The 70,051-nt window shown below is 41.5% G+C and overlaps 5 protein-coding genes and 1 non-coding gene across 6 annotated transcripts in view; 3 read left to right on the forward strand and 3 right to left on the reverse strand.

Annotated features, from left to right (window-relative positions):
* Nucleotides 1-2,021: 2,021 nt before the first annotated feature.
* Nucleotides 2,022-23,220, reverse strand: POP1 (POP1 homolog, ribonuclease P/MRP subunit). Its single transcript, XM_066178080.1, has 15 exons — nt 23,100-23,220; nt 20,252-20,431; nt 19,242-19,417; nt 17,362-17,610; nt 16,729-16,816; nt 16,259-16,434; nt 15,382-15,632; nt 15,162-15,255; nt 14,284-14,395; nt 13,233-13,352; nt 8,124-8,239; nt 6,615-6,806; nt 5,618-5,772; nt 4,528-4,869; nt 2,022-3,716 (listed from the first exon to the last, which is right to left on the reverse strand). Exons 1-15 carry the CDS (start codon nt 23,218-23,220, stop codon nt 3,062-3,064), a joined length of 3,027 nt encoding a protein of 1,008 aa, XP_066034177.1. The 3' UTR covers nt 2,022-3,061.
* A 248-nt stretch (nt 23,221-23,468) lies between these two features.
* On the forward strand, nt 23,469-32,753 carry RIDA (reactive intermediate imine deaminase A homolog). The gene is made up of 6 exons (XM_066178105.1): nt 23,469-23,591; nt 27,831-27,936; nt 28,494-28,548; nt 29,825-29,893; nt 31,476-31,531; nt 31,963-32,753. The coding sequence occupies exons 1-6, from the start codon at nt 23,530-23,532 to the stop codon at nt 32,023-32,025; spliced, it is 411 nt and encodes a 136-aa protein (XP_066034202.1). The 5' UTR covers nt 23,469-23,529; the 3' UTR covers nt 32,026-32,753.
* Nucleotides 32,754-40,967: 8,214 nt separating this feature from the next.
* ERICH5 (glutamate rich 5) lies at nt 40,968-47,611 on the reverse strand. Its single transcript, XM_066178092.1, has 4 exons — nt 47,403-47,611; nt 43,249-43,665; nt 41,193-41,309; nt 40,968-41,085 (listed from the first exon to the last, which is right to left on the reverse strand). Exons 1-4 carry the CDS (start codon nt 47,449-47,451, stop codon nt 40,976-40,978), a joined length of 693 nt encoding a protein of 230 aa, XP_066034189.1. The 5' UTR covers nt 47,452-47,611; the 3' UTR covers nt 40,968-40,975.
* Nucleotides 47,612-56,754: 9,143 nt separating this feature from the next.
* On the forward strand, nt 56,755-60,655 carry RPL30 (ribosomal protein L30). Its single transcript, XM_066178130.1, has 5 exons — nt 56,755-56,812; nt 56,901-56,948; nt 57,864-58,009; nt 59,114-59,244; nt 60,488-60,655. The coding sequence occupies exons 2-5, from the start codon at nt 56,928-56,930 to the stop codon at nt 60,535-60,537; spliced, it is 348 nt and encodes a 115-aa protein (XP_066034227.1). The 5' UTR covers nt 56,755-56,812; nt 56,901-56,927; the 3' UTR covers nt 60,538-60,655.
* Nucleotides 60,118-60,250, forward strand: LOC136302749 (small nucleolar RNA SNORA72). Its single transcript, XR_010724131.1, has one exon. It is a non-coding gene; the product is annotated as a small nucleolar RNA SNORA72 (small nucleolar RNA).
* Nucleotides 60,656-61,959: 1,304 nt separating the features above from the next.
* MATN2 (matrilin 2) overlaps nt 61,960-70,051 on the reverse strand; it is a 68,690-nt gene continuing 60,598 nt past the window's right edge. The window contains exons 23-27 of the mRNA XM_066178118.1: nt 69,819-69,971; nt 65,784-65,855; nt 65,148-65,252; nt 64,810-64,905; nt 61,960-62,434 (exon numbers count right to left, since the gene is read on the reverse strand). Of these exons, the coding sequence (XP_066034215.1) occupies nt 62,382-62,434; nt 64,810-64,905; nt 65,148-65,252; nt 65,784-65,855; nt 69,819-69,971 (479 nt within the window). The 3' untranslated portion in view covers nt 61,960-62,381. The remainder of the gene's footprint in view (nt 62,435-64,809; nt 64,906-65,147; nt 65,253-65,783; nt 65,856-69,818; nt 69,972-70,051) is intronic.

The following is a 70,051-nucleotide window of genomic DNA, read 5'->3' on the forward strand; positions in this document are numbered from 1 at the left end:
CAGAGTAATCGCCACCCTCCACTGCAACATCATTTTCTGGATTTGCAATGGTAAAGAATGTGTATCTTGGAGCCTCTCAGCTGGGTAGGTCCATTAGTCACTGTTCCTGTCAGCGGAGCAGGTGCCTGCCATGGAAGTCATGGTTCAGCCTGGGAGAAGACCCTTCACCAGGTGAGTCAAATGCAGCATTTACACAGCTGCTCTGAGGGAGCCACAGAAAGAGCTACAGGAGCAGCGTGTTACCATTCAGCCTCCTCACTGTGCTACAGAGAATGCCAAAAATTGCCTTCTGTGCCTCATTTTAGCTTCCAAAAGCTCTTGCCAAGCACTGAACGAGAGCTAAGGGTTTGTGCTGGCATCCATTTTGAGAAAGTTATCTGGAGGATAGCATGGGAGCTGGAGAGCTTGTGAGCGCTGCTTTCACTAGGCCAGAGCTTCCTAGGTTCCCAAAAATGCTCATGTATTACAGCCCACAGAAGCTGTTCCAGATGCTCTGGGGTAGTTAACCAACGTGTAGCAACTGCAATAAGAGCAGATGTATGCTGTAAACTACACCTGATTTAACATGATGAGCACAGACATACTGTACAACTGATGCACAAATAACACAGGTTTAATTATCCACAGTTTGATTATCCGGTGTTGACATGGTTTTTATGACTAAATCACCCTTGAGACACCCGGAATCTGGAAATTGCAACCACAGATAAAAATTTCCTTGCAGCTACATAAAGTCACAGTACTTTTCTGACAAATTTTGGCTGAGAGTTTTGAGCATTTTTAACTTATCTGGTTTGCAGTGTATTTTATAAGGAGTGAAGTCTTAAGGCATAAATCATTGACTTACAGGAAAACAACTGTGTAACAATATTACAAGATATACAGAACAGGATGCACTTGGATTCCAGTTTCTGTTCACTGGCTCACCAGAGACAAGGACCATAAATCAAAAATACAGAGTGGAAATCAAAGAAAAGTAACAGGAAGTGTCAAAATGAAAACCTGGCAGAAATTACCAGTAGGAAGGAAAAAAACCCGAAAGACTCCAGATGTTTTTTTAAAAAATAAAAACCTGGGAAAGACTCAGTGAACAAAAGATCTACAAGCAGAAAAGAAAAAAAGATAGCTTGGGTGGGGGCTTGCTTTCTTTCACATATTTTTTCTTTCTTTCTCACATACAAGCCAGGTCTATTGAGGCAAGAAAATATGTATCTATTAAGAAGACAAGAGAGGTGATGAGGGAAAAAACCATATAAACATCACCTCTCCTCCTTTCTTCCCGTGAAGCACAGCTCTAGAAACTGTGATCCTAGAAATATTTCTATCGGGCTTATAATTCAAAAGGTTCATCACATCCAGGATTAACACCGTGAGAGAACTTGATCAGAGCAGCCAGGCTGTACAGTTTAAGGGGCTTCTTATTCACACGTACCTACAGGCTGCAGCACCCAGTCACACGCCAGAAGCGTGTGAATCCCAGCCCTGCCAGCACCAAGCTCTTTCCTCTGGGGCCATCTGCTGGCTTTCCTGCAGATGCTTCCCAGAACCTTTCTGGGACCATGATTGCTTTATCAGGTGCACCAAAGGTGAGCATTGAGGAGCCATTCAGCATGATTTCTAAGGGAGCTGCAACCCAAGCTGTGCTGGAAACTGCATTTTTCTTTCCCACATGCCACCACAACTCCCATTGCTGGTGCACATTCTACAATCCATCTTCTGAAGACTTGGAAAAAAAAAAATCCAGCCCCACTTCCAATACTTTCCTTGCAATCAGATGTTCTTCCTCCTTCCCCATGTGTGTGCCATATTTAAATGGTCCTATATTTTAATAATTTTGGGGGTAAGGCACACTAAATCTTTCCTCCAACAACTTCAGCCAACATTAATAAATTTGCCTAAGACTTTCAAACAAAACTGTGAAAGAGGAAATTAAGTTGAACACTGACTTTTAGAAAAAAAAGTCATTAACTGATCCATGTTTAATTTCTCTAAGAATCAAACTTAGTCAATAGACTACTAACTCAAGAATATGAAACATTTTATTTGTACATGATCATTTCAGGATAATTTTACCAAATGGCATATATTTGTATCATGCTGCCACTAAACTACAGCATATTACTGTAAATTCCTTTTCAAGTTCCTTAACTCAGGAATGGCTAGATGCTTAAGGCTATCATTAAAAAAAAACAAAAAAACAAAAAACAACAAAATACCTAACACAACCAACCTACCCACACTGCCCCAGGCAAATCAAATACCTTTCTCCCTTTACCCCCCAGCATATTTTACAAGTTTTATGATTGTTTGAACAATATTCATGAACTGTACTGTAAATGAAGAAAACTTCAATTCTAGCAGATTCCATACAAAATTAAATTCATGTTTTGAGGAACAAAAATGTCCTCTATTATTAACAGAAAATGCATGCTGACCCACCATTAGCCATTTGCATCTGAAAGGCTTATTACCTTTCAGACTAGGGAGACAGACTGATGTGCTTTCCAGTTTAAAAGCTCCAGTTTCTGTAATTCAAAATGACATAACTGGTCTCTATTTTATTTGCATTTCATTTAGGCATTCAGCTTTCTCTACATAGCTCTGTTGCAGTGCAGCCACATATATTCAAATATGAGGAATCAGGAAAGCCACTTGCTAGATACACTGGATCAGACTGCATGCAGTTACATGTGAAAGTGCACTGAAAATTTACAGTCCATCTGAGCAAAGACTTCTAAAATTAAGATGATGATTTCCTATACATTGTTATAGCATCCACTGCTTTGAGGAGAAAAAATGAAGAACACACTTCTTTAAAGATAAAGAAGATCGTGATAATGATCTGTTAGAAATCTTTAGCAATGCAGACATCAAAAGTAATTCTAGTCTCTTTATGTATTTGTTATTTTCTTGAATAATGCTAAAAAGCTTTTTTTATTATTTCATAATCTTAGACATGTCTGGGCTCAGAATAACCTCAAATTTGTGCAAATTATAAAGGTCACAGAATACAAAACAGTATTCTTGGTATTTCTGGCATTCTACTGCACTGCAATGATGCTTAAACCTCAATATTAAGTCTTGCAAATCTGTACTGTAAAGATGCTGGAGTCCTTAACAAAACAAGCCCTTTTTTATCTGCTGGCTGGTTGTGTAACATATAAATCAATCCAGTCAAACTAACAAAACCCAGTGCTTCTCCACAGCCAGCAGCCAATGAAAAATCCCCTCGAGTGACATACCCCAAGACAGTCCTGGAGCAGTGGGAAGTAACATCTGGGAGAGCATCTGACCAAAGACCAAGAACGAAGTCTTCACGGTCCTCAGTTGCTTCATCTGGAATGCCTGCAGGGTCACTCTCTAGAGACTTCATGTTATGCTTTTTCTTCTTCTTCTCCTCTTTTTGCTTCTGTACCTTGTCCTTGAATATGTCACGATGTTTGGGTTCTTGTGGACCACAGAAGAGTTTGTCTTTGCTTAGATGCAGCAGGTCATCTTCTGTTGGGATGCAAATCATGGCATGTAATTCGGGGTTCCCCTTTCTCAAGAGCGACAAGTTGACCCAGATGAGAGCCCTTGGGTAGCTCATCAAGATTGGCAAAAAAACATCTTCAGTCATTTCCTTCTGTCCCAGCCGAGAAATGAGGCGGATTCGCCGATCTTTCCCAGCAGTGGGGTAACACCAGGCTGATAACTGCATGAGTAGTTTCTCGCTCCTATTAAAAATTTTCAAAAATAAGCATCACAGACAAGTTACTAACAAGCAGTTCAACAGAAATTCAGCATCCCCACATATTTGCAAGAGCACAACTGAAAGAAGCCTTGAGTCTTTCTGTAACTTTCCAAACTGGTCCTTGTATCCCTCTTAGAATAGAAAGAACATTGGTGAGTGGAGCTCATGAGTCTTCTTCAGAAGGAAGGAGACATTACTTGTTAAAACCCCCAAAGCTTGTTAAAACCACAAACACTCCAAAGTCTCCAGTGATACTAATGCGGTCCAGAACTTTCAATGTTTTCTTCCCCTGGTAACCACACAAAAACGAAAGATCTGTGTTCAGGCACTTTCCAATACCGTTGCTGCCCTCATGCGTTGCATTGGAATGAAGGGGTTCTCTATTTTCTAGAGACCTTGTAAAGGAGTGCAAGAACCACCTGTGGTGATGTATTAGGGAAGAGAATGCAGTGTGATTTTCACAGCAATAGTACTAAAGTCACAAATATGAGCCTCTGAAAGCTCCATCGACCTGGAAGCAGACAGAATACAGCAACTCTAAGAACACAGTAAATGCCAGAGTGTTAAATTTAAGATAAGTTAAGGAGTTTTCTTTATGTAGTCTTCAAGTTTGCTGGAGAAGAACAGAAGGATTTTCATTCAACAGCAAGTTCTGATTTGTGACCAAACTATTTAATCTCACTGCTTTAGAATCACATAATTCTCTCATCTTAATAATCAAGACTGAGCTCTTCCTTTCCCCAATTCAATGAATACCAACAAAGAAATAAAACGTCTGTGTAATTTTGACATACCTGAGAACAATAAAATCACTTGTCTTAGTTTCATCTCTCTCACCAAAATCTTGGGTGCTTGTAACATCCTCTGTTTTTAGGGCACCTTCAGAACTTGTTATTTCCATGGTCTCCTCTGCCTCAACAGTCATAGGAGAAGCTTCTACGACCGCTTCCGCTTTGGGGTCACAAAGGGCCTGCCCTTCAGTTGTGCAGCAGTCAGGGTGTGGGGAAGGAGGACATAAAAATCCTCCTGAAGCTTTCATTCTTCTTTCCCAGTTCTTGGTCAGCTGCCCCCAAGGACAGATGAAAGGAGACAGAGTGCCCAGCTTGACATAATTTGCCCTTTTTGCAGGTGGACGTCTAAATAATAAATCAAGTAAGTAGGTAAGAATATTTTCAAAATCAAGCATTTAAAACAGAAGGGGAATGCAGAGTTAACTTTCTAACCTGGCTGAACAAGAATTTTAAAATTACAGTCTAGAAAATGATGTTCTATTTCAGTCAACTATATCCTTTCAGCCATGCTGGAAACATCCACCTGCTGTGACTGACACCACCACCTTTTCCTCTGAACTTCTCCTACTTTCCCCTCCTACCTGGAAAGGGAACCAACACCAGTTGGTGCAGAGGACACTTCCAGCTACTCAAAATTCATGGTTAAGAGCTTTCTTTGTTGCAGTAAAAATGAAGGCAATCTTCAGAATACCTGATATTTAATATTAGACCCCAAAATGTACCTCTTAATTTACTTTATTCTTTAACACTTGGTACTTACTTTGACATACTCCTTTGCGTTCTCTTACCTCCTCCTCCATTTGCTGCCTAGGAATCTCAAAATAGTTTTGTTTATTTTATTGCTATGCAGTCTTGTTACAGTTCTATAACTGAGCATGTCTCTGTAAACAGAAAGGTTTAATTTATATGCCCTGTTAACCAGAGTTAAATACATCTAGGAGCCCTTTCTTTTTTATAATACTAAGATTTAAAACACTAGTGAAAGATCTCAATAAAGCCCAAGTCTAAATGAACATCAAAAAGTAATTAAGGGAATATTTTAAGCAGCATTCATTTTTGTCACTCTTACCATCTATTTTTAAATTAATGTTACCGTTTGAATTTTTCAAGAAGACTGGTTTCCAGTTCTTTGGCAAACTGCATTCCTGCCTGGCAGTCTGGGAAATCATTTGGAGTGTGAGGTGTTCTTTGGTATTCAGAATGCTTTAATGCCTCTTGCAAGCCACCGACTCGTACACCTCGATATATCTGTTGTAAAAACCAAACACCCAAAAAGCAACGTTTGAACCGATTCTGGGTTCCCAGCTGAAACAAAACATTAATGCCCAGAGAGTACTTCCTTAGAAATTTGAAAGTCTAACACTTAAGCTTTAAAAAATAAATTTAAGCATGGTTTCTACAGTTCTAGATGCTAATTTTAACAAAAAAGTTAGTCATGCACTTTAAATTTAATTCTGCAAAACTATCAAGAAAACTGAAGAGAATTTCACAGGTTCTGATCTGGTACATTGCCAGGAATGTTGTATTACTTTGACAGGCACTGCCCGATGTATTTTAACCACACAACAGGTATTACTGCAACTAAAACCCCTGCATGTTCAAAAGCATGATTTTAACTGCAGAAAGGTAGTAAAACTGCCACCTAAACACTCAAAGCCGGAGGCTTCAAACAGCACCAATGGAGTATTCAAGCTTAACTCAGACTTTGTTTTAAGCTCTATCCCAAATCAGAGGCAACGATTTGGTGACAGAGGTGTAAACAGCCAAGCTGGAAAATTATTAGCAGTAGGCACCAAATGATTTTTCTTTAGAGGCATATGGTTGTAGAAACACAGATAGGTATAGCTTTAGCTTTCTCTCCTGACTCCCCACTGATTTGCTGCTTCTAGACTGCCATATGGGCATAGTTGTACCCAACAGAAGACATGGAAAGCTACTGTTTAAGTTTCTGCCATTTTTTAAAGTAAAATTTTGATCCTGTAATTGGGATTGGTTATACAATGTGAAGGACACTCTCTAAAATTGATTAATTTAAACTAAATTATACAAATTATCAAACTGACTTGCAATTTGCCATCGAAGTCACTTACAAAAGGAATCCAGAATGCCATGCCCCAGCCCTTTGGAAGACAGATATCCCAGCCACTCCCCCATCCTGGTCGATCTTCTCCAGCCACTTTCCCTGGCTGCTGCACCAACAGTATGGGAATCTTAGATTCACAAGGACCCAAATCAAGGTGTGATCCAGGTACCAGTAACTGAGCTCTCATATGGTTTAAATCCTGAGAAGGAGGAGACATTTCCCATAAGTTAATAAGCATTCTTCTTCCCTCTCCCAGATACCCTTCCAAGATACAGAGAAAAGGTGAGTTTACGGCTAGGAAAAATACAGTAGTAATATACTATATATTTGAACAGAATTTCATCAAGGCATGAAAAATTATTTTAGAAATGAGCATTAAGCACCCCTTTTCTCCCTTTCCTACTTCCATAGTCATTGATAAAGAACAGGTACAAGGTACAACATAGCTGAAGGAGGAAAAACAAGTTTTGCAACTTTGTATTTATAGACTTGTGCCCAAGACTAGATTGAACAGGTGCTTTCAGTCTGTCAATACATAGAGCAAATCTGAACTATGTCCAGGGAGATGGGAAGAAGATTTGGTCACCAAACAGTTTCACATAAAGCACGCTGGCACCGAGGTTTTGCCAATCACCAGCTGTTATCTTCCATTGTGTACTATATTAAGAATAAATTTATGAAGAAATACTCCATCAGACTCCATGTGTTTTATCAGGTAAACATTAAATTTCATGACAGCATAAAGAACACTCACTGTCATATATAAAAAGATTGTGCTGATAAGTGTCATGTGCTAGTATAATATTTTCTAAGTACACTGCTTTTTTACACTATGTCAGACAGTTTGAAAGTGCACAAAATTAATTTTCAGAAAGAATATTTAGAAAGATGTTTTTACCATACAAATGTTTTCTCTTTCTGATTACAATGGTGCCAAAGTTTATCACCTCTCGGGACCAAATCACCTTTTTATCCATTCACTTTATGGGCTGGCCTCCACTGTCAATGAAAATGTCAAGACAGGAGATTTCAAACCCGCAACAGCAAACCTAAAGTTCTCTACAAGTCACAAGTTATTGACCAGCACACCCACAGCAAGGTGTGCTGCAGTTCAGAAACACAGGATTGCTTTCCTTTTAACTTCCACAGATCTTTCATCAGAAGAATCATCTTGACTACAGCTAAATGCCAGAGCCTTCCTGTGTCACTGTTCTCTGCTGCACAAGTCAAGGTCATCTGTGAACATCCAATTCCAAACCTTTCTGTTATATAAACCTACAACTATTGTCCTATAGGCAATCCAATAAAGCTTTCTTTTAATTGAATCCATGGTCAATGGCCGTGCAAGAACACTATGCAAAGGCTACAAAAAACCACTTCATGTCAGGAGCTGTGTACTATGACATTAAGGAAGCTACTGATTAATCTTATATTTATACAAATTTCAAGAGTCTCTTCCTATGGACTCTACGAACCATTAGCAATTTCCTCCATGGCAATCCACCTACTTAGTTACCTGCTCTGAGATTTTATTTTCAGTGACGTTCTTACAGATGTCATGGTCCCAGATAAAGCTGTGAGCACAGTCTGCAGGTACACCCTTCAGGTACAGCTGCCTAATTTTATCATTATCTACAAAAGAAAAGAGCCTTTAAAAAAATTCAAACGATTTTCATGCTTTAAGTACCAAATGACCAAAGCCACTTCCATATTATAATGAGCAGACAACCAAAAAAGTGTATTAAAAAACTCAACAAGCATCACTGCTTCTGGCATATCTTACTATCACATGTTTTTCCAAATACAAAATATGAAATCAACTGTTAGTGTTAGAAAGACTAACCTGGTATTTTCTCACCAGCCTTTCTTCTTACAAAAGACATGACTGTTGGCAATGTAAATTAGATCTTTACATACCACCTTTAATATTCTGGAAACTGGCCTTTCTGGCAGAGTGTGAAGCTCAACAGATTTGGTGAAAATCAGAAAGAGCAACATTACAACACCTGAAATAAATCTGCCTAAGTAAACTTGTAAGAGAAGCAAGAGTTACCTTTAAGCAATGTACATACAAGAAATATTTGTATGGCTATGACTAGCATGCAACACTTATTTAGTACTAGTTTCCTGCTCTGGATCTTTTCAGGCTGTGTGCTTTAAGGAAGGGAAGCTTGCTTACATCTGCACAAATCAACAGTTGTGTACGTTACTTAAGATAAAAACAATAATAGTTTTAAAATGGATTGCTGAAGCATTAAATAACCGATCTCTTCTTCAGTTTTACAATCTAAGGAAAGCAAAAAAAAAGTGTACCTACCTTAGTGATCTAAGGATTAACAGCCTTCAATGTACAGTACAGTATGTAGCGAATGCTGATCCATTTAAGTAAAATAATTCTTATCAAGAAACAATACAATGAACCTATTAATAGTTCTGTGATAAAAAACTTAGAGGGACTGCTCCTCATTTCATCATCCACAAGGTCTTACATATTAAAGGAACGTAACATGTCAGGGTTTGTTTTGTTTTTTAAAATCATTTAAGTATTTTTTTAAAAAGTTATGCTAATTTTTCCAAGTAATGTAGACAAAAACTCAAAGACAGAAGATTTGGATTATTCAGTGGTACTAGCAGTACCTAGCAATAGGTACTGGAAATATAGTAATAATAATTATTTATTTAGAATCCACAGTCTTTAAGATGCAGCCATTACTAAAAGTTGCAAAATCCTTTGCGAGAAATATTAACTACGGCAGCATTTGTTACAGTCTGATGATGTTACTGATACTTGCCAAGCATTCTTGCTAATGAACTAGATTTATGTGAGGAGAAGAAATGCAAAAGAAATTATCAGATAACAGTGACATTCCTTCAAATTAAGAACAATAAAACTAAAAAGGGAATCCTTGCCAATTAAACAGAAGAATTCCTTCTTTGACAAAAAATTAAGAACAGGAAACTGAGCAGGAACCTAAGAGAGCTCAACACTCCTACGGGCAAAGCACATTCTGTCTGGATATAAAGCAAGTATTAATGCCTCAAAAGGAGGAGAAAAAGAGCAACAAAACTGTGTGGTGGTGGTAGGGAATGCCTTCCTGACTCTTATAGATAACCAAGGGGGAAGGGCACATAATTACAAGTATAAGATAAGGAAAGTACCTTTTTCCATCTTCTGTACAGAAAGCATTTGTGAACACCAGAATCTCTTTATGTTAAATTATTTAAACACGTTCTAGTTCCTTCAACTGCAAATTATTCACTGCAAATTTCTCTGCTTTTTTTAACATTTCTTTCTATTACTACCGTTCAGGCAGCCTATCCTTGTCATATTCTCAGAGTTCTTTGCAATTTCTATATTCTATAATGGCAAGAATATTTGTTTCCCCACTATAGAACGACCTTTAAGTCAGTCTCTTTTCTTCACTACCACTCATCCCATACCCTCATTAGCCTAAAATATTCTTCTCTAACTTGGTACATTTCTTCTCTTTGATCCTCACTGAACCCTTTCTACTAAGCACACTATAATTCAAATCATAATGCAAAATCCTCAACCAGTTCTTCTTACCTCTCTCCTGTTTTCTTCAGTCCATATTTTAAGATTTCTGGGGAAATAAGCTTACTGATGAATAAGTTGCTGGTAATAGTGAAAGTAAGATGTTAGGGCTAGTATAGGAAAAAGGAAGTTGCACTCCTAAGCACATGAAGCTCATCAACAAGCTACTTCTGCTGGTGTCAATGGTTGGTGCTTAGACAATACAGGCAGGTAGAAGAAGGCTTTGTTCCATTTCAAGCTATTGATCTGACTTTCATAGGCGATTACCTTATCTTAGAAGATAGGCCTAAGGGTTCTATTTGAAAATTTTCCTTCCTCCCTTTCACAAAAAAACAAAACAAAACAAAAAAACCAGAAACACTGCCTGGGAGCAATGTGAGAGCCCTATGTATGCAGGGAGGGTGGGTAGCAGGACAGATGGGGACAGATAGCTACACCTTGGGAAGAGGTGCATTTACAGGCATGGACCCAGGCTCTGTGTCTGCAGAAGGAACTTTAGTGCACATATTTTTCATGGTGTATTCTCTTCCTATGCATCTCATTCACTGATTATGTAGAAGTTTCACCATACTCCATGTTGAGTGTTTTTTAAGGCAGTGGAATTTGTTTTCTCCAGACAAGACAGTAACAACATACCAAAATGTCAGAAAAGAATAGTACTAATGTGCAGACCTGTGAGAACTGACTGCTTACTGGGAGTCTTGACTCCAGCCTGAAGAAATGATGACAGTTGACTTGATTAAATCTGATCAGCCCATGCTCATAAAGTAAAGCCTGCACATATGCACTGAAGAGATAAAGTAACTGGGAAAGAGTGAAATTACATTTGATTTGTTAGCGTGTTACTCACACGGAAAAACTACACAGGCATATGTCAGAACAGCATTTTGGAGAAAAAAAAACCAATATGAACAGATATGTATCATTCCACAGATTGCATGTATGACAATTGCCAGCAAAGGTGATGGCCGTAACTTAACTAAACTATTCACTCATTTGACAAATAATACATCTTCGAATTAGTAAAATTTATCTATGAAAATCAGTTGGCTTTTATACAATACTGAAGAACAAGAGAGGCTAAAATACATACGGAACCAATATGCTAAAATATACAGTGCTACTTCAATCTTACTAATACTAATCCTAATAGTACTTGAATGTCCAAGAAGCAAAAAAGGGGGGAAAAGTGTGGAATACACCAATGGCTCCCTTTTATTGCCCAGTAAAGAAGATGTGATTAAGACAAATAAATTACTATTAACATTTTTAATACAGGTCAGTTCACAATATTACTGAGTAAAGTCACAACACAAGGCTCAGAAAGTTTATGTAATTCTAAGGCTCATAAAATGATTTTTTTTCAGAAGGGGAAATTAATAGCACTGAAATGGAATTATAGATCTTAAGTCTTTTTTTTTTGGACAAGTTCTACTGGAAGACATTGATATTGTCTGTCTTCTTTCGTCCTTCTGCTTACTCAACTTTTCCAGTTGCGTGTAACAGTAAGTGTTTCAGCAGAACCTAAATTAGAAGGTATTATGCCATTTACCTTTCCTTGCTAGCTGAACAAGGACCTCCTCCTTCTCCTAAATAAAACTCAGAGAGGACAGAAGCAGTTTTAAGTTCATCACGAAAAAGAAAGTCTCAGAAAGAAACAAAAAGGCAACACAAGCTTTTCTGAGTATTTGCGGCATGAAAGATAGTTTGCAAGCAAAAGATAACCCCAGGTAGAAAGATGTTGAAGATGGAAATTTCTACCCAGCCTAAGGAAAAAACACAGAGGTGCTCCTGATTCCCTATACACCATTACCTCTTTACCACGGCCATCCTTCCTGAGGGAAAACCAGCTCCGGCAGCAGGAGAGAAACTACTATGAGACATTTAAAATACCTAAATGCCTTCTGTTTATCTTGCCTTCTTAAACACATCCTCAGAGACATGACAAGCAGAATGAAAGACACTGAATTATTTTCTGTAGTCGCTAACTCTTCTAGCAGCTCAAACCAGTAACTGTAAACAAGTGCTACATATCTCACCTTACTTCTCAGCAGGAAGGAACCAAAGTAGAGGTCATGTATGCTGCACCATTTCCAAGAGGAACACTAATGATGAGAAAGTTAGCCGAGCAGAACTAATTAACAGAAAAGCTGTTCTAGATACAGAGGGTAGGGGGTTGTAAGAAAATGAAAATCCTACAATTGTGCAAAGAGCTTCAAGACAGTAACTGAAGTAGGTGTTCAACCTGACTTAAGTGACATGTAAAACTAGATTACTCTAGTGTCTTGCAAACAGACCACCAAGGAAATCCCGTATTTTGAAGTCTCTGGAACTTTCAACTTGTCGCATTTGCTACTGCTTGCTAGCTGGCTATCATGTCTCTCCTGTTAGGTGAGGCAGCCTGTGTCCAGTCAACGTAACTGAGAATGCCTACACTGTACACAAACCCCACTGCATCCTGTGCATACTTTTGCACATTTTTAGAGGACATTCATATCATCTGAATTTGAATTTTGCACTGAAACATTGTGTAAGCCAGCACTGAAATGAAAATTTCAGAAGTTATACTTGCATCTTTCATTTTCTATCATAACCAGCAACTTGGCCATCTGAAATACTAATCCTAAAAAGGTAATAATTTTTTTGCAGTGGAATTGCAACTTTCAACATTGTAGGCCTAAAAAGCAGAAATAGCAGGTATCTTCTTGGAGAGAGAACAGGATCAGGAAAACTAAACACCAAACAGAAACCTACTATGGAGCTTTTAGCACCTGGTTGGCCTTGCCAGGATTCGAACCTGGATCATCTGTATGGTCAGACAGAGGCTTCCACTGAGCACAAGACCAGCTTTGGTGCACGTCCCTCCCTCACAACTGCTGTTCTAAAATCTATGCAACTTTCAAGCTGTTTCTGTTCTGCCAGGGCTCTGGAAATGGGAAGTATTTAGAACCAAAACCTGGAGGAAAACAGCAAGAGACAATCCATAGAAGATGAAAATGAAAACAAAATGAAAACGAAAGCACAGAGAGAAACTAAATCTCTTCATATAATATAGACAAGCGATTTTACCTTGGTATTTTTCAAAGTCTGGCATGGCTTTTGTCTTCTTTTTTGGCAAATTGACTCGAGGATCTCCAACAGTGAGGCCAAGTATTGTACCTGATGGCATATCTGATGGTGAGCTCATCCCTTTAAAAACACACAGATGAACATTGAAATGAAACCACCAATTAATGCATTTTTGCCTGCAGGGATGTGACACCACTGTAAGCCAGTGAAGCAATCCAGAATACTCTATTTAACATATTTTGAAAACTCACCAATGCTTGTTAAATGTTCAGTAACAAGAGACAACAAGAGCAGTGCAAGACTTGGTTTGCAATGACATTTACATTTAGCACAGAAGTGAGGTCACTGTCACAGACTCAATTCATCCTTTGCATTTGACAAATTTCAAAGAACAACCAACCTGTTTTACACTCTTGTGTCTTCAAGAGAATGGAAATTTAGAAGTGTTTTGTGAAAGTTTTACCTCATCTCTGCTTAACTGCCTCATACTGAGCTTGAGTAGAGTGAGAGATCTACCAAAGCCAGTCCCTTACCTGCTTCAGTGCTAGAAATTGAGGAGATATTGTTAACTTTATGATACTTTACAATTCAAATACAGAACTGTTAATTTAGAAAAGAACATATATAAACAAAGTATAATACTTCCACTTTGGATTGGAGGCTACCATTTTATCTGTGGATGTATTGTACAACCTACTGTCTTAATTTGAAGTGTATGATGAGAGAGAGTGAGAGAATACATCAGACTTTATACCCCGTCAGCAACCCCAAATATAAGTTCACGAAGATAACAAACAAGATTCAGTTTCTCTATTAAGAGTTTGAACTACATAGAGGATTTAAATTCTCTTAAATACCCCCAATGTAACATTTTTCAATTCTTTGCCATGCCCTGGCAAGTACCTAAGCACATTCTCAAAGGCATCACTCTCTTGATCATGCAAAAAATAAACATGTCCAAACTGAAGTCAACTTTATTAGCATGCCAGTGTTGACCATTAGATTTTAAGCTTCCCCTGCTTCCACCCATAGCACCCACATGCCCAAATACCTTCCAATAGCTCAAAGATAGCACTTTGACATTGATGAAGAGATACTTTTTCAGAGTCCTTGCAGTTTTCTACCCACCAGTTATTCAGTTCTGTCTCTGAATCTGCCATCTCCTGGAAAACAATGTATCTAATTAAACTCAAATGATTATTCATTATTTTCTATCAGTAGGAATTCACTCTCTATTTGCTTTATTCACTGTAGTCACTTTCTTCAAGTTTTAAACCAAAGTAATTCTTCCTGATGAAGTGTACTCCTATACTTTACAATAATCTCTAATAAGCTGTACAATTTAACCTGTGTTCCAAAAAAAATAAAGCAATCCACAACATTTCCTAATTCTATCGTTAATAATTTCTTTCAGAAAGCCAGAGATTTCATGGCCTCATCATGTTTGCTTCAAGAGACAAAAAAAACCCATTCAAACCACAGTGATGCTGAATGCCAAGAAGTGGATGATAAACCTAAATCCTGGAGAAACTCCGACTTGATTGAAAACACATAAGTTTTCATACCTTACATGTCTTGTCCCCTAGTTCTAGGTGCTCCAGCTCATTACTTGAGAAACAGGATGTATGGTTTCTCAAAGAGAATATAAATTATTCTGGACCTCTCAGCAGAAACTACACAGCCTGCTCAACAGCACCACTGTTTTTATTTTCTTCCTACTCCCACTTAAAATCCAGGTGGGAGTTTTTCCTGAGATCAGGATTAATCAAGAGGCACAATACAGAGAACCCACCAGCGTAATACATAGGTTAGCATTTATGAAAAGTAAGGCTAGATAATTTATGGGTCTTTCTAGCAAAAACATTCTAAGCTTGCACATTCTAAGAACATTACCAAAATTACACTAACATCCAAAGTCAATTTCCTTACTGTTTGGATAGGAGCTGCCTTCAGGGTCTCTGTAAGGACAGAGTGTGATAACGGGCCGATCAGCCGGTATCTGAGAATCTCCATGCTTCTGTCACTGAAACAGGGAAGTTTCAGGTGAATGTACAATTGGACAACACACATTATTTTCCCCAGTACTGTTAAGCCAGAAGCTATGTTATGTGGTTGTGGGCCACAGTTTTTGACTCTACTGTGAACAAACCTGATTGCAATGCCAGTAGTCCGTGCGATCCAAGTGTAGGACTGGAATGGATCTCTAGTGCCGTCACCAATTATTTTTTTCACGGGCACAGCTTTTTCTCCTTCTTTATCCTCCTTCTTTCTTTTATTGCCAAGGCTCGTAACAACTTCCACTTGCTTTTCCTCTTGAACTGATGTTGTAACAGGCTCAGTAATACAGATTTCTTCAGGCTCTGAACACTGAAAAATTGCTTTTAACTCCCTTAGTATGTCCTTAAGAAGAATGAAGTTTGGATTAGGATGATATGCACTGCACTGCAAACCTTAAGTATACTTTTAAAAACTACACTCCATTATTTAATTTTCCTATATGGATTTCAAGGAATAAAATTTAATTCTCCTGAAGTCAAGCGCTTGCTAAGAAAAGTTGAAAGCAATATTGAAAGTTGCTAAGAATTTGTTCTCTTGCAAATTAATATATGAAAAATTGCCTGTGCACAACATTTTACTTTTCTCATTTTTGTATTTTTAAAGCTGATAGCTAAGTATCAGATTATGATTATCTGTGATAATACTGAACTTAGCCTGCTGGGGGTGCCAGTGGAAAGCGTGTGAATCAAGCAACATCACACTGGACATGTATCCTGAAGCAACTGACACTACAAAATTTTTCAGAAGCTTAAACACTGAACACCTTAGCAGCATGCACTTTCAGTACAAGCTTTATAAAAACAAGCTGCAGACCATGAATATTGCTAGAGTGGAAATAGTCTTTGAAATTTCAATTCCTGAAGTCCTGCGTTATACCCAGTTCTTTCAAACTTTTCAGACGATCTCTTCAGCATTAATCATGCACAATACATAAAGAGATAAGAGTTCAACTATACAGGAAAAAGCACCTGCTTGAGAGCTGGATGCACCCAGATCCACAACTGCCTGTTTTCAGACCCATCCCTGGGTTTCCAAATAAATGTAACAGGACCAAGCATATCCTCAGGATAGCGATCTGCTCTGTAAAGATTCAGGGAACCCTCGAATCTTCCAGACAAACAACAAGCCTCTTGAAATGTTAATCCTAAGAAAGAAGATACGTATTGAAGAACAAAATAATATGTTGTTTAATAAACAAAGTAAAATTGAAATTCAGTCTGGCTGCTGAGTGGCTAATGTTCTACCATAATTACCTTATTAATAAGCCACTGAAACATCTAGTCCTACTTTGACATCTTAATTACATTTTTCACTCAAAATCACAACTCGGTATCAACTCTGTTACTGCTATCGAGACTGATACATTATTAAAAAAGGAAAAGGATGGGTCATCCTTCAGTCTGTCCCGAATCTTTATTTTGAACTATGTAAATTTTACCTGTGTCACTGCTACATATTCGAGCAAGTTGCTTCAGAAGCTCACTCTCTTTACCCTTCAACTCCAGGCAACAATAATATGATAAATCCTGAAACAATATGATAGTATCAAAGTGAGAATAACTCTTTAAAGTGAGCCTGGTAAGAAAAGACCAGACAGGGCTTTACAACTTACACTTAAGTAGAATTTTTTCATTCTCTAAAATTTGCCAAAGTGAAATAAATTTCTTTTTAACTTAAAATTAACAGCTGTAGGAGAGTGGTGAGGGGTATCTTAAATGGGGGCCAACCTGCCTCTCAAATCAACAGATCAAAAAGGACATAAAACTAATTATCTCTTCTTAAGAGCTGCTCAAGTAGATGACATAAGGATTCACTTTATCTCTTAGCATTAAGAAAACTGAAAATGTAGTATTTCAGACATAGTTACCATAAGACTCCTTTAAAGGTTCACCTTATTCTCTCTGAAACTTGCCACCCTGAATTACAATTATAAAATGACTAATTTCATACTTAGCAGTCTTATTAACAGCTGACATAACAGTACTTCAAAGAGACAGAAATATTCATTATAACCAAGCAGTTGATTACTTCACCTTGGCAAAATATCAGATAAAACATGTAGATGTGGTACCTGAAGAAGGCAGTGCTTTGTCATGGCTCGGTAACAAGCCCTGTAGCTCTTCTCTGTAGGGCTGTTTCCCAAACAGTATCCCCATTTCTTTACCATATGAAATCTTTTTGCATGCCAAATATGGGTTTCCAGCCAAATATTCTTTCTTTGCCTGTGATTAAACTCTGCTACCAAATTTATGTGGCGTCTTCGAGCTTTGCGGCATTTAGTCTTTGACTGTTCTTTTTTCTGATGTACAGCTTTCTCTGCCTGATTTTTAGAAGAGAGGATACTGAAGTAAATTTCAAGAGAAAAAAATTCTGAAAAGAAAAAGGCTGAAACGTAAGAATACAGGAAGCACTAACATTAAGTTATACCATGCTGGATCATTCTTGAGGGTAATTAACTTTGAAATTTTCTACACAAATCACATCCACAGAAGTGCATGAAGATTTGACTGAAACCATATATAAAACAAAATACCCACACATTCAGAAACTTAACAGCGAACAGTAAGTGCTGCTACTTCCTGTGTGAAGTTTTTGCCACATATCAATTTATTCACATGAACAAATCAATGTGACATGGAAAATGCCTGGAGAATTGAGCTCATACAGAAGCAGTTCAGACTCTCAGATGGACAAAAAGGACCCTATCAGTTCTACAACATGCAGAAGCAAAAGAGAGAGGACTGTGGTAATATCTTCACCAAATTCTTGATAACCAGACCTAGCCAAGATCTGAACTATTACATGTAGATAGATGCATGACTAGAGAGGAAGGCATGACTTAATCGATGTTTTTCTTTTTGTGGAGGAAAGTGGTACAAAGAAATAGGACTGTAAGGCATACAAAAAGATTCTTAGAATATTCTTTGCAAGCTCACCAAGAAACACTTGGCAACAAATCACTGGTTTTAAGAATAGCAAAGGCAAAAAAACCGACAGAAAATCAGTACCAAGAACACTAAAAACACTGAAGCAACCCATGAAATCAAAATAGAACTGAAAAAAAAAAAGAAAGTATCTCCCATCAGATCCACCATGCATCACAGAGAAGGAAATACAAGCCACCGGATCAATGGGAGGTTACTGGTTCAGAAAGGCAGTTAAAGAAAAAGAGATGTGACAATGTAGGGGAAAAATATACCTCTTTAAGCTTACTGAAGAGGTAAGAGATGGTCTGGGTAACTGTTTCAATGAATATGGTAGTGATAAAGGATCTAAGACAAAGAAAATGCAGAATTGAAACAGATAATACTGAAGATGTAGATCAAACACTGAAAAATAATAGGCAGAACCTTCTGCTGAGCCAATTTTTAATTTTCCTTTTTAAACATACAGGAAGGCCACAGTGAGTAAGGCACAAGAAACCCCCACAGGCATATTCTGACTAAATGCTGAGATACTGCCACAAAATGAGCTTCATGAGCTGTCAGGACTAACCAGTAAGTCTTAAGCTGCAATGCAGGCCACCAATAACCCCAGTGTACCTCCCATGTTTGAGTTGTAACATTCAAACCACCATGTCAGCTGTGCTGGCTTGAGGCTGGCATGGTTCCATCCTAAAGCTGTGGTGGGATGCAAGGCAGACAGCCCTTACTGAGGACTCTGGGACCAATGCACCACCCGAACCACCTCTCCTGCAGTGGGCTCTTTCATCACTACTCCAATAACCTTTCAAAATGTCCAGTAATCACAAAGCCAGGTGGTTAGTGAGACTTACTTGAGCTACCACCTGAAACTGAGGTGATCCTGCATTTTGAATCCAAATGTCAGCCAAAGTTTAGGGTACTCAGGGAAGTCTGGCAGAAGTTCAGGTCTGAACATTAATAACTATAGATCTGAACACTGTGCTTTGGCTGTGCCTACTACATGGAATGCTGTAAAACACACTTATACCTCTTTCCTGGCCATCTCTTGGAGCCGCCTAGGTAGGCGCTTAACATTGTGACTCATTGCTCGCCTTCTCATGTGCCTAGGGAGGGTCTGGAAAACCAGAGAGTTGGAAGACTTCTGCGAAACTGCTTTCAACATGGCATTGATCTCAGCAGCACGAGCTTGAGCAAAGGTAGACACTGGAATGAAAAGAACTGCATCAGAGCATGACAAAGAGCAAAAAGCCAGAGGAGGATACTGTACGTAAATTATGGAATTACTCCCAGTACAGCAGTTCGGTAACTTCTTGACATAAAAGTAAATACTGTACTGGCACTGAAGAAATTTCAGTTCTTTACATATCCTGAAGTTTACAGATATGGTCAAGCAAATATTTACACATGAATAAATCTGAAAGCTGTTTAACCAACAATTCCTATTTGCATTAAATACTTCTCTGTTAAATTAGAATCGCAATTTTTCAGGCAGTACACATGGAGATGAAAAAATCTTTAGCATGGAAAAAAAATGGAAGCAGCAGCATTACAGACTGTTTTGAAACAACCAAACAAAAATCCAGAGCTTGGTCTCATTTCATGTTTATGGAAGTGTATCTGCGATCAGAGCACTGCCACATTTTGCAAAACTGATTTGCTCTCCTAAATAAATGTTCTGTTAGATGAAAAGCTGTATTTAACTTACGTCATCAACTGAGTAAAATCAGTTTCACTGGCTACATTAAGAGCAGATGATTGTCAGTACTCATTTTGCTGGCAAACAGAAACCAAAATGCATATCCCTCACTACAAGCAGGTGTAACTTTTCCACTCAGAAGTCTGAAAGGATCCATTGAACAACAGCTAGTCATTCACTCCAGTTCACAACTACTTCTGTGTTTCGGAGAAAACCAGGAAAACCAAAAGAACACAGCATCAGTTCTAATTTTCGCTCTTGCACAAAAACAAAGACAGCAAACTTAATCACCAGCAAATTGCCCTGGACAGATAAATTATGACCTTTTCACATATACAAACCTGTTATGTATCTTGGCATTTCCTCAGATACACTCTGCTGCCCTCCTTGCCATCCTCCTCTTCCTCTGCCTCTCTCTCCTCTACTCTGCCCCTTTGAAAAATATTGGTCTTTCCTGTAAGAAGGCCCAGAGGACTGGTTTGAAAATTTCTGCTGCTGCTGCTGCTCAGAATGAACACCTCCTGGAAGGTTTAGAGATAAAAAAAGGTTAGAGAAACATAAAATAGTCTGAGTAATCAATAACTTTGTCTTTCCTCATAAAACTGCATTGGAGACTCCTCTTATTATACTTAATACATGTAACTGAAAAAGCCACCAGAAATCAGAAGAATTAAGCTCCTTCTCACAGGAATAAATAAAATTTTACGCTGCCCTGCAGCAAACTTGCAGTAGATTAAGTAACTTTTGCATGCTCTGCAAATGGTATGCAATCCAGACTTTGCCTCCAATAGCCAGAACAAAATCAGTCCATACAACATCGTAGTGATTTTTATTATTGTCTTGTCAGAGTTTTAGTAACAAAACAACAAAGTTATTTTTTCCACTTGCCCTTGATTTTTTTTTCTAAAAGCAAATGTATTCTTGCCTGACATATATTTCTTTTACAGCAATAATTAAGGTAAGCATGATACATGCATGTTGGTGCAGTAAGTTACTTTTCTGGTACAAGCACTTAAATGAATACTGAAATTAAATAACTAAAGCCTACAGTAAAGCTTCCTAACATACGGATATACCTTAGGAGTGCTAAGCACCTAGCAAATACCTAAAGTCTCAGAGGGCCTTGAAATCCTTATTCAAAGACCAGTGTGTATTCAGCCTAACTAATATTATATATTAGTTTAGATTACTTCATGTTCATTTAAGCCTTAGTTCGGATTTTTACTACAACTTGAGATATAGTTCTCAGGCAGTTCATGCCAGGCAATCCAACTAGAAAAGGTCCAGACAGCCATTCCTATCACCCCATCCACTACATCAAGACAAGTGATTGGAAAGAACAAGGGGCCATAGCATTCAGGAAGCTTCTCTAGTGAAAATCAACCAGTGAGCCCACACAAACAGAGTAAGAGATTGAAAAAAAACAGTTTTCAGGTTGATCAGCTTCTTAAACAAGCCTGCCCATTTGTCCCCAAAATGCTACTACTGGCATGAAGAACAGCCAGGAGCAGATTCACAATCAGCAGCATCTCAATTTATGAGAACTTAAAAAGGCAAAGAAGCTCCTTTTTCCATTTCAAATAAGCAACAAATTGAAGTTTTATGTTCAGCAGCAGTGCTGTTGCAGCCTGCCACAATCACACATTATGCAGAACTGCAGTAATACTGCAGAAAAAAATAATTTGGTGTAGAAACAGAAATTAGCTTTTATGTGGAACAATTCCCTGACCTGGGTTTCCACATGCCTGAGTGCAGCATTCTCCAGACACTGAGGTGAAGGTGAGAAGGAAAGAGCTAGGAAAGAGGGATGGAAGCTGTCTCAGTCAGCAAATCCGTGTAGGCCTACAGCCCAAAATTAACTCATATCACACACACACCCTTTTAATGAAGGATGTAAAAATTGTAATCAGAAGACAGAAGACTGGCAAAAGAGTCACTGACTTAACAACTAAAAAACCCTTAAATTATTTCAGCTACTACATAGATCCGCAGTTTTCTAACGTCTATTCAAAATTTTTCTTTCCCATTTCTACAAAACAGGCCTGCAAAACTGCAATACTGACACAGCAGAAGAATGTTACAGGGATGAAAATCCATGCCTTTTAACAGAACGAGAAATACAGCCCCATAATCTTAGAAGTTCCCTGCCACAAATAAAGTTAGAAAAAAGTGTTTAATTTGGCAGTACTCCTGTAATGACATTCCAAAATCTCCAAACATGGCTGAGCATAATTTGCTGTGCAAAATTAGCCTTCTGTCTGCTTAGGAGCTCTTCACTCACCTGAATACACAGTGACACTTCAGGGTTTTTTCATTCCATCACGAAGATGTAATCTATCAGCCACTGAAGGCCTCACAGTAACGAGTTCTTTTATGCGTGGGGTTTTCCCCAGAAATAACGTAACAAAACATCTAAATGTGAAGGTGGGGGTGGAAATTGAGAGCATATGACTGAAGCATAGAGGATGCAGGTCAAACTACAAAGATGTAAAAAGCATCTAGCATACAAACTGACAGGATCCTTCAGTCTGCAGCTGCAAAGGTTACCTGTGTACAAAACGCTGCAGCAGTGACCCAGGACGCTGCCATTTCAGGGACATGCCCTGCTGCCTCCTGCCAAAACCCTGCACAGATACAGGAGCCGCAAAGCCCAGGAGGCAAACTGGGTGGGCATTCGGATCTGAGGGAAAACCAGCGCATTTATCACAGCAACAGAAGGCTAAACCAGCCCCTCCTGCAGCTTCCAGGTCTGGCGGAAAAGCAAGGGAGAAACTGGACTGCGTATAACATCCAAACTCGTTTTACCACTACGAACCGTAGGGATTCATTATGTAATCGAAGGGATGACAGAGAGAAGCAGGGTACAGAACAGTTCGGGCTGGAAAGGGCCTCTGGAGACCATCCAGTCCAACTCCCCCGCCAAGGCAGGGCCACAAAGAGCAGGTTACACAGGAACGCGTCCGGAGGGTTTGGAATGACTTCAGACAGGGAGACTCCAAAAGTCTCTCACGGTAAAGAGAACCCCATATTAACGGGACTTACGAGAGCACCAGGACTAAAGGAGTCTACGGCAGGGCCGAAAGCCCTGGATACTCCCACGGCGAGCACGCTGCGGGCTGGGGAGAGGGGGACATTTGGCCCTGAGGGGGATCACCCCGCCAGCGCCGGGAGGGACTCCCACAGCCGTACCTGGGGGCGGGCAGGCTCTGCTCCCGCCGCCGGCGAAGGGCCCCGGCTCTGCGGGCAGCGTGACATTGGCCGGCTGGTTCCTCATCTTCTTGGCTCGCTTCTTCTCCCGCGCCCCAGACATCTCCAGCGGGGTTGCGGAGCCTCTCCGTAGCAGGCAGAGATGGAGAGGGGTCGGCGCTCGGTGCAGCCGCAACCCCGGGCACCAGCCCAGACCCGGCGCTCACTCGCGGCGCGGCCTCCGCCGGCACACGTGGACGCTCACGCCCCAGCAAAGCGCATGCGCACTCCCCGACACAGGCACTAAGGACTACATTTCCCAGAAGTCCCCGCGGGCAGTGGTGGGCGGAGCGTGCGCGGCTGGGCGCTAAGGGGAGGGAGGGCAGGAGGAGACGCCCCGGCAGTTACTGTTCCTCCAGCCCCGGCTCCAGCTATGGCCTCGCTCGTGAAGAAAATAATCAGCACTACTAAGGCCCCTGCATTGGGTCCCTACAGGTAATGCCTTGGCTAAGAAAAATCTGAGCGTCTTGGTGGATAACAAGTTAACGATGAGCCGGCAGCGCCTTTGTGGCCAATGCTTTCCTGGGATGCATCGGGAAAATTGGCCGAGAGGTTGAGGGAGGTGATCCTGCCCCTCTGCTCGGCCCTAGTGAGTCCACATCTGGAGAACTGTGTCCAGTTCTGGGCTCCTCAGTGCAGGAAAGACAAGGAGCTACTGGAGAGGGTCAGCAGAGGGGGACGAAGATGATGAGGGGTCTGGAGCATCTTTTGTGAGGAGAGACTGGGGGTCCTGGGCCTGTTTAGAGAAGACTGAGAGGGAATCTCATCAACACCTATAAATACCTCAAAGGCAGGTGCCAAGACGGTGGTGCCAGACTCTTATCAGTGCTGCCCAGTGATAGGACAAGGAGCAGTGGCCATCAACTAGAACACAAGAAGTTTCAGCTCAACGTGAGGAAGAACTTCTTTGTATTGAGGGTGGCAGAGCACTGGAACAGGCTGCCCAGGGAGGTTGTAGAGTGTTCCTCTGGAGACATTCCAAGCCCAACTGCATGTGTTCCTGTGTAACCTGCTCCAGGTGACCCTGCCTTGGCTCGGGGTTTGGACTGAACGATCTCCAGAGGACCTTTCCAACCCTAAACAGTTCTGTGATTTTGGGAGTGGGAGGTCTCTCGGGAGATCCAGGAGCAGATTTTGCTGGAGGGGTTTTGGCAGGTCCCTGGGGTCTGTCAGGCAGGCCTGGGGCTGAGGTGAGGGGCAGGGCCCCTGGGCAGGGACCAGTCCTGGTACCCCCTGCCCCAGTAACCTCCAGGGACACCTGGGGTCCCCAAACACGGGTGGGGCTGTGGTGCCACGGCAAACCGCAGCCCGGTGAGGGGAAGGGGTGTACTTCAAAAAGTTACTTTGGGAAAGTAATTCTGGAATTAGTGGTAAGAAGGGAACAGAAAAAAAAAAAAAAAAGAAGAAGAAGAAGAATGGTTGTTAAGCACCAGAAAAAGGTGCTTAGCTAGAGACAAGCATGTTGTGTAGGAAAGTTAGAGATGCTGACTATGCAGGTGATGGAGAGTGAAGGTTGAACCCAGTCCAGGGTGAGGTTGGTTAATCAATGCCTGGGAACTGAAAATTCTTTCTTTTTTTGGATAGTTATAAATGTTTTTCGGTCTAAAAATTTAAGTGCTGTAAAAATATGTAAGATGTTCAACATTTTTACAAGTAGGTTGTTGTAGCAGTTCTGCATATAATTAAAATAAAGAAAAATCCCACTTTTAACTGGAGAAAGGTTTTTCTTTTCACTTTGGATATGAAAAAAATGTTCAGTCAGTATAGTAGATTCTTATAGCTAAAGTACTGAGGGGTTTTTATTAGGATGTTTTCTAAGAATTTTTAATTCTGTATTCAGGCTTTATGTTTACAGTAGCACTTTTGTGCCTTCCAGGTGCATTTTTGTCCCCATTACTTTGTGTCCTGAGCTTTCTAAACTTCAAACTGTGTGTTTCTTATAGGCATTGTAAAGATGGAAAAATACGAAGTGTAGAAGCAGAGGGACATGACATGAAGGTTAACTTCTGTAAACAATAAACTGTTGGTGGATTGCAGCCAGGGGCCTGGCATTGCTTGGCATCAGGAAAACATCCAGGACACGGGAAGGCAACAATTCTTTGCCCACACACACATCCCACTGTCTGAGCCTTCAACATGGCTTTCCACTCCAAAATGTTGTGCTTATTGGTAGTTTTTGATGAAATACTGCTTATTATGCTGCCTATTAAATGTATGATGGGTCTAACATCAATAAGTTTATCACTAACTTAGTTAATCAGATTTTAGTAAACATGTCAAAGTCCAGAGAGCAGAAGTTGCACAAGAAGTAACTGCCACATCTCTGCTGTGAAGTCTGAGATTGGTCACACAGGAATGAGGGCTTAATGTGGAGTGAAGGATTGGGATGTATGGGCTGCATTCCTGCTTCTGCTACAGCCCTTCAGTGTACTTTTTTGGAGACCTATTTTTACTGTATTTCCCTATTTCCTTTACTGCATCCATTTGCCAGTACCTTGAGATAGGTAGGTAGATAGATATATTAAAAGACTCATATCTGTGAATGAGTCCATATCTCAATAATGTTGTTAACCTTTTAAAAGACACTGCAGAGATACTGCTCTTGTATTAATCCACGATCATTTGTGTAAAGAAGATCTGATTGACAAAGAGCATGGTTCCTAACACCATCTCTCTGACAGACAGTGTTGTTCTAAAGACACAGTGTCTGGCCAGTTATGCATTTAGGTACACTGAAACCTGAAAAGACACACATTAATTAATGCTGATTAATGAGTAGCTACAATTGGCCTAGTTACCAGGTGCATCTGCAGTTAAAGAATGATTTGGGCTTGTGGAGTTGAAGTTTCCCTTAGCTTCACTTGTGCATTTGAGTGCAGTGGAAGTGTACTCCTTGGCTGGTAAATGGTTCCTGGTCTCAGTGAATGGAGGATTCCATTGGTGAGCACACCAAGAGGAGGAAATTGAGCAGAGCAGGGGGCCCAATAAGGCTGCTGCAGATGCTGATCTGGCAGTTGTATCAGGCTTCAGCTTGTTCTTTCCCACGTTTTTCATGATTTAGGACTCTCCAAAAGTCTCTATTGAGATAAACATTTCACTGTCATTTGCTTTGTGATGAGCAGTACACGACAATCTCTTTCACTGGAGAGCCCATACCTTCTTATTGCACAGTTCTCTGTGCTTCAAAAAGAAACAGAAGTTTGTGCTCTGAGGGCCTCCCACCATAGAAGGAGTGGTAGGAAAGAAAATTAAGGAAGCCTGTGTGTACATGCACACATTTCTATCAGCAAGGCTGTGTCAGCTAGAAAACTACTTTATTCACTGGTTTCTCTTCTTTGAATGGTGTAGTTTTGTTAGTTGATGACATAAACAATAATCCCCATGTAAGATAGTTTACCATATCTGACAAGTTACTGGCTATTTTTTCCCCTTATGAAATTACAGGAGAATGTAGGACAGGTGTAAAAGGAAAGATGGGAATAATGGCATTATTCAAACTGCTTTACTCTGATCGTTTGAGTCCCTGGATTAGGTTGGTCCCCTATGAGGTGAATGGATTAAGACAATCCAACTGAGTGAATCTCAGTTGAGAGATGTACTAAAAATCTTCTCTGAATGTGTCCCTCTTTTTTCATTGATATTGAAGGGAAGCAAAGCTCCTATTTCAGATACTTCAGGGAGGTACCTAATTCTAGTTTGTGTAGTTTGAGAGAGTTACTGAATGGTCAAAACAATGCATGTTCGTGTGGAATGAGAAGAGAGATGAAAAATGGTGTTAGCATGCTATAAACACTTTCTAAAGAATCTTTCTATAATTTTTTTTGCAAAATATTTTTAACTACTGGTTGAAGAGAATTAAATTGTCTCTTGCATAATGTTTGCTAGGTAGTTTAAATCTTTTTTTTCCACTTTTTAACCTCTTTGTAGTAGAGACATTAATAATTGCCAACTCAACTTCAGCAACAGCACACTTGACATTTTTATATAAATGTTTTACAAATAGCTTGAATTTTCCATTCTTCTGAATTAACCCAGCCAAGAAGTCACTCGGGTTATTTGGTTAAAGGGTAGTGATTGTTTTGGGGATGGAGTGACCAAGGTGTTTTGCTGACTGGCCAAATTCATTACTCTGGAGGAGTACAGCCAGAGAACCAGGGTGCAGGGTACAGCTGTAGCTCATTATCATAGTGCCTGTTTAAGAAGGAAAATGTTAAATCTCTTTGGACTTTCTTTTTTTTTCCTTTGTTGTTCTGCAGCTGAAATGTAGTTAAAAGGTATTGTCTGCTTCTCAGACTGGGATGGAATATTTTTCTGGGCAGGTGCAAAAAATGTTTTTATTTACTCCACCTTCCCTCTGTGCTATCTGCTGTGTGGAACCTGTAGCTCAACTTGGTGTTGTGTTGCTGTATTCAGACCTTGTGCCTTTGCAAGGAACAGGGTTTATCTCCTCAAGGGCAGGGCTGTGCGCTTCCATAGATGGTGTAATCCCAGCTCTTCAAAAGCATGAGCAGATTGATGTACGACTGCATGTACAGACCTGCATGTGCATAACCTCAGTCTTCTTTCTGATACATTATAAAGTACTGTAGAAAATTTGAAATGTGCTTTCAGATTTGAAATTTGAATGGTTTTCCTGGGGAAACATTAGACCTGAGCTGTCACTTGTGTTTTCAGCCAAGCCGTGCTGGTGGACCGGACAATGTACATTGCAGGGCAGATAGGGCTGGAACCTTCCACTGGGCAGCTTGTCTCTGGAGGGGCAAAGGAGGAAGCCAAGCAGGTAAGAAGTCTTCCAGCAATGAACTTGTAATGGAGTTGGCACGTGTCTAATTAAATGTGGAATTGTGAGAAATTGAGGAGACTGGAAAGCATGTCACGTCCTCCAGATGAGTGAATAGCAGGAGGAAGTCATTCTGTCCTAACTAATGCTGTCCTTTTTCCAACAACTTGGAAAACTTGAAGGTCAGGGTAGAAATCTGTTTCATGTAGGAAGGTAAGAAAGAATCAGTGTTTGAAGCAAAGGTTCACACCCCAATAAAAACCTTGGCTTGAGTCAGGGAAAGTTTTACTTCCCCAGCAGCAAAGAGGTGGAGTGAGGTAATAGGATGAGATGGAGGTGTATCATGCACTTACATCTAGTGAGTGGATTGTTTAATATTTATTAGATGCTTCCTTTTATTAATTTTTATTTAGGTCAGTCATTTTTTGACAGTTGAGATTTTACTGATTGAGCTTACAGTAAAACATGGATTCAGCCAAGTCACAAGTCATATTTACATACTTATATAAATATAACCCTGCTGATAACTAAAAGATTTTTGTTTCATTTTTCTTTAGGCTCTAAAAAACATGGGAGAAATCCTGAAAGCTGCAGGCTGTGACTATGGCAATGGTAAGTGCTGCTGTGACTATGGCAAACAGGTGGTAATTTGAACCTGAATTAAAATATTAAAAAATAAGTGACCTTAAAAAAACCCCAACAAACTATTTGCTGAATATTCAATGTTTACCAATAGCTGGAAGAAAGAAAAGAAACTGTGAATTTAGGTTAAAAAGTAAAAGAAATAAATCTACCTGCAAGTCTTTGCAGTGGGTATCAATGGAACACTGCCTTTCACCAAACATTTCTAGCAATGGTACTAATCTTTTACTTCCAACTGGGGAAGCCCAGGTACAGACAATGTTGCAATGACTACAGACATTTTAAGCTTCCTAGGCTTTGTTCCATGTAAAAGCAGGTGTGTATGTGTGATATTAATATTCTAGACACTCTCAGTACTTTTTGGGTGGAAGACTCTATTGGTGGAGCCACATCGGGATTCCCAGGATTAATGCTGGGTTAGGCTGTCCTGGAAAAAAATTCTAGCATAGACTGTCTTTTCAGACCTTCCTAAAAAAGTTCCTATGATTTTTTTTTTTCCTGGCTGTGGAGAGTGTGATTGATAACTGGCTAGCTGCAAAAGGTCACGCAGACATGAGAGAGCTTTGCTGAGCACACAGACACTCTCATGAAAACCAGCAAGGCAGTAAGCTTCGTATGTCCTTGAGCACAGCTGCTATACGATAACAAGACCTTGTAGCTGAAAGATATGAGGGAGAAGCACGGTAAAACTAAAACTTACTCAAACTATGTAACCACAAAGAAATGTAGAAAGAGGCGTAGCTGACTTTTAGTCTGAGCACCAATCCTGAGCTTAACTTTTGCAATATGTATGAGCTGATTATAGAAGATATAAATGTGTGTATGCTACCTGAAATAAACGAGATTTGCTGACCATGATAGCATGAGGCTCTTCTCCTGCGGCTCCGGTTAACCCAACACCTGGCAGCAGATATTGTATATGATATAAGTTATTGCCAGCAGCTGACTTACAACAGCTATTTTGATTGATCTGCTTTTCAGTTTAGTGCCTCTTGGAAGAATTTGGCTTTTTCAGACCTAGTCAGAAATGGCTTAATTCCTTAAAGTTTTATTACATACCAAATGCTCAGATTTTTTAAGTGGTTCCCTAGGTTGTAACTCTAATGGTCAATATCTGCAAAACTTTTCAAAATGTTTGGAATATTTGAGAGAAATATATGAAATAAAAGCAAGAAATGCACTTAAGTTTTTCAATTTTTGTATGCAAGTCAGAGGTCTAAAATAACTGCACTTACATTATTTCTAGTTGTGAAGACTACAGTTTTGATGGCAGACATGAAGGACTACAATGATATTAATGATGTTTACAAACAATGTAAGTGGATATTTTGCTTGTGTTTTACCATTATGACTTGTGGAACAAATTATGTTCATGGTAGTCAAAGTGTTTTAATGACTCAGATGATGTAGTTCCATATTCTTTGAAATTCCTGTAGAAATAAAAAAAAAAAAAATTCAAGTATCAGATCAAGCAGAGCCTAATTTCATGTGGATTTGTGTTCTACCATCCCACTAACTAACTCACTGTCCTGTGAAGATCAGCTCCTGCTATCCCTACAGGTTGATCTTCTTTGCCTCTTTATCTTGCTTGATGCTCTGCTGTCCTGGCTATAATTCTACTGTACGCAGCCTTCAGATGCTGAATTTCAGATTTTTTTTATCTCAATTTCTATAAAATATGTATCTTTAAACAATTTGAGGGTCATTATTATGGGACAATAACAATGTTCTTTATACAAGGATGAGCCATGCTGCTCCCCTTGAAGAAAAAAGAGAACAATGCTTGGTCAGCAAAACTGAATGTAGACTGAAATAGGTGATTTCAATGAGCATGTGGTGCAGAATAATTTGGGACAATTTGCATGAGCTCCTTTATTTATATTGATGCCTTTAGTATCATAATATGGCTTTTAATTAGCCAGCAATATCTGGTCTTGAATGAAGTCTCATTGATGAGCAAGTAACACGATCTCCTACTTGCCAAAGTGTCCTGGGGGGTGCATGTGCTTAAGCAGGGTAAACCCAAACCACCTGCATGCTTAGTTATCTGTTGCCTCCAACCTGGAGTTTGAGAAAACAGTTGCTGCTGTTCTTTGTGAGTTATTATCTCGATGCAGGAGCCCAAAATTGCCCTTATTAACAGTTTTGTGATAGGTGTCGCTAGTAAAACTTTCACTTCTTATGCAAATTTCTTGCAAGTGTTCAGTCAGGTTGGATGGGACTTTGAGCAACCTGATACAGTGAAAGATGTTCTTGGCTGTGGCATGGTGGTGAATTGGACTATGTGATCTTTAAAGGTTCCTTCTAAGCTGAACTATTCTAATAGTCTATAAATTCAGCTCTTATGTCTTTACCAGTAGCCTTCCCCATGCCTTACCCCTGTTCTAAAATCTGTGATTGTCAGGTCTAAATGGGCACGGAGGAATAAATCAAGGGCCTATTTTCCCTCTGTTTTCCTTTGATATGGGTAAGGTTGGACTCCTGGTGACTTTATGTGAATTTCTTAAGGCAGGGGCCTGTTTCTCTCTCCCACTCTTTCTTGTGGAAGAGCCATCTCCCACTCCTGGTGTTTGAAAGTGGATGATCACCATTCTGATTTAATCTTCCTTTTTCAGCCAAGTGGGTGTTAAGGCCCTGCAGTGTCAGCAGAATGCAAGTTTCCCTGGCCACTAGGTCACAACTGCAGCAGGCTGCTTGGGGATGAGTGGTAGCTTGCTGAGATTGAGAGCAGTCAGTCACCAAAACAAAACAACAAAGGAGAAATGAGAGCTGGCATAAAAGTCTTGTAGCCTTGCACCTGAAACTGTTCCAGTGATTGCATTTTATACAGATTATTTTGAACTGTGTTTTATTTAGCCACGTTTAGTGATTGCTGGATGTTTCTGTTTAAATTACAGTTTTCAAGGCAAACTTCCCAGCCAGAGCAGCCTATCAAGTCGCTGCTTTGCCCAAAGTAAGTGTCACTTTTCTCTCTACAAAAAACCCCCAAATTTTCTAGAGTACCTTACTACTGAAGCATTCTGAATGCTTTTCTTATTCTGAAATAACTTTGATTGCAATTATTTTAATGAAAGCTCTTAATTAGTTTCTTTTCTAAGTATACTATTGTTATTCCCACACATTATCAGAGATCTGAATATGAGATACATATTTCTTTGTGGTGGAAGATAGATAAAACATTAGAAATAAGGGCTTATGATAATTGAGTAAGTATAAATGGAATTTACAATATTACTGAACACTGCTAAATCAGTAATAAAACTGTCAGAAATATAATCTCTCTTAAATGTCACTCTGTTCTTACAAAGCTGTGTTGTTCATCCAATTGCTTTATAAAATAGATACATTGAATTCCTAATATGTTTCTTCCTTGTTTTGTCACAGGGGGCTAAAGTTGAGATTGAAGCTATTGCCATTAAGGGACCTCTCCAAGATGCTTCAGCATGACTATAAGTAAAGACTGGATCTCTTACAATGACAGTTTTAGATTTAGTTGATACTTCTCCCTTATATCCATTTCCTACAGCTGACCAACAGCAGTTACACACAGTTGAAATCAGTAAACTTAATGAGGAAAGGTGCTTTCTTCAGGACTTAGACTTCTCTGCTGGCAAACCCTGAAAAGTGCCTGCGTCGTGCTAAAATCAGCTGAGCCAGATTGCAGGACAGGACCTGCCCTTTGTGGAGGTGACTGGATATTCAGGTATTAAGGTATATACCTGGGTGAATGTATTAGAGTTATACTGCAGGTGATCCGGACATGGAAAACAGTACTGATTTGTAATAGTAGGTTTTTAGTAACAATTTTAAATCAGAAAAAATTACAGAAATGAGAAAACAGAACACCTGAATTGCTTAGCATACATCTTCACTTCTGAGGAATTATACGGTATTTGCCTCTGAATTTTCTTAACCTCTTTCTTTACATAATAGATTATTGTTGAGACTTGGATTTTTTCATATGTGAGCAATTGCTTAAGAAAATTAATATTAATGTCAGAAAGAAGAAAATTATGCTCTTCTGAAGTAAAGTGGTATCTTTATAAATCAGATGAAAATTAATACCTATCTAATTTTTTTCATAGCAGTTCAACTTTGACTATGTTTTGATTAAGAAACCCAACAAAAATTAAAAAATGTTTAATGAGAATAAAATATAATTGCAACTGCAAAAATGTGCTTGTCTATTATGGGAACAAACTTTTCTTTTCCTGATTGTGGTTTGATTCTCCATTACCAAAAAAATCTCCAGCTTGTCTATTCAATAACAAATAATTTGAACCAAAAGAATAGGCTTATTATCTACATTCTAATAGCTAAGGATTAAATTCTGCAGGACAGGAAGCTTTCAGCTACCATGTCATTACAGTTCTTGTATTTTTTTCCTGTGCCATTATGTTCAGAAGCATGAGTTTGATGGGGTGATTAAGCAATGCTGAGAAGTCCAACTGGTGATGCCAGTAACTTATCCCATCCTTCTGTATTGATCTTCTATCAAGGAGGAATGGATACTGTGAGAACAGTCAGCCCTACTTTCCAGTCCTAGATTTGATGTGATTCCTTCTTTTGGAAGCCATTCCTTCTTTTCACTGAGCTTATAAATTGTACCATTATAGAAAAAGGATTCATAATGAGACTGCCACAGCAAATATGTGCAGATATAAGGATTTTTTATAGTACTGTTTTGCTTTCTTTGGCAGATAATTATTTTTATTAGAAGCAAGATAATACCTTTGTTATTTCAAACAGCAAACTTCCAAACAGCCTTTGAAAAATGCCTAACTTTTCTCTAAATAAACTTTCTATACATAAACTTTGATTAATTTTGGCTTCTGTTCTTGTTCTGTCTCTTTGGCTGTACTAATAATGCATCTTATGCTTTATAGCTCCGATTCCATAAGCAATCCCACCTAAGAGAAAACATGGTCAGACTTGTTAGGAAGGAGTTAGTGCTAATATGACTATGACTTGCCAGGAAACACAAAGCAGATGTTCCTTCATGTTGTCAATTAATAATAATAAAAAATACTGTAAGTGAATGGAGTTACATTTAAACGTTTAAATGGAGCTTAATTCCTAATTTATATTTAGGTTTCTCTGTTACAGCTTTGTTTAGGTATAATTACTTGGTTGGGATTTATTTCAGTGATTAGTAGGAGATTTAGTTCAAGTCTTGAACGTGAGCTGAGTTCAGCCTTTTATAACCGCAGTGGCTGTCCCTTCTTACTGCTCACGTTCTTGCCCACTGCCTTGCTCACCCGTGTCCCGCAGCTCTTGTGCCCACCTCGAACCCAACACTAGATGGCAGCTGTGATATTTTTTTGGCGGCCTGACTTGTGCCTTGGCCGGTTTAAGTCCCTTATAGCGCTGCTTGAGACCCTTCGGTGGTAGGAGAGTGGATACACCATCGCTTTCCACAGTAAGGGGCAGTCGGAGACTGAAATGTCAGTGTAACACCTGGAAAAAGTTCCATGCTGGATGCAGCTAACAAGGCAGAACACACTGCTTCCATTAAGTGTTTTTATCAGTAGGTAGGTGCCGTTCTGCAAAAACTCCAGAGCTGAAATTCCCTTTTAGCTTTATGATTCTTCAGGTGAAGACAGTTGTAGTTTTTAGACTATATATTTAAATCAAAGCCATTCAAGACATTTTCTTTATGTATTCTTCTGGTACAGGAAGTCTAGAATAACTGAAATAAGCCCTATTATTTACAGCTCTAACATGGTAGTTTTCAAAATAAAAAAAACAGCCTTCCACAGAGAAGCGTAAAACATTTATTTTATTTAAGCAGAGTTATATTATTTGATTCTATTCTTTAAAACAAAAAAGTCAACACCCATGATTCTCCAATATGAAAAGCCTATCTCTTAGGTCTTAATATGCAAACTACTTAGTACATTAAATAGACATTTAATAAATCTAGTTTTAAATAGAAGTATATTTAAAACACTTTTTTTTTCCTTTGCTAGACTGAGCTGCATGCAAAATACAAAGTTGCAATTCAGCTTGTGGCATCCTGATTTCGGCATTTAAAATTTGTTTCTATCACATGTAACTAAAAAACTGCAGCAAAACGGGTCATCTCTTCCTGTGACTGTAAAGCAATGTATAAAGTACTGAAATGTGTATTTTCTACCAGCTGTTTCTTTTACTAAAACTTTCTTCTTTAAATGATTATATTCTCTACAGATTAAGCAATGAAAAAAAAAGTCAGTACCTAGTTTTAATAAAACTGTGTTCTCTTAAACCACATAAACTGCCCCAATCTTCTTCTACCAGCACTTGCTCTTGCTGCAGTGTTTACCTAAAAGCAGTTCCTTACTGAGTGAAGGATCCAGCCCCAGCCAGCCAGATGGGCAGGGATCTTCTGAGATCCTACAGTGTGCATATCTGTCTGCACAGAACTGACAAGGTGCAAATTTAGCCTCTTCTAGGGTTGTGTTTATTGGTAATTAGAAAAAAATTTCTACCAGAAATTTCTTGTTAGCTTGGAAATTAAGTTTGTTCTTTCAAGTGTACTGCCCAGAACTCCCTGCAGTGAGGAATGGTTACTTCTTGGATGAAGTTGAGGGATGAAAATTGTTTAGTTTTTGATAAAATACAAAACAATCATCAAAAATGCTTGACTGTATTAAAAAAAAAAAAAAAAAACCTATGTTGCTTAAGATCTGGAGGTGTTTCCTGTAAAAACAAATATTGCAGCATATCCTTTTCCCAGCCTTTATCATGAGAAAGTTCTTTGACAGACCAATTTCTGCTCCTTGCAACCTCTGTGGAGTCCCAGGTTTGTAGAGGCAAATAACTGCAGGCACTGGCCCTTTATTCATAGTACATGCTTTGGTAGCTCCCAGACCATGAATACTAGATCTCAATGACATTTCCATGGTAGGGACATCTTATTTCTCAGGGCAGGAGTGTTCAGCATATTTCTAGCAGGCACATTTTGATAATTTAGGTGATTTAACTTTTCATGTTTAACACAGTATCAAGCATATTTTCTCTTTAGGAAAAGAAAAAGAGAATCACCTGTTGTGATTATAGTATATGTAAGGATGAAGATTGAGAAAGACTGCTACTGTTGAGTCACTGACTGGTTTATATTCCCCTTGTTTTCATCTGCGTTGCTTAATGGCCTGAAGAAGCTGAACAGTGAGGAAGAACATACGTAGTCACCTGTCTTCCTTGTTACAACAGTGGTAGAAAGAGTGACTCTGAGGTGAGCAGGTCATTTTGACTCCCGTGTATCTTCACACTTTATTTCCAGGTGCAGTCTCCTCTGTTGCTATGAATACTACTGATCCCTGTCACAGAACTCTTGTTGATTTATGCTTAAAAATAGTTTAATGCTTGCCAGACTGCAATTCAAGATCTTGCCAGTAGTCAGCCTGTCTCTGCTGATTTAATCTCCTGTGTTTTGGAGTTGGGCTGTGCTGGCATATGTGCTGATGGCTGAACTGAATTCCCAGCTCACAGGAGGAAATCAGCCATGAGATGCAGCTGAAGATGTTGTTTTTCAAGGCTTCTTTTCATGGAAAGGTTTGAATATGTGGATAAAAACTTCAACTACTTCTGTTTGAATTTTCGATGTTCACTTAAATGTCAATAGATTTATTAATAGAACTAGCAGCTCGTTTTAGCTTCTCTATTACAGAAGGTTAGAAAAGCTAAAAAATAAACTAAAAGTGACATCCACTTAGCAAAAATTCCCTAAAAAAAAAGTATGCTTCTGGGTTCTAAAAGTTTATGGTGTTGCCATAAACAGGAAGTTGACATTAAATGAAGCTGACAAGTTCATAAGAATGCTGCTAAGCAGAAAAACTTCGATTTAGTGATACAGCCAAGAACTATCACATTATACAAAAGGTTAATAGGCCAAGGATATCAATTAGATTATTTAATACAAACCAGAATCAGCTGGAGTCAAACAGGTACATGCAGTATGAGATTATCTCTTAGAGGGGATTTGTATAATTTGCTGGTGACAGTTAGGATTTTTGTTAAGTCCTTTTGTACAATAAAGCTAATAAAAGAATGAGAACTGACTGGACATGGCACTTACTGCCATGGTCTAGTTGACAAGGTGGTCTTCAGTCAACATTTAGACTCAAGTAACTTAGAGGTGTTTTCCAACCTAATTGAATCTGTGATCCTGCAACAGTCACCATCAGAACAAATTTCTAGTCTTTATCTGACCCAAAACACAAGTCATATCCAGGGCCTGTTTTCACAGGAAATTTGTTTGAAAGTATTGCCCTTCAGCTTCATCTCCAAAATGATTGTTTAGCGTTTTGGAAAATAACCCAGACAGTCCCTGATAGCATATTTCTCCAGGAGGACACCACTCCAGGGAAATAAAATAGATAACCTTTTCTTTGGGAACAGCCTCATATTTGTCTTAGACATGTTTGTATTTTCTCTCTTAGAAATCCATTTTCAAAGCCACGAATGCATATGAAGAAAGCTACACAGCTAAAGACAGGTTATTATTGACCATGAACATTAACAGCTGTGAAGTTTTCTTCTAGGATTTATACAACTAAAACATCCCACTCAGTTAAAAATGCCCTCTTCTCCTTGTCTCTGCAGAAGTCAGCACACATATTGTACTACAATCCCTTCAATAAATTTGAGTTTAAAAATGGGGAGTGAGCAGCACACAGATGGGTTCTGGACACTGCGCTCTGTTATCTTCTATTTTCTGGAAAACTCACCTCTGCATTTAGTTAGAGCTTGGTAAATGGGCACTTTCCTCTCCCAGTCCTCTACATGCTATACACTTCAGCAGCTGCCTACATTGGTAGTCCAGGCACTCAGAGGAACTGCCTACATACAATCATTTCAAGAAAAAAAAGCTACACTCTGTTCTTTATCCTATATAATGTTGGTTGAAGGTTTCAGTGATTTGAAGTAAGTTATCTGAACCTGGGAAAAACTCCTAATTGAAAAAGGAATGATCATACTGCTGTTGAAAAATTATGCTGGTGTGTATAGAAGGCACTCTTTGTGGCAGAGAGATGAAAGTTTGGGTATTTCAAACTCTTGAAGTCTTGGTAGCTTGACTTCAAAAAATCTGTATTATATAAAACTTTTTCCGATGCTTCCTATTCATGTGTCTGTAGCTTGTGGTTCAATCCATAAAAGCCTTTCTATTTTCCCAACCCAATAAAATTTAAAAATATTCATGTGAACAGAAGAGCAGGCCCAAGAAGAGGATGTTCATTGAGATATAACTTCTATTCCTTGTTATTAGCTGTCTCTGAAACACATGGAAAAAATTAATTTAGCAATTAATTAAAGGTATAACTTGATATTCACTAAATCTGACAGGAACTCAAAGTGAAACTTCCCTGGAAGTATCGCAGGATGAAGGAGATATTTGCTCTTCTCCCACATCTATAAGAATGTTCTGTGTGGATCTAAAAGCAACCACTGGTTCTGCTTCCTCTACCCCCATCCCGTTGATATACAGTCTTCCTGTTACAGACATTAACATCACCTCTGTATGTCACTGCTACAGTCTTGAGCTCCTCCTCACCCTGCTGCCTTTTCTCCTAACAACTTTTGAAATCACTACATCATTCCAGTCAGATTTGACATAGAGGCAGGCATTTCACGGACAGTAAACCCTAAATAAGGACAAGAGACAAAAGACATAAATTGAAGTACAGAGTATTACCTTTAAATACAAGATTTTTATTTTTTTCGGCAAAGACAGTTAAGTTATGGGAATAGGCTGCCCACAATTAATGGAGTCTTCACTCCTGGGGATTCAAAACTCAACAGGACAACCTGTTCCTGCTTTGAGCAGGACTAGACAAGCTCCAGAGGTATTTTTCTACCTCAGCTATTCCATGACAAAGTATGGCTGAGGAACTGTGTCCAGCCCCTGAGGTTACTGTTGGCCATCAGCAGCTGAGAAGCTCTGGGGCTCACTTGATGGCTAAAAGATAGTGCCGAAAGGGATGGTTGACTGAAATCACAGTGTCTGGCCATCCCAGCTCAAAGTACTTTCCCAGCTAGAACACTCTGCAAGGGTAAGGAACATGAGAATGTGGGACTTCCTCACTGAATTGTGGTGTTCCATGAAGGTGGGTAGGGAACACAGGAAAGCTGAGAAATTTGCTTGGGAATGAAGGTGACCAATGAAAGACATCCAACTGCAGTGATTCTCCGTGACTAAGAAGATTGTTAATATAACATGAAAAAAGCCAACTCCCTTTAATGGTTTCAAATTCAACACACTTAGCATGTCACTGAGCATTTCTTTGTTCTTAGGTGGACATCAGCTACCTTTAGAGCCCTATTTTTTATTTTTTTTTTTACCTAGGATCAGCTTCTATCCTCTTAGTTATACCCTCCTAGAGATAAAGCTGTGAATGTTTTTGATGTATCTCAAAGTAAGATTTTTTTCCATTCCCTTAAGCAGTCTTGCTTTCCTGCCCAGAATCTTGCTTTATTTCTTCAATATCCTTTCAAGATGGAAGAATTTCTCCCTTACACAACCGAGTCCCAGGTTTAAATGGTCACTATTCCATTCTTAGCATTGTTTGCTCTTCTTGCCTGCAGCTGTTCTCTGAGCTATGTCAGTGCACTCCCATCATCTGAAATGCATTACAGACACAGAAGCAGGGCTGCTCTTTCTGCTCCCTTACAAAACTGTTGGGGAGAATACTGTCAAAGCAGGCAAATGGAGGAAGAATTTCAATAAAGCTATAATCATCACTGGGTGAAATTTTTGGAAATGTTCAAGGCCAAGTTGGATGGAGCCCTGACCAACCTGATCTAAGGGGTGGCATCCCTGCTCTTGGCAGGAGGGTTGAAACTAGGTGATCTTTAGGGTCTCTTCCAACCCAAGCCTTTCTATGATTCTCTTACTCTTCAGGAGCAGGTAGATGTTCTTTGAGGTTTCCTAGAATCAAGTTAAATGCTTTGCTAAATTCACAGCACAGAGAGATGATTCTTTGTAAAAGCATAGGAGCTTTTAAAAAAGACATAATTTTAAGACATTAAAAAGTTGATTGATTAAACTAGCTTTGACTTCATAGGCAAAGCTATCTGGCATAAATTTAAAGATCCTGCAAAGGAGCAGTTGTCAATGGCCAACAACTGCTTGTCTTCATAGGCAAGTAACAACCTGTAAAGATGAGCAGCTGTCAAACATGAAAATTAAAGGGAGGTGAGCAGGGGTTTTTTTTGTTTGTTTTTTTTTGTTGTTTGTTTGTTTTTTGTTTTTTTTTTATCACTGCTGATCTAATTTTACTTGGGTAAGCACAAGGTCATAAGGGCACATAAGCCTTGACAAACTGCTTGACTACCACCCTACTTGTCTTACAGACTGCAGTGCTTATGCTGAAAACCATTTCCCTTAGCCCTCTAGCAGAAGCATAAGCAGCAGTGCAGCATGCTGGCTTGCCCTAAGGTTGTGACACATACTAGCATTGGGAAGGAGCCAAAGACTGCTCACCCCAGGTGCAAGAGGTTCATTTGGAAGTCATGAAAGACACTGGTCAAGGTAGCTACCATCCTTTCTGCTGAAGCTGTTCTCTTTTAATTACAGAAATACTTGCTAGCCCAGAGAGATTTTGGGCATGACTAAGTATGCCAGTGATTAGGAGGGAGGGGAGAGGGAGAAGGTGATTCCAGCTATTGCAATAACATTTGCTGTGGGAAAGGAGGAGTTGTCTGCTTTGGCTGCTCATCCTTTTCCACATTCCAGCAATACCATAGAGTAACCTCTGGTGGTGGAATCACCATCCCTGGAGGCGTTCAAAAAACATATGGATGCAGCACTTAGGGACAGAATTTAGTGATGAACCTGGCAGCACTGAGTTGACAGTTGGACTCAATGATCTTAGAGGTCTTTTCCAACCAAAATGAGTCTGTGATTCTAATTCTGCCTTCTGGGGCATGTGACCGCCTATCACTTGAGTGATAGATTCAAGTGTGAGGTTCTTAGTGAATGTGGAGGAAGAAGAAGAAATAACTTCTGTAGCCAGACTGTGGTGACAGAACTTTGGCCATAATCTCAAAGTCTGCCAGAGGGATAATCTTATCCCCGTGAATTTTTCTCTTCACTGGTGTGACAGTTTTCCAGAGGAACTTTATTTGGCCTGTGACTTTTCCTTTCCACCATGTGACTGATTATGCTGTGCAATGTGCTTTTATCACAGCACCACACTGCTGATTTCAGCTGATAAGGAGAACAAAGGGATCTAAAATGGCTGGCATAGAATGGAAATCACAAAGCAGCATTAAAGCACAGCTTACAAAAACAAGCCTGCAAGTAATAATGAGCAGAGTCATGATTTTAACAAAGGTTTTTATTTTCTAAGACTGCACATTGCAGTCTGTCATTCTTCCCAATGAGGAAAAAGTTATCACTGGTAAGGCTCATGTATTATATAAGGATGACCCATGTAAAAAGCATGACTTCCAATTGATTGCTTCCAAAAATGTCCTTTAATGTAAAGTATTGTTGACTCTCTTGTGTAAAAATGCAGAAAGCACCTGTTTGTCAACAGGGGAATAACAAAGTATGCTCATTAAGGACAGCACAGTCTTTGCTGTCTGTTAAACAATAACCCATGTGGTCCTTCCCTCCTCTGTCAACATACCTATCTCTGTCGCTGCTGCACTATCCACAGCTTCTCCTGTTTCTTCTTCTTTTGTTTCAGGCCCTTCACTTACTGTCTCACTGAGCAGCTCAGTTTCCACCTGTTCTCCCGTCTCACCTGGGAATGGTAACCATGGAGACCAAATTAGGATCCACTAAGAAAAAGCACCAAGTGCCCCAGCTCCTTTCTGTAAACCTGATTTTGCTTTGTCAGCTCTCCAATGCCAAGGTACCCTCTGAATGAACCCATAGAGAACAAACACGATGATCCCAAACACTTTTTGTCATCCAGCTATACGGTTGCCTCATGCCCATGAAGTTCTCCTAATGTTTTCACAAAATTCCCTTGATGTTGAATCCAGAGGAAATCATGAGTACTATTTCTATTCAAATAATTTTTCCTGGATTTTATTTCATAGATGTGCAGTTTTATTTGCAATTGGAACAAAACAGAAAGAGAAAACATGGTAACATGCAAGTCTGGCTGAAACCCTGTTTTTCCCTGGGAAGCTGCTGCCTAACTCATTTCCTCCCATAGCTACAGAAGCATAAAGGAAAGTAAAACAAATGCTAAGTATCATATGTACCATAGCATAAAAATAGAAAATCCCTTCATTAGATGCCTCTGGAAAGAGAATGCATACAAGTTAAGGTGTTACTTCTACCTTGGTAGTAATAAGAGCAAAACTTTTCCCCACAAGCTACATTTGCTTCCTCTTCACACATCACTTGGTGCTAAAAGCCCCACAACTCATCTTCAGCCAGCCAGACAACTGTAAACACGTTTCCACTGACAAGAGGTGACAGCAGAAGGTCCGGGGCGTGTTGCTCTGCCTCGAGCATTGCCTTGAGGCTTAGAACTGGTGAATAATGAAATTGGAGTTTGCAGCTGGGCAGGATGTGTGTTTAACAGGTGAGCAACCTGTCATTTACTGCTTACATAAAACAAGGCTTTCTTCCAAAGGATTGGTGCCCATTTTATGTAGAGGACAAAATTCTTTTGTGAAGTGACACAGGAGAGGACAAAGCAATCCAATGACCATGCTCAACTACTGGGATGCAAAGAATGAGATTCATATAGTCAGTTCAGAGACGTGCAGCACAAAGCCACAGGATTAGTGGCAGTGTGTGTAACTGGCTCTGGATTTCACATGGATCAGTCCTTCTGCACCTCACACTTCTTCAAGGCAAAAGTGGAGTGAGGATGTCTCCCTGCAGAGAAATACTCCTCATGTGCTTCACCTGCTCATTCCCTGAAGAGCTACTCCAAGACCTGATTCCTTACTGAGCTACTTTGTACCATTTAGGAGAAATTTGATTCCTCCTGTGAAGTGTTCATCTTGTGCATGTGCAGTCCTGTCCATGTCCTCTGGGCACTACCCCAAATATGAGCATAGCCTGCAATTTCCAGGAAGGAGCACACCTCCTGCCAAAGGTCCCTCCACAGCACGTGGAAATACCCATCACCTCAGACAGCACTACTTCCTCACACAGCCTCTCTCCCCACCCAGTCATCTCCAAGCATCTGTGGAAAGACAGCCCTGTGTCTCTCCACTACTACTTGTATTCTGCTTGTCTTGTAGCCAAGCTTCCTGGACAGACTGGACATGCCAAGCGTGCATCAAAGAGATGCTTTTTCTTCTACATCCAAGCATGCACCCTCCAGCTTTATGTGTGCAAGGACAGTTGGTTTATAATTAGTACATGTGACCAAGTAATCAAGCCTTTGGGCTGTGCAAATATCAAGGAATGTGTCTGACCTACCCAGAGACACTATGTTTTACATGAGAGGAATGGTGGGACATTTTACCTGCTAAGAACAAAAAGGACATGAAATAGCAGAGGTGGAAATGCTGATTAAATTTATTACAGCTTGGACTTGTAAATCCGAGGCTTCCCCAGCCACATTCTTCTATGCCTTACATTGTACAGACACCCTGGACCAAATTCTGACTCCAGAAGCTCATCTGAGGCTCTTAGTAAAACCAGAAGGACCCACGCAGAATTCCCTGGAGGCAAATTTTGGTCTCCTGAATTCATGAAAGCACAAATATTACCCTCAGTGAGGTGGTCCTCTTCAGCAGTATGTACTTTCTCGATGACTTCCACTGCAGAGCTGTCACTGCCCTCTACCAGCCCACTGTCCTCTTCTGGTCCTGGTGATGGTGCCCCAGCATCTTCCGGTGCTGGTGGTGAAGGGCCCCTGCTCTCCTCTCGCCACACAGAGGGCAGCTCAGAGCTCTCCTCATCTCCTGCAGGCAGGGGCTCGGTGCCCTCTGGCTCCTCCCTTTTACTGACTGACTCTGTCTTCCCCTCCACGTCCAGGATCGTGGCTGAAGCCTCCTCTCCTGGCAGCTGCTCTCCTGGGTTGGTTTCCTCAGAGGCAAGACTCACACGCTCTGCTGGGTCCAACTGTGTTTGGTCAGCTACAGTGCCATGGTCATCTGCAGTCTGGGTGTTTGCACCTGATGATGCTTTTATCAGGGCAAGGAAAACAAAAAGACAATTACAGATAATTGGTGAATGGCCACATAAGCTGGGTGACAACTAAACCCACAGTGAACCACACAAGCACTACCTGTCAAAGAGCTCCCTCCTGGCTACAGATAATATCCCTCATAGGTCTGCTGCACAAACCCACATATGTCCAGTAGATGATAATGCTGCTCTTACATTAAAAAAAAGTTTTCATTTGATGCATGCAATACATTTTTATATTAAGAGAGCAGACTTATTTGCAAGTCAATGTTCTATTACATTTTCCCTTATGAATCTGCAGTGTGCAGGTGGTTTGCTGGTGATGGGACACTGCAAGGAAGCACCTTTTCTTGCCCCAAACCAAGCACAAGGACCAGTGCAAGGGAGCTGCTGTCCTGGGCTGCATGTGAGAAGTTCTGGTGGTACTTTCAGGTGGACTGAATAAAAACCCTGAGAACCCAGAGGATGAGCAGTGCCTGCTTTTTAAAACAAAAACCACTTTGTCTTTTTCAGTACTAAACTACCATTCATACTATGATTTGTCTAATTAAAAATTCAACAACAGGAAGCCTAAACAAATTAAAACTTCTGCTTCTTTCATCTTTCATCAACTTATTGGTTAGTAAAGCAATGGGTTTTGGCAGAAAAAAATTATGAATAAAGAACTACAAAATTGCTTTGACAGGTATTTAAGGATAAAAGCTGAAGTCTCAAAATGAGCTATATCGACGTATCAGACTGACTTACTAACATTCTAATGAAATTCAGTTTGACAGGATCTTGTACTTAACCTTTTCCTATAGAGTGTCAGGACGAAACCTCTGGTAATTCAAGTATGAAATCTGTTTATATAATAATTACAAAACTGGAAAAACTGTATTTTCTGAGAAAATTATGATTGCAGTGTCAAAGTCAGTAAGCAGAACCATAAGATACTGTTCACAGATGAATACATCTATATATGTTCATACAGCTATAGATGAACAGGAGAAAAAAGTAGTACAGCCTGCTCTTAAGACATCTGCTTGAATACTGCTGCCCTTAAAGTAAGTTTACAATTCTTTTGAGACATTCAAACAAAACACCTCCCCAGCAAGTGTCACCTAGTCAGCACGCGCCTACAGATCCAGGGAAGGATGGCTAAGCCAGAAGAAGAGCAAGTACTGGGGATCTGGACTGTTCAGACAGACAGAAGGCAATTTTGACTGTGAGACAGATAAAATCTCATTTGTCCCAAGAACTGTCAATCCAAGTTCCAACCAACCCCTCCAAATCCACAGTAATATGGCAATTTATAATGCAACTCAAACAACAGGAGGTAAATTCAGGTACAGGTCTCAGCCAACAGACCCCACCCAGGGCAGGACCCTGTCTCTGACAGCTACTGAGGGGCAGAGGAAAGGGCAGAAGGCCCTAACCCACCCATCTGTCAGTAGAATTCCTCTGTCAACCTGTTCAAGCCCCTTTTCAATCTGTTTACACTCAGTCTCCAATGATAATGAAGGCTGCAGCCCACTTACATCCCCTGTAAGACATATCTTGGCTGTTTTTGAGCCTGCTGCTGGTTATTTCATCAAGTGACAGTTCTTGCATTATGAGAAACAGCAAATATATTTCCCTGATTACTTTCTCCAGATCTCTATCACACCTTGTTTTCCAAGCACTCACTCCTTTTCCTAAAATAAAGCTCAAGGTGAAACAGATACCCAATCAGAATAATAGTGAGTAAATCTTAAGCTATTCTAAGCAGTGATTTAAAAAGCAATGTATGCTCAGAGACCAAACATTTGATCTTTTCACATTTTTATTTTTTGTACTTTTAGACATTTTTCATGCTTTCACCTTGCTCAGTGCCAGATGAACAGAGAACATTTAAAACCTACAGACTGAAACAAATGAGCTGTAAAAATTAGCATGTTACAGAGAGTTTTAATTCATGTTAGCAGTAAGAGAAACAATTCAAATGTATTATTACTAAAAATCTCCTGCAGCTTCTATAAGCCCTGTAACTTCCAGCTAGCCCTCTCTACATCAAAATGTTTTGTATAAATTGGATTATAAAATACTGCCATGCAACACAAGATCTGCGCTGCTGGAAACCCTGGAAGCATTCCTCTGCTCTCATCTGAAATGCAAAGAATTCCCTAATATGGAAAAAATAAATCCTCTCAGTAATCTCTTCAATACCTTTATCCCCAAGAAAAATGAACATCATGTGGCAGTCAGCATTCCTAGGATTCCTTCTAGTTTTGTTTTATTTTTAAATTTAAAATTTTTATTTTCCCTGCTGTAGACTATTTCAGCTGGAGAAAGAAAGAAAGAAAAACACAGTAAATGTAAGTGGGCCACGGAGACAGTATTTTCTCTTTGCCTTATTTCCTTTTGGAAAAGCCTCAAAGTTTTGTGAGTTACACATCGGTGGAAGAAAATGAAATACAGTTTCCTCTATTAACTTATTTAGAGAAGTTTTTTTTTTTTCAAAATACCTTATTAAAGTAAATTAGAAAATTGTTAACATATCTGATTAGTAATTGCCAAATTAATGCAGATCTTTTCAGCTGTAATTGCAAACTGCACTTCATCCTTACTATGACATTAGTGTATTTAGTATATTTCATGACCTATCCTGCCATGAACATGCTTTTATACAAAATAATGAAAATACGCAGAATAAATGACTTCTGCTGTTTTCTTGAGCCCTTCAGTGTTCCTGTGCACTGTTTCAGTGGAGGATGGAAAGGCAGAGGAATTGGTACATTGACCAGGTGAACAAGACAGCAAGTACAGCATAAAGAGGTTTCTCCTGATCCTTTCAGCAGGGCTGCTCGGTTTGCAGATGTGTGCTGGCTCTGTAGTGGCACAGGCAACACTCAGCCCACACAGCCTGCTCTCTCCTCTCTCTCAGTCACAAGCCACAGCACCACAAGACAACACAGAGAATATAAACCCATATAAAAACCATGGGTGCTGCAGGCAGAGTAGCAAGAGATCATAACTGAAGAATATAGGAAAGAAATGCAGCAAATGAGATACAAACAACTTTTTTGTATCTGCCTTCAAGATACACCTTTCTGGAGAGGACAATTCCTGTAACTGCAGCATTCAGGTTCTTACAGGAGTGTTTCCAAACCTTCCTTGGAGCAAAGAGCTAAATATGATGAATATGGAAACAAAGTTTTGTTTTACTTCCACTGAATAGCAAGGATATTCTTATGGAACGTCCTACAAATATACCTTGCTCACAAAATTAGTCAGCTGTGACTTGAGCCAGTTAAAGCCACAGGAACATTGCCGACGCTGCACACAATGTTGAGGTGGATTTTGTAAGAAAAAGAAAAGGATAGCGGGGTCAAATATTGCTAGTTCACTATTCTTTTAAAGAGGGAAAGAAAGGGCATTAGACTGGCAAGGTACTGCACAAAAGGACCACCAGCAGGACCTGTCTGGAAATTAAACAAACAAAAAAAAAGCCTGCGGAGCGGAAGGGACTCAGGCATCCATTCACGAGAAATACCAGTTTCGGAGCCATCACTTACGGGGCGCAGTTCTCTCCACTGACAGAATTAAAAGCCGAGGCAAGCCCGACGGGCTTCTGCCCCCGCGGGACGCACACCCCCGGCGCCTTCCCCGCGACAGGACGGGACAGGACGGGACCACCCTGAGAGCAGCGCGGCCCCGCATCCCCAAAGAGCTCAGCGGGGTCCCCCCGCCCGGCTCCCCCCGCCCCGCTCACCCGGCAGCGGCTCCTGGGGGCGGCTGCGGGCGCTGCTGGAGCAGCCCATGGCGGGGCTGGCGGGCTCTGCAGCCGCTTCTGACGGCCGGCTCGGCTCGGGTCGGAGCGCGGCGAGGCGCGGCAGGCGCGGCCGCCAGGAAGCACCGTCCTATGGAGCCGGTAATGGAGCCTTAAATCCTCCCCCGCCGCTCAGCCCGGGCCACCGCCGCGGCCGTCCCTGCCCCGGGGCGGATTTCTGCGCTGTGTGAGTGCCACAAGGTGTGAGTGGCAGCAGGCGGGAAGGGATTGCAGGTCCGTGTGCCCCGGAGTTTAACCCTAGGGGTGTGTGCAGGTAAACCGCGCTCGCAAACTCTGAGCCACGGTAGCATCGACTAGAGGAGACCCACAGGCCAGGTAAAGAGGGTCCGGGTCTGGGCAGGGGTACTAAACAGACTTGGAGGCCACGCCGATGTTTGGCGATCCGTCAGTGTGGCTGAGCTTACGAAGCTGAGACCGAGGGCGTGAGGCTTCTGTAGGGAACCCCAGACCGGACCCGGGGAGAGGAGCAGCAGGGCTGGGTTATCTCCACTGTCCGTATGTGATATGGGCATCCCGGGGGGTGTGCTCGTACACACACAGGAGCCGCAGCCTCGCTGCCGGCCCTCCCTGCGCACAGGAACAGCTTCAGGATGCATCCGTGGGACTGGGAGGGACAGACCTCCGGGGTCTCAGCAACTCGGAGGCAAAAAGGAATTCCTGGCTTGAAGAGTCCTCTGGGTTCCGTGGCCACCTGTAACATCGTTACCATCAGCCTGAAAGGTAAAATAAAGATAATATCTTTATATTTGCATATAGGCAAATCAACAGATGTCCAGGGAAATTGAGGTGGCCTAAAAACTTCCCAGAGAGTAAGAACAAATAATCTTTGCCACACATTTGCTTGTATATGCAGATAATTTCTTTATTCTATGAGACATTAGACACTGAAATGCTGGTAACTTTCAGATTAGCAAAATGTTGCTGTGTGACAACAAAAGTAGAAGTGCAACAAAGGGCTTAGCAACTTAGAAATTAATTTCAGAAATATTTAACATTCATGCTGCTAGTGTGAAATCCTGACTACTGCGGTGGGAGCAAGGTCAGTTCCCTACACAGCACGTGGGGATTCCCTAAACAGCACAGATGAAGACACCCAGGCATCCCACTGCTCTGCTGCCACACGGAGGAAATAGAAGTGACTGTGACTGTAAAGGAGTACTGACAGCTATGGAAGCCTGACATGCCAGGAAACAAACCTGACATCCCAACTTTCTTCTGTGATCTTTTGGAGAACAAAGTAAGGAGGATGGGCCACCACGTCAGTCTTGTCAAACACTGGGCACTGAAGAAAATAAAAAAGGGAAGGCTACATTCAGTTCATTCTCTTACCTGCAGAGCGTTGTACCTGCTTCCTTCTCTGTCCTAACCAAAGGATGAGTTCTGCAGGGTGCACCTATCATCCAGCTTACTTAAACAGCAGAGACAGGAACACAAGGTTTACAAGGCTGGAGAGAGGGAACACGAGAGGGAACAGGAGTCAGCTTGTATTGGCAGCAAGGCTCACCGGGGGCTGCTCTGTACTTTGTGTTCTTTCAACAGGTCTTGGATAGGATACAGAAATAGAAATGAGAACCCAAGGGCCATTTGGCAGGTGACTCCCACGACCACTAAATAACAATGTCACAGTCTTCCCTCCTCCTGCTAAAGGAGAAGTTGCATCTTTTCAGCAGGAAGAGTGGACATAACAGAGCAGTGCTGCAGCTGGACAAAGGCAGGGACACGCCGGGACAGGGCTGCTCCTCAGCGTTTCAGCTGCATTGCCACGGGCCAGCCAGGCTCGTACAACGTGTGCCCTCTGCAGAGCGTTCACCAAATACATTTCCCTGGGATAACTGCAAGCTGCCTCTCTGCCACTCTCCCACCTTCTGGGAGCACAGGATTGTACAGAGCTTGTACAGAGTCCCAAAGAAATTTGTGCAAGTGATAGAGTGGCTGGAGCATGATGTTGGCAGATGAAAATCCTTGATAGGTTTTCCATCCCATCCCTTCCCTTCGGCAGGGCACCTCTCCACAGACTCTATGCCTTCTCTAATCCAAACCACCCTGGTACTGCCCCAAATGAAGGCAGTACCAAAGAAGCTAGAAAAACCCTAAACCTTTAAGAGCCAATAAACTTAAGAATTATATTGAACTAGTTATTTTTTTCAGGAATACAAATTGGAAAATTAAATATAAACTATGAGTATTCAGGGATAGCTGTACATCCAGAGGTAAAGCAACAAATACATGTGACCTCTTATATACAATCAGCAATACACTTCCAAAAGCAAACTTCGCAAAGATTTCTCTAAGGCCCTGATAATTTTTAAGTTCTCCAGGCCAGTACTCTATGAACAAACTTGTTGTACTCATTCCAGAGATCACTAGCTGTTAAGATTTTTGAGCATTTTAGATATTATTCGTACTTCAGCTATTAAATTTATATGTATTTTCTGATAGTCCCAAATCCTGGGACTTTCTAAATCACAGTGGTTTTTCAAAACATTATGTTAATCAAGAGTTTTCTTTTTTGTGACTTCTTTTCTCAGCTCTTTGGCTATTCTGTACAGGACAACCAGTACCCAAACAAGAAATAAAATATTCTGAATTGTTTACTGTGTCAAGTAATTCAGGCCAAATGTTCCACTGATCCAAATATTTGTAGGTCCATTGAAGGCTGTTCTGTGATGCTGAATTATGAACTGCAGAGAGCTGCCTTCTGAAACAGGTATATTTGTTTTGCCTGGGATACAATGACCTTGAAATTCAGCTCCTCGTACATGCATTGTAATTTCCTGGAAAGGAGGCAATCTGAAGATTTTCTCATAAAACTAATTACTGTCTTTAGAAATCTGCACCTGTGGGTTTCTGCACAATTTGTCCCTTAGAAAATGCAGTTTCTCATTGTACTGGCACTGGATTTAAGCTGGCTACACATATAGGTATACAAATGTATGTATTTATACATGCATATGTTTATGTATGTGCATACACACATACTTCTTAGCATGCTTTTACTGGCTGAAAATGTATCCAGGTCTGCAGATGTCCAGGTATTCAGGTGGTATTTAACCTAAGGTTTGCCCTGTTCCCTAATGAGATAACCTTTCTGCACTTGACCCATTTTCCTCCACAACTCCTTCCTTCCTTCCTTCCTTCCTTCCTTCCTTCCTTCCTTCCTTCCTTCCTTCCTTCCTTCCTTCCTTCCTTCCTTCCTTCCTTCCTTCCTTCCTTCCTTCCTTCCTTCCTTCCTTCCTTCCTTCCTTCCTCATAGTAAAGCTGCTTCAAGGGTGGCTGAGGAAAGGTTTTAATTCAGATCTAATGGACCTGTGCCTTACTGGGATTCTAAATTCCCAGTGATCTGAAACAAAGAGCTGCATTTGTCTGTCTGACAATACAAGGGATAGATCAGTGCACGACCCTGTGAAAATCAGATGAACATGTTTGCATTTGCTGTAAATGCAATGATTATCAGGGAACACAATCTGTCACTTTTAATAGCCCTGATGTGCAAAACTAGAGAATAATGGCTGCAGGTGTTCACACAACATTGTTGTGTAATTGTGCAGAGACTTGACCAGACTATAAATCAAAGCAGGACTGTATTTTTTTGCATATTTTCATCCTGAAAAAAAAAAAAAAAAAAAAAAAAAAAAAGTGTTGTGTTCATACTGGTAAAATAAAGATACAGGCCTAGCTTGTCAGAAGATCAGTCTTCTTTTTTGAATTGAATCTCATAATTCAGGGTTAACATGTGACCTGTGGCACATGAAGGATGGCTATAGACACAGTGTCCCTCTTGCAGTGGCTTTAACAGAGTTTGCAATCCGAAATCCCCCCAGTTAGGGGAGGATTTACTGTGAATTTCACCACACATTTACTGAAGCTTTCCTGTTAACAGGTCATTCATTACCTGGTACCATCTCAGGCACCTGGCAGCTCTGACAAGGAGCAAGTCCTGAGTTCTACACATTGCCTACTGACACTTGGGGGAAGGGGCTAAGCAGGGATGCTAAGCTAAGCAGCTTCAGATGTTCCTCTGCATCCCTGGCTGCCAGAGTGATCCCCACTTTCTCTCAGGATCAGCAGCACTGTCACCTTAGCTTTATAAAGACCTCAGAAGTTCAGAGAATTTAATAGAATGATCCATCCCAGACTGTACCAAAAGGTGCCACGTACTGCTCATTTTTCAGACTTCAGAATGACTTTTTCTTATTCTTCTCTTTTTCTTCTTTACAACATTTTCTGTCAGTTAACTATACACTGTCTATAACAGCATACATACCTGTTTTCTTAGTACCTCATTTTATTGTTCATTGGATTTTCCGATGAGTAATGAGAAAAGGTGATTATATTTTTAGCACTGCATTTGTGGGGGCAGTGCTTGGGGTTCTATAACACAGAGAAGAAGTTGCTTTGGGATTTCTCTGCAGAAAGGCATGCTGCTTGGATGAGCCCACATATGAAATATGTCCAGCGCTGATTCCTTGCAGCCAGACTGCTGCAGGAGATCCCACAGGTGATCCTGGCCAGCTCCATGAACTTCCTTTTCTGTCCTCAGGTATGGGTAGCCCTTCCATCACAGTTTGTTTGCTGATACACAGGCACTGGTGTCAGTGCTGCTGCACGAGATTTCCTTGATGCTTTAAGATTTTAGCTTTTATATTTTTCACATATTTGCAATCCTGCAATTCTTTAGTGTATAACTCTAAGCTATATAGTGTGTTAGCTACTGTCTTCCCATTTGGTCAGACAAAACAGTTCCTCCCTAGGCCTGGCAATCAAGGACACCTTTCTGCCTCAGGCCCTGAGAAATGTAAAACAAAAGTGACTTTTGGGGCTAAGCAAACCTGGGGTAAATCACTTCATTACCCGAAGCTGTAATTGGAAGATTAACCTCCAGTATGCAAATGGACCAAACTTATAAATGTATGAAAACCCCTGACACATCATCCATTTTTTTGGGTGTAGCCCCTGGGTGGGCTTTGTCTGCCTGAAGCGTATCTGAAGGCCCTTCAATAAATATAATTGCTTTTTATTCCCTTAATTTTGTCTGGCCGCTGTTTGTAATTAATCCCAACAAGGCATCACCCTGACTTCCCTTTTTTAGATACACTGAACTGGTTTCATTCACCCAAAATGATGAAGTTGCTTTCTAATTTTTGGGATAAGTAAGTGTTCGACCAGTGACTTTTCTCACAGTGCTCTCACTCTCCTACCTCTTCATACCGCTAACTGGTGCTTTCTTACACAACCTCGTCAGCATTTTAGTGGGGAAGAGTGGTGAAAGAACTTCAAGACCACTGCTCTCTGTATTAAGTTCTCCCTCTCTGTTGGAAACCCTGCTCCTGCCCTCTCAGCAGGCAAGCCAAGGGTTAAGCCAGGGTGAAGAGTGGTCCTGCTTTCCCCAAGTACTCTGCATTCCCTGCATGCTCATCTCCACTGCCAAACTGAGCACCAGCCCGCAGAGCCCCAGAGCCAGAGTAATACCTGGCTCAGCTCGAGAAGGAGTTGACCTCCCTGGCTGAGCGTGGTGGGGACGGCAGAGGGGCTGGATGAGACCACAGTGCCTGCTGTTAGTGGCAGGAGAAGTAACACTGTTTTTCCTGAGGTAGCCAGCTGCTCCCTGGGTGGCTCCATGCTGAGACTTGTTCGTTGGAGACCGAAACATTGCCTGCTGCTTCCCTGCCTTTCTTCTATTTCTGCTGTATCGTGGCCTCGTTGTGGAGGAGAGCTCAAGATCCCTGAGGATGCTGAGGGTGCCTGGGCGCCAAACTCTCCCTGATGTGCCTTCCCCCATTCCTTAATTCTCAAACAGTGTCTGTCAAGGTCCATCCACTCCCAGCTGCTGTTTTTAACGAAACAGCAGCTGTATAATATTGTTTAAGGAATTTTAGTGGGGTCAAAGCCTTTTCATTCTTCTAGTGTAATTTTCATCTGATTTGGATTGGCCTTTGTCTTTATAAAGGACATTAAATGGACCACAGAGCCCCAGGAGAGGCCTTCACAGAAGGAAGGTTTATGGGGTGAGAAACAATAGTGCCCGTTTCTGCATGTATTCCCACCAACGCCAACCCAATCCTAAGGAAAAGTCGTTCTCTCCTAACGAGAGGGGAGGCTGCAAGGGTACCCTTGGAAACAGCTCCCTCTCCCGGAGCCTTGCATGACTCCCGCATCTTGCAAGGTGACAGAAAACCGGGAATCGTCAAAAGGAACGGCACCGAGGACTTCACGAGGCCCACTGAGCTTTATACTCCCTTGCCAGTAATTTCAACAAGAATGAAAGATGAGTGTTTCACCAGACCACAACCAACCAAGTAAAAGTATAAAGAGTTAAAAACAAAGTCACAGTTTGATGGGGAATTGCAGCAATGCACCTGAGGGCTGGGACATAGGGGAAAAAGAGGAACAGGAAAAGAAAGAGACATAGAATGGAGTTTACTTTTCAGTTGCCAAGAAAAAGTTTGAAGGATACCTCAAAATTGATTTATTCCTACTCTGTAAAGGGACAGAATTTTTTTTTCAATAAAAGAAATTGGACTATAGAGACACATCAAAATGTAACATTTTTATATTGTTATTTACATATTACATACATGTGTGCTTAACAGAGACATCATTCCTGGAGAACTTTACCTTTAGAGACGGACCAATGTCAGAATTTCACTTGTGATATTTCAGCTCCACTTAAGTTTGGTAACATTTTTTTCCAACATACCTTTGTCTCAGTGTTAGTTTAGATGTTAATTTAAATGCTTAAACTGATCTGTCAAAACCCAACATTGTTACCCAGAAAAAAAAAGATTGGGATGATGGTTTGCATTTCGGCCAAAGGCTGCCTGTCACTGAGAAGGTTATCCTGTTGAAAATATTTTGGTTAGGTCTGTGATCATACATCAGAAAAAATTACCATGGAGGTAGCCATACCAGGAGAAGGGCTTAGCTTTATACTGCTATAAATTATTCTCCTTATTTGAAATAATATTTATTAATATAAACCTACTAGAATAACCAAATGCAAAATACTTTCTCTTGGCTTTTTAGTTTTTGCTCCATATTGATAAAGGCATCACACTCCCTAAGGCCAACCAGCACAAGAGTTTCCCATGCTTGTGCGAGTCTAGCAAAGCTCCTATACTAGTTTTGTAATTTCATAAGAAATGTACACCCTGGGATGCCTTTCTGGCACCGTGTCTTAAGAGCATAAAGTCACACCGGCAGCAAAGCTGTTGTCCTGTGGCTGGATCCCTGAGCATCCTCTAGGGGAATATCCGCACCTCACTAAGAGCGTCCACACTAGTTATCCCTGCAGGCGCCAGCTGAGCTACTGCTGCTTTCTGCTCCTTCCTGCGCCACCCTGGGATGCTTGTTCTTGGATGGACAGCACTGTGGGACCGAGAACAAATGTCCTCGGCCTGAAAATGGGAGCCTCATGTCGCGGCCCTGGTCGCAAACAATGCACTGCCTGTGTGCTCAGCGAGATAGTTTTCAAACTGGTGGTTTCCAAAGTGCACGGGGGGGCAGGAGGAAGTTTCCCTGCGCTGTCACTCCGGCACAGCCATGGACTGAGCTGCCTGGGGACGGGCTAAGGACACCGCACAGCTGGTGGGAGTGCAGAGCCATCGCCTCGGCAAACCCGGGAGCTGCACTGAGTGCACCCGAAGCTGAACACGTTAACACAGGCAGCGTCGGCCCCAAGACTATTCCCAAGCTCATGAAACTGTTTTCATGCAAGAAACCTGTGTGTCTGCTCGGGCTCAGCCTGGGGCTGAATCCCATCGGGATGGCCCATTCATGCAGAACTGGGGGCCTGCCAGGGGCTGAAGGCAGGCACTGCTGCTTTAGCGAGGCAATGTGCACAGTGAAGACAGCGGGGACACAGGGGTAGACCACCACGCATCCCCTGTGCTGGTGCCTTGCGGTGCCCAAGAGATTTATTTTCTCCATCCCACAATTTTCCCCATCAGCCCTGTGTCAGGAGTGACAGTGCCCAGTGACAGCCCCCAGACACTGTTCTGGTGACACCCTGCCTGAAGTGCTGTGTTCAGCTCTGGAGCTCCCAGCACAAGAAAGACATGGACCTGCTGGACTGAGTCCAGAGGAAGCCACCGAGATGACTGGAGGGATGGAGCACCTCTCCTATGAGGAAAGGCTGAGAGAACTGGGATTGTTCAGTCTGGAAAAGAGAAGGCTTTGGGATGACCTGATTGTGGCCATCCAGTACCTGAAAGGAACCTACAGGAAAGATGGAGAGGGACTTTTTTTTACAAGAGTAAAATGTAGTAGTAGTGACAGGAGAAAGGAGAAGGGCTTCAAACAGAAAGAGAGTAGGTTTACAGTAGCTATTGGGAAGAAGCTCTTTACTGTGAGGGTGGTGAAGACACTGGTACAGGTGCTGTGGATGCCCCCCAATCCCTGTAAGGTATTCAAGGCCCGGTGGGATGGGGCTCTGAGTAACCTGGTCTAGCAGAAGATGGCATGGCAGCGGGGCTGGAACGAGATGAGCTTCAAGGTCCCTAGCAATCCAGGCCATCTGTGATTCCATGATGGGAGGCTCAGGTCGCTACGGCTCTTCCCGCGTCAGTTCCTGAAGCCTTCCGTGAGGCTGTGATGTGCACCATGCGTTCAGAGCTCCTCTGCGGAACGAGGGAGGCGGAGGAGATGGGAAAAGGTGGGAACCAGCACCGAACAGAGACACCCGCCGAGCTCACGCGGCAGCCGAGCCCTCCCCTCAGCCCGGCCCGCCCCTCAACCCGGCCCGCCCCTCAGCCCGGCCCGCCCCTCAGCCCGGCCCTCCCCTCAGCCCGGCCCGCCCCTCAGCCCGGCCCTCCCCTCAGCCCGGCCCGCCCCTCAGCCCGGCCCGCCCCTCAGCCCGGCCCTCCCCTCAGCCCGGCCCTCCGCTCAGCCCGGCCCGCCCCTCAGCCCGGCCCGCCCCTCAGCCCGGCCCTCCCCTCAGCCCGGCCCGCCCCTCAGCCCGGCCCGCCCCTCAGCCCGGCCCGCCCCTCAGCCCGGCCCGCCCCTCAGCCGAGCCCGCCCCGCAGCCCGGCCCGCCCAAGCCCCGCCCACACGCGCCAGGCCTCGTGCCTCGTTCAGGCCCCGCCCCACCCACATTAACCCATGACCCGCCCCCACTCAGTGTGACCCCGCCCCGCCCCGTCAGGCCCCGCCCCGGGCCCCCGCCGTGGTTCGGGCGCGTTGGCAGCCTTGGGGCGGGGCGGGGCGGGGCGGGGCGGGGCGGGGCGGGGCGGGGCGGGGTGGGCGTGGCTCTCGCGAGAGCTGCGCGGGCTTCGTGCGGTGCTTGCTGGGAGCTCCTTCCTTTCTGGCGGCCCGGCCATCTTGGCGGCGCGTCTTCGGTGAGCGGGGCCGGGCCGGGGGCGCGGGGGCCGCTGCGGGCGCTGCTGCCGGGTTCTGACCGCTCCCCTCCATCCCCGTGTGTTCCAGGTACCCGACCCCCCGCGAGGCAGCAACATGGTGGCCGCGAAGAAGACGGTGAGTGAGAGTGGGGCTGCGCCGGGCGCACGTGGTGGCGGGGCGGCCGGGCAGCGCCGTGGCGCGGCGGGGGGACCCGGCGTGGCCTGGGTTGGCGGCCGGCGGTGCTGGGGGACCCTGGGCACAGCCCGTCGCGGCCCTCAGAGCTCGGACTGGTCCATCCTGACTGTGGCCGCGCCCCTCGGCCGCTCCTCGCCGGGCTCGGTGTTCTCGGGTCCCTACCTGCGATGTCCCGGGGTGCTTGCAGAGCTCCTGAGATGGCTGCAAGAAGGAAGAGGTGATGCCGAGATCCTAGAGCGGGTGGAGTTCAGGTTTTGCCTTTCTTGCCGTGTTCTGGCCTTTCTCTTAGAGTGGCTTTGACAGATCTGGGTTTCTTGGTCAAAGGTGGTTTCGTCCGTCAAATGTGCCTAACCTGTTGTCATGAGCGTCACGCTCCCATTATAATATCAGTTCGATATTGCTTAGAATCACTTCTTTCTGCTGCTCCGTGTAACGTTGTCAATGTGCGCCCTGGGGAGAGACAGACCCTAAACCCGGCATAGATTTGCAAGGTAGAAGTGGTATTTACTTGGCCTTTACTAGCTGAGCTTGACATGAGCTTGTCAGATACACGCAGATGTCACTGATTTATGTCGATAGCAGCAACAGTGCTTTGAGATGTATTTGCCTATTGAGAGATAATGGGGTAAGAAAGAACTTTTTTTTTTTCTGAACTTGTGAAAACACAGTATCAGCAATGCCCCTATCCATAAGTTTTCTTATACTCAAGTAGCTGTTTGGCCTTTCTTATTCCATGTTTCAAAGGGAGATTATTCATAGAGAGATTATGAAAAACGCATCTTATTTGAAATTTCTCTATTCTCCATTGTTTTGAAAAGTGTGAATTAACACAGTAATGTTTTTCTATATCTTCAGAAAAAGTCCCTGGAGTCCATCAACTCCAGGCTTCAGCTGGTTATGAAAAGTGGCAAATATGTGCTTGGGTACAAACAGACCCTGAAAATGATTCGTCAGGGCAAAGCCAAGTTGGTTATCCTCGCCAACAACTGTCCTGCTTTGAGGTAAGTAGATGTGTGAGAAAACACTTCTGAGATGGGTGCTTTGTACAAATGCAGTGTATGCTTTGTGCTAATTGCTCCAGAGACTTAACACAGAGGGCTTTGCTGGCATATTCTAGAGTGCTCTGAAATAAAAGCAACAGGTAGTTTGCTGTGCAGTGATTTCAAGTCTAGAAATGTTAAGATGCTTCCTGGTGTTTTTCTAGCTTTCTGATTCAAGGAATTTGCACTAGAGAAAGTACTAGAAGCTTTTCACACTTGATAGCATGCACAAAGAGTGTAATGGGGCTGAATTCCTATGTTTTTCCAAAGAAGTGTATGGGAATATAATTTTACAGCTAGGAAAACTGGTAACTGATTTAAAATATTTGAAGCACACAAAATTTGTTGAAGTTAGTTATAAATTTGGGGTCCTGGCCTGTGAAACTCCTTTTTTGAGAAGTAATCTGTACAAATACCATGTCCTTTTCCTCACTGAACACCTGGGCCCTTTTTGTTGTTGAGGGATATTGACAGGCTCAAGAAAATGTAAATGCGAAACCCAGAAAAATTAGATCCTTGGAGAACAGCAGGACTGTTGCAGTGGGCAGCAGTCCCCAGTATTCAAGGGGATCCCAAAATGCTTGGGAAACAGACTGACTGCTAGACTCTCCTAGTGAAAGTCAGAAGAGAGAGCAGTATAGATGAACTTGTTTTAAAATAAAATACACAGTTCCTTTCTCAGCTGCAACAACTGTGTCTCTCCTTTCAGCATCTGGCCACCACTGGCCATCAACATTAACTCTCTTAGTTTATGCACTTTGGCACAGCTCCTGTGGCCTTTCAGAGGTCTGCAAGTGCTGAATCCTTCTACCATGTAGAAATGAGCCTGTGTAGGAGCAGGCTGAAGGGTTTGTTGTTACAGATCTCCAGCAGACATCTAAGTAAAGGTTCCTGAGCCACAACCCTGGAGTGATTTTGCCTCACAAGAAACAGCTTTGTTTCTCTGGATGGGAAGGAAAAGTGTCTTAAGGTTTAAGTGTGGTAGGAGTTAAAGCTGCTCTCTCTGTATTGCAGCTGGTCAGAATTGTTTGTGGATCCTGTTAACACCCAGTTTTTGGATTTCAGAAAATCAGAGATTGAGTACTACGCTATGCTCGCCAAGACCGGTGTCCATCATTATAGTGGGAACAACATCGAGTTGGGCACAGCATGTGGAAAATACTACAGAGTGTGCACACTGGCCATCATTGACCCAGGTAATTCTCTCCTGCAGTGTAGGGACCAAGTGAGGAGGTGTCTGTGGATCCTCCTTTCTCTTGTGAGTAGCAGCACTGAGCAAGGAATGAGCAGGAGTGATGACACACTTCACTGCCTTTTTCCATCAGGTTTAACACAATTTCCTCTGACCAAGATCTTGTTCTTTTATGGGTCATAGGTTCTTAGAACCTGGAAGGGCTGCTGCTTCTCTTGCACTTAGCTCCTTTACTGCTGAGCCCTGTGAGCATTTTGTCTACTTGTCAGTCTGTAGGGAGGTTTCAGTGTCTGGGAAACAACTGTATGGGTCTTGTTTCTGAACCCATCAGCTAGGGCATGAGCTTGCACAACATAACTATTTACAACAGCCCTGTTTGACTGTTCTTAATCTGAGATAAAGCATTGTGACTTGTCCTGCTTCCCAGAGTAATATATGGAAAAACAACCAATAGACAGGTGGATATTCATCAAGGGAATGAAAATTATGTTAAACACTATTTTAAAACTAAAAGTTTGTATGTAATTACTATGGTTTGGTAACAAGCTTTGTCCCAGAGAGTTGCTCAAATTCCTTATATAGACTGCTAAATAGGTGACTTCCCATCCTCTTTCCGGAGTGTTATAAGAGAAGAATCAATCCCTTGTTCTGTTTATTGACCAGAATACATACACATAGGTTTAATGATTTCTGTAATAACTAAGCAGCTATTCCCCAAGTCACAATGGTTTGAATTCCCTAGTTCTTCAGAAAACTTTATTTAGCTTGCTTGTATTCAAATGTTAGCTGTAAACTTAATTTTCCGAATGTCACTTTCAGGTTTGGTTTTGGGTGGGGTGGGAGCTGCAAGTAAAATCCTGATGATGTGTAGCTGACAATGCGAATATTCTCGCTGTCCTGATATTTCTGTGATCAGGGGAGGCTAGACATTCGCTAGAGTAAAACTGCATGGTGTCCTCCAGAACTGGATCATTGTTCTAGTCCTGGCTTTGTAAATGCTGGTGACAGGTGCATAATTACTGGAAGATACTGTATTTGCATTAGAAAAAACAGGTTTGCAAGCATTTTTATCACTTTTATCAAAATCACTTGCTTTTTTCCTAAGCAGACTATCAGTTGCTTTTAGGTTGTTTTCTTTTTCTAGAGTCACTGTGGGGATTCTATGGGTGGAGTTTTTTTTTCTTATTTTTATTCCTAAAAGCATCTTTCTGTGGGTCCTCTTGTAACAATGCATTTTTGTTTTACAGGTGACTCTGACATCATTAGAAGCATGCCAGAACAAACCAGCGAGAAGTAAATGCTGTAAAGGTGTTATTTCTACAATAAAATTGGCTAGAGATCTCTTTGAAGAAAAATTTGTATTATACCTTTGTTGGTTTTAGGGAACAAACTGTATAAATGAAGATTAATTACCACTGCTGTGTCTCCTGTTCTCTTAGAAATAACCTTCGCATGGCAAAATTTGCCTTTCAGTCTGTAGGCATTGTGGATCTTGAGAGGCAAGTGAAGGAGGCCTTGATCATGGCAAGTGTGGTGCCAAATCCCAAAGGTCTAGGGCTTCCTTAGTGTTTGCTTTTGGAGTGCTAATGCAAACACAAGGCATAAAGTGAGGGAAAGTAGCAAATTTGGGATGTTGGTGGGGAACCCTAAAGGTTTACTTATATTAAAACAATTCACTCTTTTTACCAAGTGCATCAAGTACTAATGTGCATTAGTCCTTTTGTATTTTCCTTCCAAGAATACGTATCTGTAAAAGGGCAAACAGGAAATAGCTTCTAGATGTGTAACACCACTTTCAGTAAGATAGCAGTTAATTTCACAAAGCTGTTTTTAAATCAGTAGCCTTTTTTTTTTTAGTTCTCTGAAGATCCTGGAGACAGATGAGCTGATGTGCTCAAGTCACAATTGCTGAGAACATCAGTATCTTAAGCGATTTGTGCCTGTTTTGTGTGAGACCATGACTGCAAGATATTCCTTATTACTAGGGATTATTAATTGAGGTGCCAATGATTTTCTGACATGTTAAAGCAAGCACCTAATGAAAATCAGAATTTATGTGTAACCTTGCAGAATTCTAAAGTATGCCAAAACACAGTGTACCTTTCCAAGCTTGCTGTTGTGTATCTATGCACACTTATCAGCTTGTCTGAGATCACTTAATCATTTAAATTCTGCTGCAACTACTTCTGTTACAAAATGGATGAAGTTTAGTGCTTCCATTTGGAGACAGTCAAGAGGCAAACTCCAGAGTGTGTCAGAGCAAAGGAAGAAGTGCTGGTATGTTTACCTGTTGAACCACAAATCTGGATGAGTTGCCATCAAGGGAAGGGAGTGAGACTTAAAGACACTTCAGGTGGTCAGAATGGAAGCAATTTGCTAGTTTTGTTTGTGTTTTAGTACTTAACAGGTGTGCAGCTAGCTGAATTGATCAAGTAATACTTTCAGAATTAATAATACTACTTGCAGTCAAGAAAGTGAATACTGACCAAAGGACAGCAGGGAGAAGTTGGATAGTCTGGACATGATAAGAAAAAGTTCTTGAAACTTCAGGTTGTGGTGCCCTGATAATCCAGCAAACTTGCCACTTCAAGCATTTAATTCCATCACAGTTTAAACACAGATGTGTAAATTTATATTTTTACTACTTACTGATTCCAGTAGTTACTCTTGTTTGAAGAATCCAAGTCAAGCCTAATGGCTGTGAATGCTGTCCCACTTGTTCTGTGGCTGTCTGTATACATAGAACTATATATACACACACAGACTGTGTGCTTAAAATACTAACAGTGGAGGAGAGAAATACAGAAAAGCAAGCCAAATAAATTCATACCTTAAAAATACTTCAAAACATGGAGGTTTCATTTCAAAAAATAACAGCATTTTATTATTTTGCATAGCTTATTTCAGTTGTTCTGCTTAATTAGAACTTTTGCTAGTTACTAAATTGTTCATATAAAATTTTTAACATTTCTTATCTGCAATCAATGCAAGACAATGCGTGGCATATAAATGCAAGGATCCAAAATATTCTTTTCAACTTCAGACACAAAGATGTTACTTTACTTTGAACTAGTTTAAGAAAATAGCTCTGACAACTTTGTATGTATAAATATACATTGTAGCAAACACTCAAAATTCTGATCAGGATTTTAGCCTGTTTTCCAAGTCTTCCATTCTCTTCGTCATTTCTTCCAGTAGATAAAAGTTAAGGAAAGAGAGCTACTGGTAGAATGCATTAATAGAAAGTCAGCTACCCGATTGCTATGGTCCTTAAACATTCTCTTGTTTCTCCTCTTTGACTCCCAGTAGTTTCTCATTCAATATTCCCCTGTATTTTCTTGTTTTGATTTGATCAGCTGAGTTGAGAAAGCTGTGTGAAATCCCATTCCTTAACAGGCATACCTTGACATGGAGTTCAGACTGCAGCGTATTAAAAAGGCTGGTTCTACAAATTGATTGCTCTTCTCTGTTCTAAAGGGAGGATAAATATTTATCTAGTTCATGCTGTTTAAAAAATGTTTCACTTAATCATATGGAAAACTGCACGTAACTAACAGTAGATTATAAAACAGTGGGGCTCTGAGACCTTAGTAAGAATGTCTGCTCCTCACGATCTGTTCCTGTTCACAGTTGTCACAGTGGTTTCCAGACAAATGTGGAATAGAGCACAACAAACTCCACACAAATAGGATCTAGGGCTGGTTCTATTTACAGTAAGAAGCTGTAGCAATGCAAAGTAGTGCACAGCATCCCTTTCCTGATAAGCAACTTCCAGTTGGCAGGAATGCTGTCTCCTGCAGGAAGAGGTTGGACCAGTACTGTTCACTTCAGCACCTCTCTCTGAGTGCCATGGAAAGGCTGCAGCCAGGGGAAGCTGAGAGGAAGAGGAGGTCTAGCATCAAGCGAGATCTGAAGGCACTGAGATCTACCTCAGAAGGATGAATTTGCTGCCCCCCCCCCTTGCTTGTTTGACTAGGGTCTTGATTTCAACATTGTAAGGTCTTACCCAAGGGAAGATGGAGAACTGGGCATATAAATTGGGATCCTTGACATACTGCTGTTAGGAATTTTTAGGGTAGACAGGGAAATAGAATTTGGCCTCTTAAGTTTGGCCAGAACAGCCACGTGTACTGTGTCCCCTTTCAACAGCAGGAGAGTATCTTGCTAGTAATCCTGGACATTGGGTTTGGTAATTTTCATCTGTCTGCTGCAGCAAGGTTAGTACTCTCTGCATACAAGCACCATGTGAACCACATTTTCTTGAACAGCTGTATTTCTCAAGTGTTCACAGGCAAAGTTAAAGCAGCAAAACTGCACTCAACTACTGATAGAAGTTAATGTAGCTGGACACAAAACAATTTGGACTGATCCCTCTAAATTTGTGTTATGTAACTGGAGCTACTTCTGTAGCCAGTTCTCCCTCCACCACCCCCGAATTTCTGTATGTAGACTAGCCAGCAGTCTGCAGATATCAAGAGCTAGTGTATCATCTCCTACCTGAGCTGCTCTTGAGATGAAGCAGAGAAATTAGGTTTCTAATAAAGAGGAAACTGGATGGTTCATACTCTTCAATGCAGTGACCGCTCAGCGCTCTGAGGAAATGCTTAGCACTGTTGCTATCAAAACTTCTAGTCTCTGGCTCAGTGTTGACAGGTTTTTCATCACCTTGAGCCACTGGAGTAAAAATCACAGGGCTGCCTGCTCAAATGGTAAAGCAAAAAAGCACATGCTGCTTAGCTTCTTGCCTCCCTCTGGACAGACTGTTCACAGTCTGAAGCTGTTCCTGTCTAAGAAGCACACAGTGATGAGCTGTTTGCACTCTTCTGTGCAAAGTGCTTACTGCTCTTGCACACAGTTACACAATTGAAGCAGACGATGTGATGTCTTAGTGTTTATTTGATCAGCAGCAGCTTTCATGAAGAAAACAGGAATTTGCTGCATAAATAGTACATGATGAGTTGTATTTCCAGTTTGCCGCTGTTTCCTGAGGTGTGGATGTTACGGGCAATGTAAAGGTTGCTGCATAGCAGCTCCCTTGAAATACACAGACTAACTGTGAGGCAGAAGCTACTGATCTGCACTACACTAAGTTTTTACCTGCATTTCTTTTAATGCAAGATTAACCAAACCTGAGTCCTCTGATTTCATCTAGAGTATGGTTTTAAATTACTCACTGCATATGGTGCCTCACCAAGCAGTTCAGCAGGGAAACATCTTCTGTACTGACACCTGTAGTCACTAAATGCTATTTCAGTAGCATCTGAAGAAGTAACCCAAAGCAAAGCGCGTTAGTCTTGAATTTGACTAGTTGTTTCTTTGCTGTTCCTGAAGGTGTTTAAGGGATTATTAAAATTCAAGATCCATATTAATATTTTGGTCCCTTCTATGAAGGAGAGGCACATGAAAAGTTAAAGGCCTTGCTTCTTGGAAACTATTACGCAGTTTAGATTTTCATTACAATGAACTGATTTTAGCTATGAAGGCAGTTTAGACTTGATGCAAAAACGTTTAGTTTGTTTTAACCTGCCTTTCTTATCTTACCTGTAAGAAACAGTTACTCAAAGGATATATCGCTGGGTGAGTTTTCTTACTTCACTGGTTGCATAGTTCTGGAATGTCACAAGGTTTTCACATTTGCACTGGTCATTATCTTTTGAGGCTTTTGCTGAAAAACAGAAACACTGAAGTATAGGCTAAATGCTGAATAAATTGAATAGGATGGGGGGGAAATGACAAGGAATTATAAATGCAGAGCAGGTTTAATACAGCTTCCTGTTCTCAAAACATGTCAACATCCAAAGGAACAGCCTGAGGCAGATTCTGGCAGTACTGGAAAACAGTACACAATGTGTAGTCCTCTGTTCAAAGAACAGTCTGGGGTATTCTAAACAAAGGTAACCCGATTACCTGTTGTTGAGTGAATGTGACTGTCTTCAAAAAGATACTTGTGGTGTACTGCAAGATGTGGACAGTCAATGACATCTGTGATGGCTATTGTGGTTGATTCAGGTCCTGCAGGAAACCCCCCAAAAGTCTAAAAATCAGACCCACCAAATTATAATTTTATTTTTTTTCTCTACTCGCATGCACTGAGTTCTCCTTAATTAGTAAGTAATCTCACTAATTGCAGTGAGGCTCATTCAAGGAAAGGACTAGGGATACAAAGATGTGAGGGAGCCAAGCTGTTAGGCTGTATTTACTGTATTCATGATTTAAGTTCTGGGTTGCAGAACTGAAGGGGAATTGTGAAGGTTTCTGTGAGAAACGGAAGTGATTGAAAGCTGAACATGCTTAAAGTGTCAAGCGCAGTGTTGAAATACAAGCTTCCCCATGAAGTATTTCATTTGGATGATGTGAGAAGCATTGCAGCCATGCTTTTATCACAGTGAATCTCGATTTTTCACATTGCAGAAAGTAGTGTGACTTGGAGGGGCGAGGAGGCATGGACATGGGATGAACCATTTTAGCTGAATTGTGAGAGTTCTCTACAGAAGGCAGCATGAGAAGGCAGCAGGAGAGGACACTTGAGTTAAACCAGCCAACCTGAGGGCTGTGGACCAGTCTTACGAAGCCTCCCAGATGATGCATCCTGCTGGTGAGGTGACTCTTTCAAGGCTGGTAGATAGAAATTGCCAAAGGAAATGATATCACAAAAGGAGCAATAAAAATGTTCACATTCCCTAGAACTAGAGAACTTTCTTGCCAGTAATTTGGTGGTTGTCTCTCATAACACATGGAGAATGCCTCATACCTGTGCAATTTAGAAGAGGTCCAGTGTGGATGGAAACTCCAGGACTTCCCCTTCAACTCAGACTATCAGAGGAACTCCTCCAAAACCAGAAGTGATTATTTAATAATAGTGAAGCAATCTGAAATGACAGCAATCTACTTTGTGTCCTACAGTGAAAATTCTTTCATGTTTCATTATCATCCATCATCCTTTGGAGTGAATTGAACAAGAGCATTGCTTGGAGAAAGAAAAAGTTTCTTCCTGTCCTTCAGTTTTCTTCTTTATAATGGGAAACGTTGATCGGGGACTTGGGAGATCTTAGGTGGGAAGGGTGTAGCAGAGTCTATTTGATACACTACAGTTATAAGCAAAAACACACGTTTCTAATTAATGAAGAGCAGCCTTTAAAATGTAAGTATTTATTTCAGAGTTCACACCCCAATCGTTTTAGTCAAGAGACTGAAACAGAAACCTGTTTAGAGACAGAACCTCAGCCAGTGTGGGCGCTGCCCCCTTCCTGCCGCCAGAGGCCAGCGTGGAGGCTGCTGCGGCTCCTTGGGCTGGGTCCTTCCGTAGGAAACACCTTCCACTGACTCCGGAGCCCTTCATGGCCCCGAGGAGCTGAAGAGCAGGTATTCAACAACTCTACGGTGAGACCGATGGTGCCAGGGTGCACGCAGCATCTGGGAACCCAGAGCTCCTTCCTTGACAGTGGATGCATGGGGGTAAAAGGTATGCCATGAAGATGCAGTGGGGAGGTGGAAGAGGCTTCTGTGACATCCAGGTTTGCTATAACTATTGGGGTCCCTGCTGGTTTAGTCAGTTTTGACAGATGCACAATAATACACAGCTGTGCTAAGTTGCACTGGGAAGGAGTTGAGGCCCTCTTGAGTGGAGGTTGGAATTACAGAGCATGAATATCAGGGAAGAACAGATGAGCGGTTGAATAAGAAGACCAGAGATCAGGCAGCAGAACTACAATATTTATATATAGAGATAGATATAGATACACAGATATCTCAATCTGCATGGGAACCAGCTGCTGGAAGGAACTCAGATTTTGGAGAGAGGTCAGGGCAGAGAGGTGTGGGATGAGATCACAAGGGAATGAAACAAGCGGAGTCCAGCTGAAGAATGATCAAGTGGGAAAAGTGGGAACAAGGATGGTGAAGATTTCTGTTGTAGGAGGCGAGATGAATCTTGAGTGTTTGACACTGGGTAATGACTTGCTCTAGAAGTTGTTCGGGAGCTGCAAGCTAATGAGGGGGTTGTTTAGGAAGGGCAGAGGAACTGACCTGAAATGTTCGAGCTTTGGACACTGGGCTGGTACGGACATGTAATTAGGGACAGAAGAAAGACAGATGCACTGGTAGACGTGTGGCAGGATGTCTCCAGTTTGAAATAGGAATTGGGCATTTCAGAAACTCCTCTTCAGGCTTCAGAAACTAGTTGGGGTTCTAAGATATCTGATCTCATTTGCCTCTGAAGCTGAATAAACACACAAGTAGTGACAGAGGCTGATCACCCTGAATCCCTTGGTGAAGTCAGTGCAATGAATAAATTTGTTGGGGAACTATGCTGAAGTTGGATGTTCGTTTTTAGTGTTCTGTTTTGTAACAAAACACAACGAATTTGTTAGGAGCAGCCTGTGAGAAAGTGTCATTAATAGCGGTGTCTGAATGTTTGCTGAACTGATAACGATCCACAATGTGGAAGGAGAACAGAATGTCAACCAGCCGGCTGCTGAGTACTGTCACCTGATCAGGGCTGGGGTCTTGTGACAAAAATAGTGTAAGATCATGTAATTAAAAGCTCCCATAATGCACATGCTCAGAACAGGGCTGAAGCTGCAGTCATATTGAGTGTGTATTATGTACGGTATTGCCTCGTTAGTGCTTCCAGTCAGATGAGAAATTAACATTAACCAAGGCAATGAATGGGAACCTTCCGACTGAATTCCTCTTAATAAGAGGCAAGAGGGAAAAAAAAAACTCCTTTTTTTTTTTTTTTGCCTTTACTACTAGGCATCAAGAATAATTAATAGTAATCAGCAGCTATTTTATAAGGAAGATGCTTTCTTGCAGAATAAAAGAAAAAAGCCTAACCTCCAAAAAAAACATTTGGATGGCTTCTACTTTAGTTGGAAACATGCAGTGCATCCACAGCTGGGACATGTGGGATGACAGGCTCTGTCAGTGGAGTCCATGAGGACAGGATCTCCTACTGTCCTCACAAGCTGGAGCCTCAGAAGACCTCAGCTAAGGACCAAAGCTGGAGTAAAGGTAAAAGTCATTGCCATTGCAAAGGAGGAGAAAAATTGTGCTGTATACAACAGTAGGAATAAAAGAACTTTCAGATGGTATAAGAGGTTCGGAGGCAGAATTTCTGGTGGAGTGAGTTGATGAGTAATAGCTAGTCCTGGAGTGCCCAGAAATACAAGGCTGGGTCAGTTCTCAGTTCACAGGTGTGAGGCATTCATTGTCTCTTGTTGAGAGACGGGGAGGACAGAAACTGAAACACCAGTGCTGCCCAGTTAGAGGTGTAGACAAGAAACTGCCACAAAGGGGCAGGATTTACTTACTTTTTCATATTGTAAATAATGTAGTTAAAAGGAAAAAAATAGTGTTTGCTAACCACTGTTGTGGGTACCTGAAGGATGCATTTCTATCACTGAGCTCTGGGGTTTGCTGCTCAGTGAGAGTTACTGTACTGGGGTTTGCTAATGAGTGAGCATTATTGTTCTGGCTGCCAGATAGTTTTGGCTTTGGTATCTCCAAAAGCTTTAAGATGACATGCTGTCATTGGAAGATTATCTGCCTAATAAGGTTAATTGAACTGACTTGGTTTTATATTATAGTATTTCAGAAAGATGAAACTAGGACTTCTTAGGACTGACGGGCAAAGAGTATGCAAGCTAAGAAACATCCTCAAAGTCTTTTTTACAGATTCTTCCTTGACATCTGTACAAAGAAATGTCCTGCAGCTAATTTTATACAACAATGTTAAAGAAAAACAAAAAGGGCAAAACCTGTTTGCATTTAATTCCAAGAAAAACAGCTAGATAAAAGCTAGTCAAAATTAAATAATCTTGCACAATTCTAGTCCTATGACTAACATCATTCCATGTGTTCCTGAATTTTGCTTCAGGTACTGGTCTGAATGTACAAAAAAATACTGAGCCTTGGGAATGTGTGAGTGGGAGAGACATGCTGGCCTCTCTCTGGCTCTATAGCTTTCGTCTCAGCTCAGATTCCCCCTTCCCCTTGAAAAACTTCATCTGGGAATGTTTATATACCAGCTGTTGTGTATAGAGTGAAGAAGGGTGCTTTCTGAAACAAACCTTCCACATTTGTGCAGCAAAACTCAGAGCTACACATAACCAAAATCCACTCTTTGTAGCTGTGAATGTATTTTCAATGAACTATTTTTATTCTTCTATAAATACACACAATAGCTCTTGACAATTTATTTTGCTGTAGTTTAGATTTTTGCTGCTGGTCTTAGGAATTTTTTTTTTAATTATTCTCATTGAGGTATTAGAAATCCCTGATTATTTTCCCACATTCCTAATGAAACAGATCATGTTTATTTGGTAGTGGGGTTCATTGCATGGCTGACTTAACTATAGAAATAGAAAAGAGAAGAAGTGATTGGTTCTTCTAGGCATAGAATTATACATCTTATGCCACCTCCATGAAAATAAAGGGAAGGTAATTACTAATACATTTACCCAGTGATGGATTAACAGTATATATTCTTCATGTATTAAAGGGCAGAAAAATCCAAAAAGCAAAACACCTGTAAACATTCACTTCTCTTCTATCTCCAGCAAAATGGAATTTTGTTACCTTCACAGATTTGGGCTCTTAGCTCTTCACTTATGTCTTCCAGAGCTGTGAAATCCTCAGCATAGAAGAGATGTTTATACGATGGCTCAGAAGCAATTTCCAACAGTTCTTCCTCAATTGCTTTTCCTATTCCAATGGCATAGATGATTATACCTGGATTCAAAAGAAATTTCACGTACTTATTATTTCAGCAGTTCTAATTCTGAGCACTTGTTTGTCCATGAAAGGAAAGT

This window comes from Chamaea fasciata, unplaced genomic scaffold (assembly GCF_029207755.1).
Source record: "Chamaea fasciata isolate MVZ Bird 193981 ecotype frontalis unplaced genomic scaffold, bChaFas1.0.hap1 SCAF_1, whole genome shotgun sequence".
NCBI lineage: Eukaryota > Metazoa > Chordata > Aves > Passeriformes > Sylviidae > Chamaea > Chamaea fasciata.

What these genes read in the sequence shown, in the direction of transcription:
- POP1 (XM_066178080.1), bottom strand. Translation starts at nt 23,220, where the DNA reads ATGTCTGGGGCGCGGGAGAAGAAGCGAGCCAAGAAGATGAGGAACCAG. An exon ending in CAGAGCCTGCCCGCCCCCAG is followed by an intron (nt 20,432 to 23,099) that starts GTACGGCTGTGG and finishes TAAACCTTCCAG; the next exon opens with GAGGTGTTCATTCTGAGCAG. An exon ending in AATATGTAGCAGTGACACAG is followed by an intron (nt 16,435 to 16,728) that starts GTAAAATTTACA and finishes CTTCTTTCTTAG; the next exon opens with GATTAACATTTCAAGAGGCT.
- RIDA (XM_066178105.1), top strand. Translation starts at nt 23,530, where the DNA reads ATGGCCTCGCTCGTGAAGAAAATAATCAGCACTACTAAGGCCCCTGCA. An exon ending in CAAAGGAGGAAGCCAAGCAG is followed by an intron (nt 27,937 to 28,493) that starts GTAAGAAGTCTT and finishes ATTTTTCTTTAG; the next exon opens with GCTCTAAAAAACATGGGAGA. An exon ending in AAGTCGCTGCTTTGCCCAAA is followed by an intron (nt 31,532 to 31,962) that starts GTAAGTGTCACT and finishes GTTTTGTCACAG; the next exon opens with GGGGCTAAAGTTGAGATTGA.
- ERICH5 (XM_066178092.1), bottom strand. Translation starts at nt 47,451, where the DNA reads ATGGGCTGCTCCAGCAGCGCCCGCAGCCGCCCCCAGGAGCCGCTGCCG. An exon ending in CCCCCAGGAGCCGCTGCCGG is followed by an intron (nt 43,666 to 47,402) that starts GTGAGCGGGGCG and finishes CCCTGATAAAAG; the next exon opens with CATCATCAGGTGCAAACACC. An exon ending in AGAGGACCACCTCACTGAGG is followed by an intron (nt 41,310 to 43,248) that starts GTAATATTTGTG and finishes TACCATTCCCAG; the next exon opens with GTGAGACGGGAGAACAGGTG.
- RPL30 (XM_066178130.1), top strand. Translation starts at nt 56,928, where the DNA reads ATGGTGGCCGCGAAGAAGACG. An exon ending in TGGTGGCCGCGAAGAAGACG is followed by an intron (nt 56,949 to 57,863) that starts GTGAGTGAGAGT and finishes CTATATCTTCAG; the next exon opens with AAAAAGTCCCTGGAGTCCAT. An exon ending in ACTGGCCATCATTGACCCAG is followed by an intron (nt 59,245 to 60,487) that starts GTAATTCTCTCC and finishes TTTGTTTTACAG; the next exon opens with GTGACTCTGACATCATTAGA.